At 46.9% G+C, this 69,996-nt stretch overlaps 1 protein-coding gene and 1 long non-coding RNA gene across 2 annotated transcripts; both read left to right on the top strand.

The window, feature by feature from the left end:
- Positions 1-9,495: 9,495 nt before the first annotated feature.
- On the top strand, positions 9,496-48,754 carry Tmem154 (transmembrane protein 154). The gene is made up of 7 exons (XM_032896946.1): positions 9,496-9,537; positions 19,731-19,854; positions 22,574-22,732; positions 42,050-42,301; positions 42,390-42,428; positions 47,708-47,735; positions 48,526-48,754. Exons 1-7 carry the CDS (start codon positions 9,496-9,498, stop codon positions 48,752-48,754), a joined length of 873 nt encoding a protein of 290 aa, XP_032752837.1.
- Positions 48,755-50,456: 1,702 nt separating this feature from the next.
- On the top strand, positions 50,457-61,979 carry LOC116896735. The gene is made up of 2 exons (XR_004387365.1): positions 50,457-50,514; positions 59,486-61,979. It is a non-coding gene; the product is annotated as an uncharacterized LOC116896735 (long non-coding RNA).
- Positions 61,980-69,996: the final 8,017 nt, after the last annotated feature.

Genomic DNA, 69,996 nt, shown 5'->3' with positions numbered 1-69,996 from the left:
TTGCACTTGAGACAGCCTCAAGCAACATCTAGGTTTCTGTTACCATTGTGCCTCCAACCAGCTACTAACATAATTCCAAGGGTATCAGGATCGGGGCTGCAGCCCCCCACTCTCACCCTCTGTTCCATTCCTTCAGACCAGAGCAAGCAGTCGGTTTCCCTCAAGACACAGTGGGCATTCCCTCCCCATTTGCTTCGGTCACACATCCACTGGGCTTGCGCCCCACCCCGCAAGCTCCCAGCACCTGTCCTTTAGGTGCTGTAAGCAGCCAAGCTGCACGCTGCCTGCATCCTAAGATACTGAGACTGCTCTCCCAGGATAGGAGTGGGTCTACAGGGCAGCTCTCCAGGGGCCCTCCCTTGAGAGAAGGGGTGCCTTGCAAATTACAGGAGATAAACATTCATTTGCATGATTAAATAAATCACCTTATCAAGGGCTCATACCCAGGCATCTGTGATTTCCAAAGGTCCCATTAAGGGCTCATTTCCTGCCTAGAAAGGTCAATGGCAGTTGGCCTCTTCGGAAGAAAGATTCCCTTAGCGTCAGCCTGGAGCATTTAATTCGTAGCTGCACCAGTGGCCAGGCAAGGCCTTTAGAAGGTTGTCCTTGGGATAGACTATAGCACATCTCAAGTTCTCCCTTCATTCCTTGGGCTCCTACAAGATCAAAATAGGGGGAATAATTAAGCATTTCTCCTAACTACCAGTGCCCTGCGCTCCCTTTCTGCTCGGTAGTCTCCAGTCCATCTGTAGCGCGTTCCTTCGTTCTTTCAGTCTCAGCTGCAGAGCTGTCTTTGCCAAGAACCAAAACACAAGGTAGAAAAATAAGAGAGGTAGCAGTGATTTTGCATGTAGGGGTCTTCCAGCTTTGGGAGTGTTTTGGGGGTGTCCTGGGGCCCTGCTTCTTACCAGTAACTACAGGGCATCTCCAGGAGAAAGGAAGGCCCGTGTTAACCTGAGCTTGGTGGAGTTTTATAAGCAGTGATTAAATGCCTGTTCAAAAGTAATTATTGCATCATTAATTAAACAGCTCACCGGATCATGGGCTGAAGTTTAGTAATGTCAACTCTTCCTGGCCTTTGCTCGGGATGGGCACGTTTGGATTTCTACCCAAGCTTGGAGAATGGAAATCCACCTTTGACAAGATTTATGTCTACACTGATCATTCAGTAAGGTTAAGGCCTCTTAAAAACAGATTCCAAGAGCCAGTGCCACACAAACCAACAAAATGAACTTCAATCCTTCACTCTGCCTTGTCTCGAAGCACAAAGGGCCTCATCAGAAGCCTTCCAGCCCTCCGTGAGCTCCTCTGTCCCATCTCTTCTTTGAGGCAGCTGGAGTTGAGGCTTAGAGATGGTAGAAGGGAAGGATGGGGGAGTAGAGAATCTTGTATCTTAGATTTCTTTTTTCAAGTCCTGTTTTTAATAACGGTTCTTAAATGCCTACCAGAGGTAGTGGAAAAGAAAGGTTGTTAGGATCCAGGTGAGATGGACCTGTTTGTTCTTTGGAGCAAATCCCATTTGCTTTGCTGGGAAATCAGCAGTTCAGTTCACAGGAATCCACTGTGGCAGCTCAATTCACTCAGAAACACTTCACAAACACACCAGCAGTCCAGTTAGTGTCGGGATAGCAAGCATGAATCAGCAGCGATGGCACAACCTAGCAGAGACAGCCGGGCCTCAACCGAATTGGCACAAGTTCTCTGCCTTGCCTCTCTCAATGAAGTGACGATCACTGACACTGGGAGGCCGATGAAAGTTGAAAACCAGCTGTGCAAGCCATCGCTGTCTGCCGAGTCCTATTTATATCCCCAAACATCATATCTCCTCCACGGGTCTTGCCTCACTGAGTGTCTTGCCTCAGCCCGAGAGTCTGTCTTAGCAAAATTCTACGTGAGTCTGGATCAGCTGACAGCCCTCTGCCAATCGGCCCAAATCCAAGGAAGCAGCAAGAAGTTGCCAAAACACCACCAGAAGGTTTTCTGGCGCATTTCTCTCTATGGAGTCATGACAAACAGAACTCAGCTGTGCATTTTAAGGCAAACCAATGCATGCGTTTAGTTAGTGAAGAATCCTTCTCATGCAGCCTTTCTCCTGTGTCTGCTTCAGTGAAACGTTCCTTCACGTGTTTGCCTCAGCAAAACACCATCTGACTTTCCAAAGAGCCGTAAGTTTCCACTTCAGGGGCTCTATGAAGATGAAGGCTTTTCACACACTGACTCCTGCCGACTGTGATAGGTCAGGAGCCATTACAGCATGAGCAGAAAGTAGCTGTGGTGTCTTCCCAGGCTGCCATGGGGTAGGCTGAAGAGCAGGCTGCCCCCATCTTGGACCACTTTAGAGTATCACCAGTGATGAAGAGGAGTTCATTTCCTGGTGCAGCCCTGAGACACAGCGCACAGGAGGAAGGAGCAACATGATGGTGACTGCACCAACATGGCTCATTGTAGGACAATTTTTTTTCCTAAAAGCAGATGGTACAAAAAACATGTACTCTATTTTATGTTTTTTGTTTGTTTGTTTTGTGTTTAAAGCAGAGTCTCACTATGTAGCTGTGGCTCTTCTAGTACTCAAACTCATAGGGATCCACTTGCTTCTGCCTCCCAAGTGCTAGGAATGAAGGGGTGTCCTACGAGGCCTGGCTGCGTATACACATGATGACCTTTTACTCAGCCATAAGAAGATGATTACAGGAAAACATTCCAGGAAATAGAACTGGGAGCTCATTATAGTAAATGGAATAAGCCAATCTCAGTACTTTCTCTCACAGACTTGTATATGAATATATATAATATTTATAGTCTATCTATATATCTCTCCATATAAGTCTATGATATAGACATATATGAATATGTATATTTGTACATGAATATACCAAGAAGGGAGACTAAATGGGGGAGAGAGACATAAAGAGGGGGGAGAGATAAAATGAGGGGGTAACTGGGGAGCAAAGAAAAACAAAATATTACATGTCTTCTCATGAAGAATCTAGACGTTCTCTCCCACCCCACCCCGTGTGTGTGTGTGTGTGTGTGTGTGTGTGTGTGTGTGACACACAAAAGCACAGGGGCCTATGGAGGACTGGGGAAGGGGGGTCAGCAAGAGTGGAAAGGGAGGAGCAGGGATATTAGTGCATAGGGGCCATGAATAAGACACAATGTTATATATGTATGGAAATGTCACCATGAAACCCATTACTTTGTGCATTAACAAAAAAAAAACCTGATGAAAAAGAAACTGTTCACTAAGAAATTAGAAGGAGGAGCGTCAGCTACCAATCTCAGGAGGTTCACAGCAGCTGGGAAGACAAGGAGACTTCCTCCAGGGAACCTGCTAGTGCACACACACAGGAGGAGGGGGTCCTGTGGGCAGGTCACTGGACCAGTGGAGATGAACTACGTTTTGCATGCGGAAGGTTCACTGCTTCCTTGAGCCGTTCAGGAGAAATACAAAGCAGAGCATAGCCGTGGGTCTTCTAAATGTGAACCATGACCCAGGAAGCAGACTGTCACTTGAAGGGCACCTTGGTCTCCAGAGTTTAGAGTTTTGTCAAGCACCTCCATCATTTTGCATTCACTTCCTCTGTGGAGGTGATGTGTGGAACAGATGGGGCGAGTCCCCAAACTTCAGCTGTGCTTAGAAAACATGGAGACTTTGCTAAGAGCTGGCATATGTGTTCTTGACCAGAGACCTCTGACAGGCTGGTTACTCATGGGGTCCTGCCCTGCTGCCGTTTCTATGGCTTGGGTCAATGCAGACCTTCTTAGGAAGGCCAGAAGACAAAATAGGATCACATGAAAAAAATTCTTGTGCTAGAGACAGGAGGCATGGCCTGCCACATAAGTCTCCAGGGGAGGACAACTGTGTGTCCAGACCAGAGACAGAGGCATGGGAAGCACTAGTCTGGGGTTTGCACTGTGGCTTCCCTGGCAGGCATGGCAGATGAACCACTTGGGATGCTCTCTGGTGGGTGCTTTGGGGCGATATGAGCTGTGGCAACAGCTTTGCTTCCTCTCTTACCCAGGCCTGGGCTGGCTGACGCTCAGGCACAGGGTCTCCAAGGACAGTGTGCCTCTAGATCGGTTGACCTAGGCTTCTTGCTACCTCTAAAAATCAGCTACTAATTTTATTTTTATTTTGGAGGGGTCTGTCTCCAGCCAGAAAGATTAAGAAGTCAAATGTTAGGATATACAGAAAAATAAATAAATATTTACAGCACACCATGGAACAGTTAGTTACCCTACTGCCAAAGACTTGAACCTTAATATGAATTTAAGGCCAATATGAAGATAGGTTAAGGCCAAGAGTGGATGCTGCTCCAGCATTCTCTCTCTCTCTCTCTCTCTCTCTCTCTCTCTCTCTCTCTCTCTCTCTCTCTCTCTCCTCCCTCCCTCTCTCTCTCTTTCACACACACACACACACACACACACACACACACACACACACACACACACACACACACACACACACACATATAGAACATTTGCCTCAAAATGGAGACATTCTCCTTTAACCCCAGCACTCAGGAGGTAGAGGCAGGTGGGTCTCTGAGTTCTGGGACAGCCAGGGCTACACAGAGAAATTCTGCCTCTAAAAACCAACAAACGAACAAAACCAAAACAGTTTGCCTCAAAGAGGAAGCAAGTCTAGAGAGGTTGGCTTAGCAACAGGATCGAGATCCCATACGGAAGAAACTCCTTTTCACCTCAAGGGGTGCCCAGACACAGTGGCCAAGGAGCCCTCGAACCCGCAGGACAGGCTCTGGGAACTGGTTTTTCTTTTTCTTTCCACACCTCAAGACAGTCTGACTGAGACAGACTGGGGCTCAGAGGAGTCCAGAGCATGATTTTATTTTTGTGGCTCTCCCTGAGGACCAGGTAGAGAACAATAAGCCACTAACAAGGATCAGGCCAGCCACAGTGGGCTCTTGTATTTAGGGTAAGATCTGCCTGGGCTAGAAATGGCTTTCACTTCCCTAGTCCTGTTCTAGAAACTTCTGGAACGCTATTTGCAGGTTTGGAGCTACTCTGGTTTCAAATACTTTTGCTCTCTGCTTCCTTTGAAGTTCCCTTACCCCCATCCTTCCCACACACCAAGAAAGCTGTTCCTTCCTTTTCCCACCCCAGTTGCATTAAAGGTCACCGGTTGGTGAGAATACAGTTAAAAAAAAAACAACAAAAAACCACTCCCTTGAACTAGGTGCAGGCATTGACAAAGAACACTGGGTGTGGCTGAGCAGGCTCACCAGGCCTGGGCACTCTCGTGGTTGATCCTTCACTAGAGAAAGCAGCCTCCAAAGAGATAGCGCTGGACCCGAGTCTTGATCCCAAAGAGACCGTGGCTTGGCAGTGTTCCTCCTGCAAGCACCCGACTTGGGCCTCTACTGTACTGGACTGTACAGTACCCATGCTGGCTCCTCCAGGCTGCGCTTTGCCAGATACCTTACTACTCTGCTGTAGCCTTCGAACTCCAGCTATTAAGTTTTGAGTGCGTTTGGGTGCAGCTGCAACACAGAAGTTTTGCTCATTGATTTCTTGAAGCATTTATTATGCTCTGTAGGCTGTTGTTATGGATCATTTAGATTTATGAGCCATTCCCTGCTACCCTGCAGAGCCGGGGGATCCTGAAGAAATCATTTATACACACCCAATTCTTATTTGTCCTTGAATGGGGTTCTCACCAAGCATACAAATGCGAGCGCCACAGGAGGTAGCCGGCTTTATCTCTCCTTGGCCTGGACATAGCAGGAGGCTGCTTTACCTTCCTGCTCCAAGGACCTCTTAGAGAAGAGCAGAGAACCAAGCACTGAGGAGAAGGTAGACACCAGGAATGTGTGTAAAGCGAATGGTGAGGGCCAGTGGCTTTCAGTGCCAACAGTTCTGGTAACTTACTAGAAATGAGAGTTCTCAGACCCCACCCAAGACCTGCTGAGTCAGGACTCTGGGGTGGATCCAGTGATCTGTGTCGCAACCAGACGTTATCCGTGCCAAAGGATGAGTGTGGCTAGCGTGGCAAAGGGCCTGAAACCAAGAGTCACCCGTCCTGGAAAATCCTCCAACTCCACAGTTTACTGCGAGGCCATGGGAAAGTCGCTCTCCTTCTCCATGCCTCCACTTTCTTGCCTAGAAAACGGGAAGATGTGAGTGCCTTTGTGTGACTTCAGACGATTGTTTCGTAGGCCAAATACTGTTGTCAAGGTGAAAGGCATACAGATAAGACATCATGTGAATGCAGAATATACTTATTATTCCTTGCACTAGTGACTAATAAGAGCCCCAACAAAATTCAGGTACATTGGAAATCAGTGTCTAAAATAATTTAACTATAACATCATTATATATTATATAAATATATATTATATTTCTCCTGTGTGTGTGTGTGTGAGAGAGAGAGAGAGAGAGGGAGGGAAAGGGAGGGAGAGGGAGGGAGGGAGAGGGAGAGGGGAGGGAGAGGGAGGGAGAGAGGAGAGAGAGGGAGAGGAGAGAGAGAGAGAGAGAGAGAGAGAGAGAATTCCACAGAAAACCAGCAGGAGTCAAGTCTCTCCTTCTGCATGCACATCCTGTGGGTTCCAGAGATCTACCTCGGGTCATGAAGTTGGGTAGCAAGTGCCTTTACTTAATGAGCCATTTTGCCAACCCTTTAATAATGCAATTCTAAAAGTCATATGGGAAATACATAAACCATCCCTGTTAGAGAAAAGTGGTTCTGCTTCTTATTGTGCATCAAAAGAAGCATCTCTAACCAGCGGCTCTTCAAGCTTCAGGGCATGGCTCTGTTTCTCCTAACCCTGTCAGGCAGACTGTGTCTCACGGACTGAAGGATGAGTGTCTCTGGGGAGGTAGAAGCTTATAGAGAGTGAGAGGACTTACATAGACACAGGTGGGTGACATTTATTTGTTTTCCTGTTTCATCCTCAGTGAAAATGGAGCCAGGCAGATCAGCAGTGACCACACCCTCCACAGGAGTACTGAGGCTGTCTCTCAGCTTTCCAGGCTGGGCCATTCTGTTTCCTTTCACGTCCCTTCAAAGGCTCCATTGTCCTCTTCTTTAGTCATCTTTGTTTCTCTCCTCTGAACTCTTTCCAGATCCTTCAGGCACAGCCTCTGCTGATACTCAGGCTTCTCACTAAGGGAACTCGAGGTTGTACAAGAACCCCAGTGTCCATCAGAGATCAGGGAGGATTCTGGGAGGATGATCTCATAGCCCAGCATTGTTCCCCACTGAACTTCCCCTGCAAAGCTCTGCCCTCTTACCAAGGTCAAAGGCTGTGGCGGTGCCTGTCAATCCAGGGGTTCCATCCAGACCGATGGTTCAGAATCAGAGCTGTACATTGGAATCACCTAATAATGCCAGTTCTCCAACTCCCAGGATCCCCATTTGTTGTCAGAGTCTGTAGCTCTAAAGTGAAGCCAACATAAGAACCACAGATTTTAGCTTTGATGGAGCAGCAGAGAAGCTGGGACAGACTGGGAGCCCCTGTTGACAGCAAACCTTAGCAGTAGCCACCCTGGAACCTTGTCCCCCTCGTCATGCCTATTAACTTCAAGTTTTATGATTCCTAATGTTTTTAAGTATTCATTGTTTGCCTTTCAGATTCTGAACTGCCCAGTTGCAGTAGAGTGTCTGGGAGAAATTATTAAGGCAGATCTCTGGCCCTGCCCCCAGACTTCTGGTTCAGCTGCCCAAGTAAGGGTTCCCAGATGCGTTTCTAGTCACTCCCCGGGCTACAGTTGTGGTTGCTGCTCCACAAACCGTTCTTTCAGAACTGCCCATCTTAGCTTTCTTGGTCTTCTCCATTCTGTGCCATTGGGGCAGTACAAATTAGACCAAGCTACATGCTCAACCAGACCAGCAGGGCTCTCCATTGGAACTTTCTTGAGACCCTTTTGACTCAGGCCTAACGGAAGTAACACTGGGCAAAGGTGAGCAGTGCCTGTTTAAACCAGCGAGGCAGCAAGATTTCGTTGATTTTCTAGGGGACCTAAAGTTTGATAATTATCCATTAGTCGTGGGTGTGGTCTTTGAAGGAGCTCTTTCTCTTATGTACATTCTCTCTCTCTCTCTCTCTCTCTCTCTCTCTCTCTCTCTCTCGTGTGTGTGTGTGTGTGTGTGTGTGTGTGTGTGTGTGTATTTAACAGGTTATCAAGTTCATTCAACCACTGCTACGTTACAGCTGGTACCATCGTCTGTGTAACTGTCCTGGCTTCATGGTTTGGTCTGAGTCTTACAGAGAGACTGGTGGACTTGTAGGTGCTCGGTCACTGGAAAAGCACACGGAACAGGGGTAGAGAAAACACTTGTTTGCTCCAGCGGTCAATCGGCCAGGTCGGGGGCTTTTTCTTGTTTAAAACACGTTTCATGCAGAGCTGAGCAGAGTCTCATTGAGACTCTTATCCCACTTTAGCCAACTGTCAGGTACAGTGAAGAACCAGTGTTGGCCACAGGCAAGGTCTTCAGGTTTCTGTGAAGGTTGAGCTTGCCCTCCCCGGTGTCAACAGAGCTATCCGCTCAAGGCTACAGGAGACTCATAACGCATCTCACCCGTGTGACCTCCAAAATCACTGTGTTTTAAGTAAATGTGCAGTGCTTTATAGTAAGTGGGAGTGGGTGAGCGGGTGAGCAGGTGAGTGTCTCTAGCCTAGAAAGCATCTGATTGGAGAGCTACTGTGGCCTTTAACATGATTGGCTGGCGGTGGGAGTCAAACCATAAACTTAACCTCTGCTTCCCTCTGCATTGGTGGTCTTTAGGCAGGGGGCGGGCTTGTTGGGGAAACACTGGGTTTGTTGGGGTTAGCCTAGAGACTGGACCTAGGCTGCGGTTTTGTTGAGGGAGATTAATTTGGAGATGTTGATCTTTTGGGGGGTAATTTGGAAACCAATGCTAGTACCACCTGTCAGTTTACCTGAATTCAAATTCTCTTGAGTCTGAACCTAAATGGTTATTTGGTCTCTCAAATCAAGAGCCAGAGGGTTGTGTAGAGAGAGCTTGTTTGTTTTGGTCACAGTCCCCTCTGCTTATGATTTGTGTAGACATCTTGAACCCGGCTAGTTCTAATTTGGTTTAATAATAATGGGTTCCTCATCTGTCAATATTTGCATGTGCTCTTAAGGGGTAAAATGTTCATGGCCCAGAACCAGAGGTTCCTGATTCTGCTTCATGGTCTCTGCCTGTCTCGGTTATGTTTTTCTGCATTTAATTGTAGCTTTAATTTTTTCAAACGCCTACTCTTAATGATGGTTCACAAAATGCTTTTACCTCCCTGGTAGCCCACCATTCACACAAATAGTAGAAGAGAAAGGATACACAGGGGGTGGGGTGGGGGTGGGAGTGGACCTGCTTAGAAAGGTTCTATGGAGCAACTCCAATCTGTGTTGTTTGGAAATCTGCAGTTCAGGTCACAGTTAGCTGCAGCCACTCGATCCACTTGCAAATACTTCGCAGATAAACCAGCAGCCCAGTTAGGTAGAGTGGGAATAGCAAACATGAATCAGCAATGATGGCGCTACCTAGCAGAGACAGCCAGGCCTCGGCTGAATTGGTACGAGTCAGCAGGAGGGAACCAGAGGGATGCCGGAGAAGTTCTCAGCTGTGCTTCTCTCAGCAAAGTGAAGATCGGCGAAGACTGGAGACCAACAAGGCTTGCACAGCTAGCTGTACCAGCAAGCCAAGCTCAGCTCCTGTCACTTTCTGTCAAGTCCTATATAAACCCTCCAGGCATCATGGGTCTTGGCTCAACTCTTGTGTCTGTCTCAGCTGACACCACTCTGTCAATCAGCCCAAGTCCTCCGAAGCAGCAAGAAACTGCAGACCACCACCAGAAGTTTTTCTCTCTATGGGGTCATGAGAAATGCAGCTCAGCTATGCAATGTAAGGCAGACCAATACACGCGTGTCATTAGCAAAGACTCATTCATCATGTATCCATTCACACGCTTTAGCAGAACATCCTTTTACCTGTGTCTGCTTCAGCTAAACATTCCTTCACGTGTTTGCCCCAGCAAAAAAAGACCCATCCAACCGACTTTCCAAAGAACCCTTAAGTTTCCATTTCACTTAACATTTCAGTGGCAACCTGCTTCCCTCTATTTGTTATATTATTCTACATCTAAAATGTTTCCTTAGTCTGTTATTGCATGTAGATCTTTCTCATCATTTTCAACTCTGAAATTTTACTCCATTTTATATTTGTAGCCTTCTGTCTGCAAAACAGTTTTCAAGACTCCCATATATTTGTTATTAACTGTGGTTGCCCTGTTGTGCAAGAGTGTCGTCTCCTCACTGTGCAACAGACTGTAGTCACCCTGCGGATAAACTGTAGTCACCCACTGGGTAATGCAACAGGGGTTTTGAATTTATTCCTCCATCCAGCTAAAATTTCATATCCTCTCACCCCCACAGGTCCCCTAGTAGGACTCCCCCACTTGACGACAGAGCAGACATTCCTAGTCATCCACTCAAAAATCATCTTGCACTCTTTTCATTGATGTCTTTTCTGTAGCCCAGGCTGGTCCCAAATTCCTGGTCCCAAGCGATCCCCCTGCCTCAGCCTCCTGGGGAGTTAGGATGATGGGTATATTACCATACCTGGTGAGGAATGACTTCCATCATTCTTTAATACACAATTTTGTTCACGTGAGGGAGAGGAGCATACCATAGCACACATGTGGAGGTCAGAGGGCAACGTTCAAAAGTCAGCTTTCTCCTTCCTCCATGGAGATCCGTGGATGGATCTTCTTGTGACAGAAAATCGTTTTAAGCGAGTGCTGTAACCCACAGCCTAGTGTACACTGGGGCAACATCCTACCATTGACATATTCATTCACAGTTCTGGAACATTTCTCCCTAGATTTCTTTCAACATTGTGTTAGGTTTGACCCTTGAAAGAGGAATGACCATAAGACCACAGAGCAGGAAGCAGAAGAAGCTCACATTCGTGATTGGCTCAGCACCTGGACCAGACAGTCTGGGAATAGTTTCATCCCCAGAGTTTTCATTATGGGATACTTTCTTTGTGATTTAAATCTTTACATTTGCTTGAAGTCAATGATACATCTCACTGTAACCATAAAAAGTACATTTTCTTTAACAAAAATGTTATGTGTAGGAGTACACTGTAGCTGTCTTCAGACACACCAGAAGAGGGCATCGGGTCCCATTGCAGATGACTGTGAGCCACCATGCGATTGCTGGGAATTGAACTCAGGACCTCTGGAAGAATAGTCAGTGCCCTAGCCCTCACAATACGCCTGCCCTGCCTGCTGCAAAAGAGATAAGGAACAAATGTACAACCGTTTCTCACCACTCACACCAGTCAGTACAGAGCTGCTCTACCTTGGCACAATTGGCATTTCCAGTTGTATGACTCTTTGTTGTGTGTGGGGGGGCTGGACTGGGGATTGTGGTAACTGCTTCCGGTTACCTCCAGAGCCCCCACTGGTTTTGTGCTTCTGATCACCCAGCCGTTCACACCTACTGCTCCAGCCATGGTCTTTTCTGGCCATTCAACAAAGAATGTCTTCATCCCATGGTGACGTGCTTCCCGCTACCAGCCTACGCGTTATAAAGAGGTGTTTACTGTCGCTCTCCACACACATGCGCGGTAGTCTCTCCGGATTCTCTCCACAGAATCTCCTACAACAAAACTTCATTTCCTGATACTGAGTTAAGTAACCAGTCCTTGGACTGGGAAGAATGCTTGCCCCGTGAGCCTGAGAACCCGAGTTTCGATCCGCAGGGTCACATTTTATAAAGGACGGGCGGTATAAATGTCTGCAACCCCAGACCCTCCCTCCAGGAGAGAGGCAGAGGCGGAAGAACCACGCTAAGTTAGTGGGCCAGCTAACCTGACGTAGGAAGCTGCAAACAAGATGGAAGGAAAGAACCAACACGCATGTGTCCTCTGAGCGCCACATAGTACACACGCCTGCACGTACAAACCAGTAAAACACACACACACACACACACACACACCACTTATTTTATTATTATATTTTGTGTAGTACAGAAGAATTCTGAGGGCACTGTGTCTCCTATTTTTCTTTCTCCTTCTTGTGCCCCGCCCCCCTGTGCAGAGACCACGTCAATCCCAGTGAGTCCTATCTTGCCAGTTTTCTATGCTTAGGCAAGCATATTTTTCCATTGCTTTTTCATTCTAATCTTTGTATGCAGAGGCAACGTTTTTCCTCTATCCCATCCCCAAGCAGACAAAAGCTGTATCCCACAGGTGGACGGGGAAGAGGTCTTCTTAGTGCTTCCTGAGCGGCTGAAACAGGCCCCGCCCCCAACTGCAGTGAGTACTGGAGTGGGCAGTAGTCAGCCTGACCTCACTCATGGCAGACCAATCCTCTTCAGGTGTTGCTAGACAGACCCCGAAGCAGCAAAACCTCCATCCTATTGTGCCAGATTCTTTTGCAGGATGAAGCAAAGAGGTGTCCTGCAAAGGACCCTGAGGAGAGAAGACACACAGGCTCAGGCAGTGGAAATAAACAGCTCTATTCCCAGGAAAGAAAACACAGGCAGGCAGGGCACTGGGGCTTGTTCTGGTGAATGCCTTTCTTGCAAAGACTCAGGAATTAAAGTCCTGACAGGAAGATGGTAAGAAGCTTTGTTTACAAATTCAGGTGTGCAAACAAAGGAATGAACACACACACATACACACACACACACACACACACACACACACATGCGCGCACACACACGCACACACAGTAGCAGGTAATAAAGGCCAGTTTTAGATTCTTTAATTTTTTGTTCTTTCTTTTTTTCCTTTTTTATTTTTTTAGATCTACTTATTGTATTTATATGGGTGCTCTGTAGCTGTCCGCCTGCACACCAGAAGAGGGCATTGGATCCTATTACAGATGGCTGTGAGCCACCATATGATTGCTGGGAATTGAACTCAGGACCTCTGGAAGAGCAGTCGGTGCTCTTAACCGCTGAGCCATCTCTCCAGCCCCTCTTTAATCTTTCTTCATTATTTCTTTTTTGCAGCACTGAGGACTTAGACCCGTGAATGCTAGGTAAGCACTCTGCTCCAGATCTACATCCCCAGCCTCTTTCCTTTGGTTCATCCAGGTGTGCTAATCCGTGTAGGCTGCGCGGCGAGCTGTAGGCTGCGCTGCGTGCTGTAGGCTGCACCGCGAGCTGTAGGCTGCGCCGCGTGCTCCGAGTAGAAGGCAGTGATCAAATTCATCTGGACAAGAATCCCTCTTCCTTAAGCATGTGGCCAATCAGCGTAGAGAGTTTGTCTGGTTACCCAACCAGAGCACAAGGAGACAAAGACCACAGAGTGCAGCTTAAATGGTTCAATGTTACTGTTGCCTCTGGTCATTAGCTCTGAGGACCTGTTCCTCTGCAACTGCCCAGTGATTCAGGAACCAGGGACTGCCACTAATTAACAGCCCATGCCTCCACTGTTAGAAACGGCTGGCTCTGGGTTGATTAGGGGGCCCCTGAAGGCGGAAGATGAAGGTGATATTATTGAGTGTGAAGTGCGGTCTTTCCCAGGGCTCTTGCTGCGCTAACTCGATCGCATAGTTTGTCCTCATCAGCATCTGTCTTCTTGCCCATGGTCACCTGAGATTCAGCTGAGCAGGGGTGTCCTAAGCTGGGTTCCAGATTTCTAGTTTTGGAGTCAGTTCTGGGCTCATGATGACCCAGAAGTACAAGATCACAGATACGCAGTAGGACAAACCAAAGTCTGGGAGAATTCCTACAAACTTTTGTCCACACCTGCCACGCTGTCTCTTCCACTCAGTTCTGAGATGAAAACAACTCCTAAACGGCTCGGCCCAACACAGAGAAGACAGGGCCAGTGAAAAGCTAGGGCTCCTCAAAGGTACTCATAAGCAACAGCCAATAGAAAGGGAGCTCCGATCCGTACCCTGAAAAGGGTCACCAGTTTTCAGAGAAAGAAGACAGCGTGAGACAAAACCCATGACTCTCCTGGCCTCTCAGGAGAGTTGCAGCTGAGCTTTGGGTGTGGAAGCGTGCTGTCGCTACCAGGGCTCGATGTCCTGTGTGGCTGTAACGGAAATGATCACACTGCTGTCCTTGGAAACGTCTGTTCTTAGTTTCAGATAAGCCCTGCACCTGTTGCTTCACAGGCAGGAAAGGACTCACCTCACAGCTCTCTGCTGCGTTTGTTTATTTCCTTCCTCCTTCCCTGGTTTCACAACGGTGAGCTTCCCTGACAAGCCACGCCTACCGCCTAAGGCTGCTCTGCTTCCTGCTTTCTCCCTTTTATTTTGGCGTGGGGGTGGAGCCCAGGGATTTGATTATTCCAAGTCCTCTGGTAACCCTATTTCACCTCGGCACACTCAGCTGTTTGTCTAGGCAGCTCACTGCCTTCCATTCTAAGCCAGCCGGGGCTGCTGTGTTCCTTTCATTTCCAGAGCTTGGTGATGGTGGGCAGACTGAGAACCTGGCTCTAGCTTGCGAAGATGCTTGCCGCAAAGCCTGAAGACCTGAATTAGGTTCCTGGGACTCATACTGTAGAAGGACAAAACTGACTCAGAGTTGTCCTCTGAGTTCCACATGTGTGCCATGGTGTGTGCTCCTACACACACGCGCACATGCACACACACACACACACACACACACACACACACACACACACTTAGGAAGAGGAGGAGGAGGAGGTGAGGAGGAATCCGGCTCGCAGGTGTTTAGAGCAACCCTGTCTAAGCTGAGGCCTTGTCCTCTGAAGACCTTTATCTGGTGCCCACATAGAATTGATGTAGAGGATATAGACTCTTAGTCAGCCCTGCCATTTTTCTTTCTTTTTATTTATGTGTATGTGTGTATCTTTATGAGACTATGTCGCGTGTGCATGCAGGTACATGTGAAGGCCAGAAGAGGATGTTGAATCCCTCAGAGCTGGAGTTACAGGCAGATGTAAGCCATCTAGCATGGACCCTAGGAACCAGACTTAGGTTCTTCAGAAGAACAGCGATACTCTTCACTACTGAGCTCTCTCTCTAGCCCTCAGCCTTGCTATTTCTCAGAAAATCTAGTTAGGGGAAGGAAGTTAAACCGAGACCATGGACTTGAGACTCTCAGCTCTGTGGACCAACAGTGGACAACTATATTCTTCCTTCCCTGTCAGGAGCCTCCAGCCCTGCTGTAGCATAAACACTATGGTAGGGTAGTGAAAGAGAGGTAATACATAAATATGACACGTGCTTGGGGGACCTGGACACTTCGTTTATGTCCAAAGTCCAAGAGATGCCATGTGATTCAGGAAGAGGAGGCTCAGATAAGATACAAGGATAAACCACTTCCGTTTTGGCTTTTCATGGTCTAAGGGCCAGAGTTGGAAAACCACCTCCCCTGCTGATTCTTTGGAATTCCCAGGCAAATCCTAGTGGAAACACTCCTGGTGTGTGTGTGTGTGTGTGTGTGTGTGTGCTTGAGTGCCAGAAATAAGTGAGGCTGATTCTGAAACAAGGGAAATAACTGTATAGCTTGTATTTGGGAGTGAGCCTATTTAGGTCATCATGGCAGGATATGCTAGAGTTCAAAGGGAATGCTAATAGAAAAGCAGAGAAGTCACACCATTTGCCCACCCTTGAGCTGTGACAGGCGAATACTGTAACTGGAGTGTGTTAGTGACACTGCAATTCCAACTGTCAGTGGAGGGGATGCGTGCAGGAGTGTTCCATCAGCTGCTATGCACAGGGAAACCTGCAAGGACTAAAAGAATGACTTCAGGGGCTGCAGAGATAGCTCAGGGTCTAAAAGCCCCTGATGCTCTCTCAGGGGACCAGGATTTGTTTCCCAGCTCCCTTGTCTGGAGTCTGACTTCCATGTTTTCACTCCAGCTCCAGGGAACCTGCTGCCCTCTTCTGGTCTCTTCAGGCACTGCACACACACACACACACACACACCACACACACACACCACACACACACACCCACACACACACACACACACCACACACACACACACACACACAGAGAGAGAGAGAGAGAGAGAGAGAGAGAGAGAGAGAACTGTAACATGGACACACACATGTACTTGCACGCACATGAATTCACATGCACATACATGGACACAAACGGAACCACTTACACAAGGATTCCATAGATTCTATATGGCCACTAGAGAAAGGTTTTCAGAGGACAAGGCCTCAGCTTTGACAGACTTGATGTAGATTGAGTGTTGAGCTGCCAACAATGTGTCCAGTATCAAGGCGTTCTTGCCGTTTTTTGTTGTTGTTGTTGTAAACTATATATTGTATTTCTTAATAAAATGTAGATTATTTTATTTCTTCTGAAGTGTTGGAGAGGGAACCCAAGACCTCTTGCATGCTGGGCAAGGGTTCTGCCACTGTGCTACACTCCCAGGTGTATTTTGATAAGAAAACAACAGTCAATCATTACTTTTTACTCCTCTCTGTAAATACAACATCCTTTGAAGTGCAGCTTGTTTGGGGTACCGTCCCGTGGGAGTTGTTCATCTTAGCAGCTTCCTTCTCATAGTTTGCTGCCTTCCCCACACCTTGCTGTCTTTGGATTTTCTAGTTTTGTTGGTGTTGAGAAATTAATTGGCTGGGATACCATCAACTGTAAATGTGGAACACACAATTAAACGGGAAAACAGGCCGGGGCGGGACTCTTCTTACCAAGCATACACGAGGTCCTGGGGTCGATCCCTCCAACCACACACACACAGAAAACAGGCATTGAGAAAAGAAAGAGAAGACACTGAGACCATTGACTGAATGCACATTCTAGAGCCGACCTCGCTACCAATACTGTGTGTGCCTTACTTGCAAAAATGTTCTAAGAGACATGGGAGTGCGGGGAAGACAGGAAGATATGATCAAAAAGGAAACTGCAGGGAAGGAAGATGAACTCCCTCTAAGAGGTGTGGGAGGTCATAGATGTCTAAGTTTGCTAAGAAGGGCTACAGATACAAGACAGAGTTTGCTGTATTTCGATGATCGTAAAGGAGGGATGATGGCCCAGCTTGGGAGGTAAGGAGGGGCATTGGGGATGGGGGCTTGGAGAGGGGAGTTAGGAGGAGGGTTGGAAAAGAGAGTTGGGGAGGAGGGCTGGGGAGGGGCATTGAGGATGGGTAATAGGGAGAGAGTTTGGGGAGGAGGGTTGAGGAGGATCTTTGGGAAGGGGGATGGCAGAGGAGGGTTGGGTAGGGAGTTGTGGAAGGAGGGCTGGGGAGGCACTTATCTGAAGGTCTCTTTCCTTGAATGAACATTCAGTAAAGAAGCCTAGGCAAATGAAAGTTACATAGGAAGTCATATCCCTTCAGGGCAAGGGAGAAAAGACAGGTGTTATTTAGTTCAAACTTGGTGAGAAAAGGGACACATTTTTTTCTCCCAGAAACTAAAAATGAAACTCTAGAGCAGGTTTCTAGGCTTATTTTTAAGTTTATAAAAATCCCCTCAAGATCATTAAAAATGCAGAGGTCTGGATGGTTGCCGTGGAGATCATCACTCAATAGTTCTAGGGTTTGACCCCGGACTCCAAACTTGTTAAGTTTGTCAAAATAACTCTAATGTGCATATCCTCCCTAGAAAATCCTGATATAAAAAAAAATCATAAAAGAAAGTTTATTCACTTACTCATTAGTCCTAAGTGCCAAGGACAGACTGGAAAAGACAGAGAGACCCTGTCCTTGGGAAGACTAGCAAATCACAGAGTCCATCAACCTTTGGGGCCAGCCCACTGATGTCCTGCCTCTTCCCAGGCCCTGCCCAAGGACCCACTAGACCTCAGCTCTGCACTCTGTTCCACACGCCAGCTGCCTCTTAACCCCCTTCACAACCCTCCCATTTTGTGGTAGCCGACATCTCGACCCTGGAAGATGTCCTGAGGGAGGCAAGGGCTGAGGTCAGTGTCTGGACAGGGAGCAGCTCCCCAGACACCTGTCTCAAAGCTCCCCTTTCTTCTTACAGCTTGCAGTTGTGAGCAGTGGCAGCAAGCAGGAGGGAGCAACCGTAAGCTCTGCCCTCCACTGTGCCCTTGTGGTGGTCTTGGGTATCAGGGTTCTTGGCCCTTGGAGGCAGCAGGGTTACCACCCTCCATCTGTGACCTGAGATCCTTCTGGTTCCGAAGATGTGACATCTGTCTGGAATCATTTGGGGACCAGGACCGGCAGGTTCTGTTTTCTGGGTCCTGACAGCCATCTGCTTTCTCCTGCCATCTCTCTAGTTCTAACGGTGTGAAAACAACCATGCACCATGCAATGCAGTGTCTGGGTGTTGGAGATGTGCACACGTCCACGCCATTGGGCTATACGCTACCTACATTATCAATAATTATTAATAAGCTACTTACATTGTCAAGCCGAAGCCGGCACGATTTGGGTGGATGCTTAGTTAGTATAAAGCTGCACTTCCTGCCGCTGTTTCTTCTTTTACCAGCCCACGCTAGGAAAGGGGAAGCAGGGTAGGCCAGAGCACTCCAGGTCCCCGTGTTGCAGCACTGGAGGGCAGCACAGGAAAACACTTGGCAGCAGACTGAGCCTAAGCCGCCTGCTTTTGTGGTGTCAGAGGGAGACCAAGGGCTTAGGCTCCCCACTCCCATTAGTTTGGCCACTCACAGCTTTTTAGAAGCATTCACAGTTGCGGAGGCTTGCATTTTGGGTCAATCATGGCCTTGCCCCCTAGTCATAGTCTCTCTCCAAGGGGAAGTGCCCCCCCTCTGACAAAGGTGAAAATGGTCCCAGGAGGCTTAGGTCTCTATGGAATGGTCTTAGTTAGGGTTTTACTGCTGTGAACAGACACCATGACCAAGGCAACTCTTATAAGGACAACATTTCATTGGGGCTGGTTCGGAGGTTCAGTCCATTATCATCAAGGCGGGAACATGGCAGCATCCAGGCAGACATGGTGCAGGGGGAGCTGAGAGTTCTCCATCTTCATCTGAAGGGAGCTAGGAGCTGGCTTCCAGGCAGCTAGGATGAGGGTCTTAAAGCCCATGCCTACAGTGACATGCCTATTCCTCCAAGGCCACCCCTGCTCCAACAAGGCCATACCTCCCAATAGTGCCACTCCCTGGGCCGAGCATATCCAAATCATCACAGGGATGCTCATGATTACCAAAATTACCAGAAAGATGGTCCATCTGGCTTTAAGACCTGGCCTGCTGGGGTTGGGGATTTAGCTCAGTGGTAGAGCGCTTGCCTAGGAATCTCGAGGCCCTGGGTTCGGTCCCCAGCTCGAAAAAAAGAACCAAAAAAAAAAAAAAAAAAAAAAAAAGACCTGGCCTGCCTTCACTCAGGACAGCTTAGACAGAAAGAAAGAGCTCAGTACCTGCTAATTAGAGTGTCCAACGGCCCCATCCACGTCTTCTCTTCCTTATGGAGAATGGGCTCCAGAAGGAGCTCTTGCAGTAGCAACAATGTTTACAGCTTTAAACAATGCTTCCGTAATAACTAACGGTGCCTAGGGCCCAGCAAAGCCCAAGTCCCCCGCATCTGTCTCACAGGGAGTCAGCTACCTAAATGGCTCGCAAGGAGTGTGGGACAAGGGCAGACAGCCACGATGTAGGGACTGGGACTCCAACAGTGCAGTAGACTCAGGCTCAGGTAGTGCCCCTCCGGAAGACAGGAAGCAAGCAAGCCTCACACCTCTCTCCTGGCTGTTAATCTCTGCACACCGGGGTTTATGCTCTTCTTGCTCAGGCTGCCATTCCCACCTGCCCCTCTGGCACGTCTTTGGTTCCTGGGGCCTTTGTGGATTTTTGCTCTCCTTTCATGAAACCTTCAGGACGAGTGCAGCCCTGCCGCTGTCAGCAACCTTGTCTGCAGGCCTGCTCCTCATTACACCGAGTGCCACGGTGCTGCCAGCACCTTCCGTGGAGACATAAACACGCCCTGGGAAGCGTGCATTGGTGCGCATGCACACGTGTGTGCGCGTGTATGTGTGCGTGTGTGTGGTGGAGTGTGAGAACAGGGTGCACGTGGTAGAAGTATTGTGAATGTACATGAGGTGACCCCAGAAAGACTGAATTTACAAATAGGAGTAGCAGGTCATCCACACAAAAGCACTTGGACGCCAGACCTGCATCAGCCCTGAAAACCTCCCCTTGTCTCCGGCAGCCACTCCCAAAGACAGCTTGCTACAAAGCCACATTGCAGGAAGGTCGCTATTTGACAGCAACTCTGGTTTTTATCCCTCTGTCTGATTCTGGAGAAGCGGAGGGCAGACTGTTCGCCAGACACTGAAAACAGCAGCCTGAACTCGCCATAGTTTCCGTGGCCAACAGCCTTCTGTGGAGCCTGCCTTCCTACGGCCTTTCCTATGCTACACCAGGATGCTTTCCCAGCCTGTCTGAAGGTGTCTGCCAAAGATGGTAGCCAGCTCCTTTGCTAAAACGAGCTTGGAATTAATTGGCCGCTCTTTGTTCTTGTTTGCATTTATTCCATGGTGTGCTGGAGGGGGAGCTTTGAGTGTATGTATGAGTGTGGGGGGGGTGTGCACAAGTATGTGTACACCTGTGGTGTGTACACTACTCTGTGTGTGTGTGTGTGTGTGTGTGTGTGTGTGTGTGTGCCCGCCCATTCCTGTGTATGTTGACAAGCACATAACTCGGACAGAAGGAGACTGTGGACAGGAAGCCGGCACACACAGCAATAGCTTCATGCTTCTCAGTTAGGTCCTTGGACATCCTCATTCTCTATGGTCCACAGAGTTGAAGTCAGGACACCTATAGAAAGCAATGGCTGTGGCGGGGAGTGGCTTCTGTAGCTTGAACAGGTGGTTGGAAAAGCCAGACTGTCTCAGGAAGGGAGTAAATGACCTTAGAACAGGAGGTACATGTTGGTTCACCTCTGGGCCCCCTTGAGCTTGGCGAGGTCTCAGGGCATCTCCAGGACACTGGGACACATGATGTTTTTCTTCTTGCTGTTTCAAGCCATCTATAGGCATCTGCGGGCCTGCCAGTCACACCGATCAGTGCCTGGGAGGGGTAAAGCCGAGGTCCTGATTTCCAGCTGAGAGAGTGCCAGAATTTAATCCAGAAACCCTGGCAGCCACTTTCCAAAATTAATGGTTGGTGAAACGAGAACAAACAGGCAAATAGCCCTTTCCTTCCGCACAGTCCCTGGTGATTTTAGCTGCAGTGGGTGGGCCTCCGGGGTGTCACCACTTTCTGATCAATGATGGTAATTTTCTTCCCCTTAACACCCACTGCCTCGTGCTGAGGGTCTTAGGGAGCACAGAAGTCAAGGGGAAATGATATGCTGCGCAGGGGTTCTCTCTCCGCGGTCTTGTTTTCTGTCGCCCATCATTCTGACAGAGTGGTGCACACGCTACTCTCAATCGGCACAGGGCCTACAAAACTGTGTGTCTGTGCCGACACCGACTGGAAGGAATCAGCCTTGCCCTCGTCAAACGTGTGCCTCGGCCCGATAGCCAAAGCAGCTTTTCACAGGATGGCAAGGGGAAAGTGGAGCCTAGGACTCCAGGTGTGTGGAGAAAAGCTCCCTCCCACAGGAGTAATTGCCACCCGAACTCTGCACCACAGGGGTCTTGGAGCCAGGGCCCTATTGGCTCTCAGGGAGAGAGCGTGATGAATACTTCTTTCTCTGCGGCTTTCAGAGCGATCATCGGGTTCTGAACACATCCATTTTCTTTCAAGTTGTTCCCAAGATGCAAAAGTGTAGTGTATCAAGAGTGGATTTAGTTGTCACTAAGACATTAAAATGCACACTGCTAGTCCATGAACACACTAGAGTCTGCCATGCCTGTCTCTAGACCACAGCAAATACAAGGAAAGCAATCACCAGTGGGCCTAGGAGCTAAACCAACCAAGGGAAGGGCTGCGGCAGCATTCTAACCTCCACAGTATGTAAAAGACCCTCCCGCCCTCTTCATTGTTTCCATCGGATAGAATTTCTAACGTCTTCCTAATCCCATTCAATCCTGTTTTGCTGGTTCCTCAATAACAAAGGTCAGGAGATGAGGGGCCACTTCCCACCTGCGGGTCCCACCGAGCAGAGGCTTCCTTGCAAAGACACCTCTCCCAGGGAAGCAGTATTGTCTGTAGGATCAAATAGGGCCTCTCCGGAGCAGGTGCTGGGTGGCTGGAGGTACGAGTCTGGCTGGCTGGAACTGGCAGTTTCCTATTGATTGAACCAGAGCTGTTCATCCCAGCAGCCGCTAAGCCTGTGAAGTTGTTTACATTTTACATTAAATTTATTTAATGTAAAAGGTCCCTTCACACGAGGCTCAGTCCTTTGCACCGCAGGCAATGTGGCTATTACCAGACAGCGCTGATTTGAGAACGTGCTGTCAGCACTGAGCTCAGGCCAGCGTTTATCGAGGGCTCTGGACAGTTCCAGAGACCCATCAGACAGATGTGCAAACTTGTCAAATCAGAACACCTGCGGTCCAGGCTCCCTCCAAGTGCTGAATGACACCTGAGCAACCGAACGGAGTCTGTTTCTCAGGGACAGAAAGGTGGAGGCCGGGACTCCAGAGGGCTAGGGAGGTGCTAACTGAATCAGTGCTGGGCGAAGCAGCTCCTCTGTTGCAACCCTTGCCAGTCTGACAGGCTCCTGCAGAGTTACATCACTTCCTAAAAATCAGGCAAACACCTCTCCTTCAAGTGAGCACCGACCCAAAGGAGCAGGAAACAGGAAATGTGTGCGTTGGAGGGAGGCCGGGGCTTCGCAGCATCCTGAGCGCGGGCGAGCCTGCTGACATGACCGTGCCGTGCGCTGCCTTGGTCTTGGCTCTGGGACTCGCGCTAGGTCATTCAAGCCAGGGTAAGCAACCTCCAGTTGGGAAAGAGATTACGGAAGCCCGTGGGTGCCCGCGGCTACCGGACTCGTTCGGGGAGAGTCCCATCCAGAAAACCTAATCCTTTCGGTGAAACTTAAAAGCAAAGAAAATTAAAACTGTCTTTGGGAGGGCAGGGCTGGAGGATAGATCTTGCTTTCATCACAGCCTCTTTCGCTTGTTCTAAACCTCTGGCTATCATTGCCTTTTATGATCCTTGTAATTTATCAGCTTTACTGGGCATATTAAAAAACCATAAACTCTTTTGGCAGTTCATGGAAAAAAAAGTTCCAGTCTGCTAAAAGACAGAAGTAATGGTTTCACTTTGGTAGCTGAGGTGTCTGCTGGTTCCAAAAACCACTTGGGGGTAGAGGAGGAGGGGGTTAGAAAAGAACCAGCTAGGGTTTGGAACTTTACTCCAGAAAGCATTTGGGAAAAGATGATGTATATTTGAAGTCAGCAGAGGAATCAACAGGCATCCCCTGATTAACGTCCAGATAATTATCTGACACGCTGTTCTTCGATCTTGGTAAAATGGGGGTTATTTCCTTTGCACCCACTGTTAATAACGGACATTTGCTTTCAAGGTTAATGTGATTATAGGCAGTCAAAGGTATTGGAAGAGACCGTGCTACATCTCAACCCTAGGGTCGGCAGCAGTTGACTGTTGTAGCAGTTGCTACAACAAGCATGTGCCCTCTCGTTGCCTCTAAAGTCTGTTGACTTGTCCTTGGTAAATACCCTTGCGGTCATGGCTTCCGAGGGTGGGTAGATAGTAGCTGCTTCTAGGAAAGGACTGCATCTAAAGCAGAGGGACCAGTGCCATTGTCTAGATGGGTGACAAGAGGCACTGATGTCACAGAGATGCAGCTTCCTGGAGGTGGCCGGGTACACCTCTTTCCGACTACCAGGCTGTCTTGCAGGGCACTCTTTATATGGTGAGCCCAAGTGTCTGAAGTAGAAAGTGTAGGGTGTGTGTGTGTGTGTAACTTCCAAGTGAGATAGGGAGTCTATGCTTGTTTTGTGCACTGTGCTTTAGAGCTGAAGGAAGCTGAAAGAAGTCATGAGCACAAGCAGGGTAAAAAGAAAAATCCTCTTTTGTTTATCTTTGATTTTCCTAAATGCTGTCAGAGCTTAGCATCCACCAGGAACTCAGTAATTGTTGATAAATATTAAAACCATCCCTGGGATGGCTATGAAGCTGAACTTTAAGACTCACAGAGCCCTGAAAACAGGTGGCACAGAGGAGAATTTGGGAATCCCGGCATCTAAAAGATGCAAAACCACAACTTGCAGAAAGCTAGCTAATAAAAGCCGCATAAGGGGTTGAGGATTTAGCTCAGTGGTAGAGCGCTTGCCTAGCAAGCACAAGGCCCTGGGTTCGGTCCCCAGCTCCGAAAAAAAAGAAAGAAAGAAAAATAAAATAAAAGCTGCATACTTGGACATTGGTCAAGGGAAAAGCTACTCCTCGTTAAAGCTTAGTTCTTAAACTATTCAATGCATATCCTTTTGAACCATTGGTGCTTAAGAATATGAGTTAGATTATAGGACTTTCATATCTTTTAGTTATTTTTCTTTTTAAAAGTATCTGGGGGATGCTTAGGAGAAAATTTCAGTCTCCTGAAGAGCGGCACTCTCTCTGTTGCAAGCATGTTCTGAGGTCCACCCCAAACAAAGCCTTTATATCACCAAACAAACTAGGTTGTCTAGAACTCGCAGGTGCAGGCCAGCCTCATTCCTGTGTGTCAGCCTCTCTTTTAATAGCTAGACATCTTGGTTCAGGATTGAGAACCATCACAAGTGAAATTATCCTCTGGAAAACAAGCAGGAGGCAAGTAGAGAAACAACTCTCCTCGGGTTTTGACAAAATTGGTGAGCATAGTTTAAACAAGCTCTGGACCAACACATCTCAACCAGGTGCAGGTCCTTCAGAGAGCTGGCCCTGCTGTGTGTTTATAGGGAGACCAAGCTTTGTGGTTCCTGTGTATTAGTAACAGATCGTCTTTGTTTACGTTGGCTGAGACCTGTCTGCAGGAAAATGGACAGTGAGAGTGTGGGGTTAATTGGAGAGCTGCCTTAAGGGAAGTAAGGCCTGAAATAGATGCAGAGTGAGCAATCAGAGAAGCCGGGGATTTAGTTTAGCTAAGGCCAGAGGCAAGAGGAGCCAAATGCTAGAGCCACTAGGTGAGAGGCTCTGGGGTGTGGGAACCTGGAGAGAAAGAATGGTCCATGCACACAGGCACAGCTGAGCGAGTACAGAAGAGAGAGCTGAAGAGAGTACAGAAGAAAAGACAAATTCTGATGTTGGTGATGCGTGTCTGTGATTCCAGCACAGGCTGGGGGTACGGGAGGACAGAGGTCAGGGCTTACTTGGACGTATAGCCTCAACAACAACAGCAGCAAAAACAGCAGCAGGTCAAACCAAAGGGATGAGGCTTAAAGTCCCTCAGTGACTACAGTTCCAAATTCCAGGGAAGCTGGAGAGGGAGGGCCTTCTGGGATGAGTTCAGTTCTGTGAAGACACAGTGTGCCCTGTGCTTGGCCAACCTACTACAGTTTGCACCACCCTCTAATACTGCCCACGATGTGGAGAAACAGGAACCATGCAGGGCCATGCCCGGCTGCTGAGCTTTTAATTTTAGTCATCATTATTTGCATTTCTAGAGAGTCTAACCTATGTAGTTTTTCTTGGCATTTATTTAAGCTAAGTTATTTACCCCTTTGGTTCACATCATGCCAACTCTTATCTACTGGATGATTTTCTTCTGACTTTTGTGTAGACTGACTCCTGCTGTTTGCTGTGTCTGTTGACCTCCCAGTCATGAGGGCACTGAGGGCAGAGCCTGGTGTGCGGGGGAACTGCTTACCCGTTTAACTCCAGATTCTCTCCATCAACCCCAAACTCCTGAAGTACAACATCCCTTCTCCATAGCACCCACCAGGAATGAAGCCAGGGATGTGTTGAGCTTAGAGGAGGTGATGACTGAACCTCAGCTTTACTGAAGGAAGCCATGGGACAGGCAGAGAGTAGGACTCAGTCCTCAGGTGAGGTCATTCAATAACCAGGAGTAACCATAGAGACAGGAAGGTGGCCAGAAAGAAAGGTAAAGATGACTAAGTTAGACTGAACATCTAAGGAGGCATGTGGCTTCCACAGGATCAGGGCAGTCCAGTGATACTGAGTGTTGAATATTGTTAACTACTCCCAACACACACTTTAGGCAAGGGCCTGGTGTTCGAGCTTTAGCTTTTGACACAGTAATTGGATAGGTGATCCCTAAAAGCATTATATGGTCTCTTAAACTCTGGAGCCCAAGTCTTTGAGGCAATCCCCATGACCAGTTAGGCTTTGGATTTTCACTTCCTTTATATTCTTGTTTGTTTACTGGTTTTTTTTTCTTTTTCTTTTGGTTGTTGTTTTATTATGCTTTTTGAAATAGGGTCTGCTTCTGTAGTTCAGGTTAGCTCAAAGTCATAGACCTCCTACCTCAACTCTCTAAGTGCTAAGCTTACCAGTCACCTTTGCCCCTCCAGACATGATATCCTGGCTCTTTTGAGATTTCTTTATTCGTTTAAAGGTGTCCTCCTCTTTCATCCGGTATCTCTAGCTATTGCTCAATGTGAACATTTTCTTAATCAGACTGCGTTGCTGGAGAGGGGAGCTTTTCTGTGCATCCATTCTAGAGGGTAGCTGGGAAGTGTTCTAACTCTGCTGTCCTGAGGATTTATTCCTGATCGCTCACAAATGTGCAGGAAAGAGACCAAGCCAGCCACGTTGACTGTACCATTTGTAAAACTGTGTGTGTGCATGGCAAGGGTGGGGGTGTGCTCGGAGTCTGTCTAAATGCCATTCACAGAAGAGGGGTGAAACAATTTTGCAGTTTTGGAATGAGTGCCACAGAGCAGGCTTGATGAACCTGAACTACTGGTATCAAGCTGGATCAGTCTCAAAATAACACTGGCCAAACCCAGTGGTTGACGATTAATATGCAGCACAATGTCAAGAGTTTCAGCCGCTTGGGAGCTAAAGCAAGAGGATTGATTTGATTCCAGCCTGGGTAACACAGACCCTCAACACAATATTTTGATTCAAAGAATAATCGTGTTTGTCTCAGGTTTTTAAAGTGCCACGATGTATGCTTAGGTAGAGTCATAGATGCATTTAAAAGTATGGATACACACTATTAAGTACTTACCTTTGGGAGTAAGAAAGAGAAATTATATCAGGCATGACTATGTCTATCTTACTCAGTCTTCTGCGGTGTAATAAAATATCTGGGGAAGAGCTGGGGACATAGCTTTGTGGTGAAGAGGCTCTAGTTTCAACACCCAACCAACTAACCACCTAACCAACCATCCATCCATCCATCCATCCATCCATCCATCCATCCATCCATCCATCCATCCGTCCAACCAACCAAAAAACACAAAAATCAAAGCAAACAAATGAACAAAAGCAAAGTAAACCATCTGAAGAAATCAACTTCTAAGGGAGAAAGATTTAATTTAGCTCACGGTTTGAGTCTAGGGTCAGTTGACTCATGTTGTTGCCTTTGGGCCAGTGGTAAGGGGGTACACCATGGCGAGGAGACTGTGGTGTAGAAGACCGCTCACTGTGGGACAACTGGGAAACAGAGACTGGGTCCCAGTATCCCCTTCAAGGTCATGGCTCCAGTGACCCAATTATTTCCTACCGAGTCTGACACAATAAAGATTCCATCATTGAATATAGTGCCACAACCATGCCTTCAATACATGGGTTTGGGGGAACATTCTAGAGCCATATTATAACAATATCTGTAGTACTGTTCCCTTCGGAGGGAAAGGATGACGGGATGGAGAGATGGCTCAGAAGAGCTCTTTTTGTTTTGTTTTGACTTTTTGAGATAGGATTTCTATGTAGCCCTGGCTGTCCTGGAACTCACCGTTTAGACCAGGCTGGCTTGAAACTCAGATCCATGAGCCTTTGCTTCCTTAGTGCTGGGATTAAAGATGTGTGCCACTGGGCCCAACTAGAGCTCTTGCTTTTGCAGAGGACTGGAGGTTGGGGTCTGAGGCCTCAAGTCAGGTGGCTCACATATGCCTATACTTCAGTTCCAGAGGATTTAATGCCCTCTTCTAGCCTGTGTGGGCACCCAGGCAGACACACAGACAGACAGACAGACACAGACACACACACACACACACACACACACACACCCCACAAATAAAAAATAAAGTTAAATTAATATTTGAAGGAGATTAACTCAGGGCCTAGAAAAATCCTCCTGCCTTTCTGTCCTGCCTATGGAGTTTCTCACAGCCTTTGTGTTTATAAACTTGTAAATGTTTATATTACTGAAATCAGCTCTCTCCCTTGCGCCTTAATGGCAATTTTTTTTTTATTTTTTTGTAGGTCCCCTTTTAAGTTTGGATTTACAAATCTTTCTTTTCCAGTTGCTCTCTTCATACTACTCTAGCTCTTCTCTTTCCTTACTCCATGTTCTTGGGCAGTCAGACCGTAACCTTGCGACTGTCATCTGCTCTCAGGCTGAGTGCACCTCCCGAGTACTCACCCTCTGCAGGCCTCTCCACCCGTCTGTAACCCCTTGGGTACATGATGGGTGCTGTCAGCAGCTCGGCATGTCTGAGACAGGACACAGTCTGTGCTCCCTCTTGACCTGCACCTACCCTGAGTCTTCCCGGGTTACCCTGCTTCTTACCATCATAAATGGCCTCATTGCCTCTAGTGTCTTTTCCACCCCATTTTGCATGAATCTAGAACAATCATTTTGTAACAAAAATGCAGTCATCTTCTCCCCTGACCCCTGTCAGTGTTTTCTTCCTGGACTAGATCCCACGCACCCTGACGTAATGATAAAACCCCATGTGAATTGGGCCTGAATTCTTTTCTCACTTAACCCTCACCACATCCCACCTTTTGCTTTATGAGGCAACCACTTAACGGTGCCAGGTGGTGCAGGACTATTGGGCCTTTCTTCCTGCCAGACCCTCAACTCTGATACCTTTCCCTGAGGTCTTTGCTTAATGGACTTCATAAATGGAGACTCCGTCATTTGTGAGGATATTCTGAATGCAACCCCAGGTATAACAAATCTCTTGGATTTCCACACCCTCATGCTCTTCTCCCTGTACATGAACACAGCACAGTTTCTATTCATTGAAATTATAATTACAGAGTCGGATGCTATTGTCTGACTTAGTCATTTCCCTGGGAGGCAAGTGCTTGCCCTGGCCTCATTTATCCTACCTAGTAGCTTAGATTTAGTTTAGTGCATTGGCCAGGTCTAGCAGACATTCAATAAAATGTGGTGCATGACTTGCTGAGTGAATGGAATTCATCTTACAGCTTAAGACTTACTATAATCAACTTATGTAATAGTAATACCTAGCTCATTATTATTTTAGCTTATCCAGTTTTCTAATTCTATTCCAAAATATTAACTATCCCGAATCTTAGTCGGATGTGGTGCCGCATACTGATAATCTCAACAATTGGGAATTTGAGGCAGGAGGATTGAGGGTTTGAGGCCAACCTTGGCTACCTAGAAAGATCTTGACTCACTAAGACAACAATGTCAGGGCTGGTGACCTGGTTCGGTGGGTGAACTCTTGCCAGGAAAGCATGAAGACCCGAGTTTGGATCTCCAGCAGTCATGTAAAAACCTGGCACAGAGATGTGTATATCTGTAACCTCAGTGCTGGGGGTTGGATGCAGGTAGCTTCCAGGGACTCGGTGGCCAGCCAGCCTAGGCAAAATGTCAAGCTCTGGGTTTAATTAGAGATCCTGTCTAGAATGATAAGGTGGAGAGTGACAGAGGAGGACACCCAACGTTGACCTCTGGCCAACATACACACACACATGCTTACAACACACACACACACACACACACACACACAGCATACAATCTCAACTCTTCTAATGTGTGAGAGTTTGCATTCTGCATCTTCAACTCACAACAGGTGTTGCCTCCTCCGCCGCTGAGTAGGAAAGAACAAGCCTTTGTAATCGCCTTCTTGACATGGCAGGAAGTTCAGGCCCAGAAAAATCTGCATTGAACATTTTTAGAAAGGACCAGTGGTTACAGCATTTTAGGGGGAAACCTGCAAGAACCATACCGGGGCTTTAAGTTCCAGAGACATTAGCCTCCAATCTAGTAACAGTTGTTTTGAAAGCGGGAAACACAGTGTATGGAACATAAAACGACTGAGCAGCCCTGCCTCTGTTGGTGAGAAAAACACAGATGTAATGCCTGGGACAAAGGAGGTGGAGAGGAGAAAAGCCAACCTTGGCGAGGGATGACTTTGAACTCCTGATTCTCCACCCACCCCTTTCTAAGCTCTGGTTTTACAAGCCTGTGGAGCATGTCCAGTTTTATACAATGCTGGAGATAGAGCCAGGGCTTCCGTCATGCCATGATTTACTTAAAAGTTAACTTACTCTTTCTAAAAAACCTCTGCTTGTTTGCTTATTTATTGGTCATTAATATTGCCAGACTTTACTGATCATGTATTTTACAAAAAAATTAAATATCAGATTTTGAAATGTGAAAAATTTTTTTTGCCGGACTTAGCAAATAAAAGTATGAGAACCAATTCACCATACACATGTGAATGTCCTACTACTTAGTATGAGTGTGGTACACTTGGACATCACGCATGACATACTGAAGCACACAGTCGCTGTGATAGAAGTGCTTGGGTAGATCCGGATGCCACTTCTTCCATCCAGAGACTCAAGGACTATGACCGTCAACTGAAGAGCATCTCCTTGGTGGTTCTTGGGTAAGATCATGGAGGTGGAGCTTATGTGGCCAGCTCCACATAAATTAGAAGAACCTTTAAACTGGGTCCTAGAGGAGCCACTCACGTAACCGGGAAGTGCGGCGAGCTCCCCCTTTTTGGAGGGTGGGTAGACACAATGCCTGGAGTGTGTGTCTCTGCATCATCAGGATTTGCAGCACCCTGGTTACTCCTGTCGGATGTTCTCTGAGAATCCTGGGTGTTTTCTGGTATGCTAACCAACAGAACCAGGGATTTATTAAGAAGAAGAGGAGGAAGAGGGGAAGGAGAAGACTTATCACTGAAAGAATAACAGTGATAATTAGAAAGAATTCTAGATCAACGTTAAGCTATGCATTACTCCCATGAGCCATGAGCTAATGTGAGACTGCAGAGGTGACCCCCTCAGCAGCCTCCTCACTGAGCAACCATGAAGACCTGAGTTTGGATCCCAGGATCTGTGTAAGCAGTCGGGTGTGCTGGCTCGATTCTACCATCCCCCTGCATAGGAGATAGAAACAGATGGGTCCTTGGAGCTTGCTGGCCAACCAAATTAGTGAACTCCAGATTCAGTAAGAGACCCTGTGCCAAAGAAAACAAAAACAGAAAGACGAGATGAAACCAAATGACGGGAGCACAATAGAAAGACACCTGATGCTGACCTCACCACAGATCGCACATAGAACACACACACACACACACACACGCGCACACACACACGCACACAGAGGTAATAGTAAGAGGGATGCAGCCTAGTGGGTAGAGTATTTGCCTAGTATGCATGAAGCCCTCCGTCCCCAGCAGTTTGTAAACTGAGCCTGGTGACCCCAGCACTTGATGGAGAGCAGGAAGCAGAAAGATCAGGAGTTCAGGGTTCACCCCTGTCGACATATTGGAGGCAAGCCTAGAATACACAAGTCCCTATCTCCAAACAAACATAAAGTTAGTGAGAAACGTCTCATGCAATGGTGTTGTGCTCACAACTGTAGGGAAAAGGGAATGGGGAGGAGGGGAGGAAGAAGGAGAAGAAGTAGGGGAAGGCAAGTGGGGAGGAGGAGGGAGGGAGCTTGTAAGCTCTCAGCTGCAGTGGTAGTGGTAAGTTCTGGTGCTTGAGGCCTGTCTAAAAGTCCAGGCCAAAAGGCAACACTGATTCTCCTTAAAGACCTAGTGGTTCAGAGGCCAGATTGCTTTAGAGTTGATCCAAGAGAACGGAACCCACTGCTTTGCATCTCGGAGATCTGTTTCCTTCTTGAGCTGCTTGTCAAAAGCCTCAGACCTTAACTCTTGGCCTCTGCCACACACAGAGGTCCTAAGGTCCTCAGCACCTCAAGGTCATAGGTTTGCATAATCCTCGGTTGTTCCTCTTGAGCCACCATTCAGGGTGCAGAAGCCGTGGAGGTGGAGGCCCACTCTCTTCCTGCCTTCTCTGATTTTGCAAAACAGTGCATTTGCTATCTAACATTTTAGTTGTCTCTGCCCTGCCAGCGTCTGCCTGGCAGTGCTGAGCTCGTGGTGAGGTGCGGAGCGATGCTAAGATGCCAGTGTGGACTCCAGGGCTCAGGCTCATCGGGTGGGGCAGGCAGAGTCTCCAGGAAGAGGATGGCAGAACTGTTGCATGGGGCACAGGGATCTTTGAGAAAAGCATGGCTAGGGATATTTGCTCTCCAGTTACTCCTTTATGTGCTGCATTAATCAGATTCCTGTTATTATGACAAACTGCCAGAGACAGAGGAGGAGGGTGACTCGGACTTACTGTTGTAGGGGCTTTGGTCCATTGTTCTGCAGCCTGTGGGAAGGCAGCACATGGGGCAGGGTGTGTGTGACCAAGGAAACACTTGGGAAATGGCAGGAATAGAAAAGAGGCAAAGCGAAGACTGCCTTCTCTTAATCCTCTCTAAAGACACCTTCCCAGTGACCCGAGGGCCTTCCATCCGCACCAGCAGTGCCTCAGGCCGAGAGCCTTTGGAGATCACCCCATGCCCCAACCCTAGCCACTGTGGTTGGAAATTAGCCATTCAAAGAGAAACAGAAATACAGTGAACCAGGAAAAACCAAGTATTGTGATGGTAATCATCTTTATTGATCCCTCCTACTTCAAAGTATAATCTTACTTCACTGATGTTGAGAAGTTCCTTCCTTCCTTCCTCCCTCCCTCCCTCCCTCCCTCCCTCCCTCTCTCTCTCTCTCTCTCTCTCTCTTTCTTTCTTTCTTTCTTTTTTTCTTTCTTTCTTCTGAAATAGAGTCTCACTCTATGGCCCAGGATAGCCTGGAGCTCATTTCACAGACTAGATTGGTGTCCAGTTTGTACTGCTCTTCCTGCTGCCTGTGTGCTATGACTGCAGACATTTGCCCCTTGTCCAGGGAAGAATTTTGTATTCTGCCCTATGTAATATGAATATATTAAAAAACTGGATGTGTGCTACAGGCTAGCATGGCATTCTGATGGATGGAAATTGCTGAGGTAGCCCATGTTGCAGATCTCTCGAGTGACACTCAAAACAAGAGTCAGCCTTAGGTTCTAGGACAGTCTGGCTCAATATAAGCACGCTTTCTCAAAAGAAATAAATAACAAACTGCTTAAAATGAAAAAGGAATCAAAGTACAGCGGAGCTCCCTGGTGCTGATCAGATCTCCATACCTTAGCACAATGGCTTCCTATACTCTCACCCTGCAGGTCCTCCACTGGCTGTGTACTCTACTGATCCCTTCCTCAAGGACATATGCCAGGGTGATCATATTGAATGATACTGACAATAAAAATGATCAAGTCCAAGGGACTACAGAGTGTCCAGTGAAGGCAGCAATGGCTCTGTGCCAGAGGGAGGACCATCACACGTGAATGTTCTAACAAAGCACCCCGCCTCCCTCACCCCTGCGGCACATAAGCCCTGCACATAACCCTTCATGATGGGGGACTTATAACTTCGCATTAAGCCCTTGTCATCCATATATTGTTTCGTTTACAGTCCAAATAGCTTTTGAAAGAAATCTCCAGAGCTCTGTTTCTCTGGTTAGGGACACACCATATGCTTCAAGGATAAAAGTTACTAGGGTGAGGAAGGTATCCGACTTGATAACAAGGAAACAGGGGTGACTGGCCGTGCTACCCCAGACCCCCTCCACCCCCCACCCGCTTGCAGTTCTAATATGGAAGCCTGTCCCTTGTGCAAGCTTCAAGTGTCCTATCATTGAGTGGCAGCCCCATCCCCACATTAACATTTCCATCACTCTGTAAAAAACTATTTATACCAGACTCTCAGGTGCCAGGAAAGTACCAAACAGAAAAAGAGACAGACCACAGAGAAATGCATGGTGAAAATAATTATACAGTGTGTGTGTGTGTGTGTGTGTGTGTGTGTGTGTGTGTGTGTGTGTGTGTCTGTGTTTCCCCTCTCCGTGTAGCACTGACTGTTCTAGAACTCACTCTGTAGACCAGGCGGGCCTCAAACTCAGAGATCCTTCTTCTTCCTGCCTCCCAAGGGCTGGGATTAAAGGTGTCTGCCATGTCTGCCTCCACCGCTCAGCAAGGACAGTAATCCGTTCATGCTGCTTTTCGGGCAAGTGAGCCAGGGGAAGGACCAGGGCACTTCTGGGCACTGCCTGAGGTCCATGGGCAAAGCTGCCCCAATGTGCCATCCTTCTACTTGGCAGGAGTGTGTCTGTGTCACACGCAGTCACTCTCCACACCCACGCTGGCACCCAGGATGTCTGCTTGGCCGTTTGTTCCCCTTTTGTTTCTGGCCTCCCTATAATCAGGTACTACAAGTGCAGAACAATTATCTTTAAAAAAGTGATCACTAGGAAAAAAAACATCAACTGCTTAACGGTGTACATTCCTATTCAGATAGCTCCCAAGATTCCTTTCAGCATATGGCTCCCAGTCACCTTAAATTAATAAGTCTGTCATGGTGAGTCATGGCAAATTAAGACACTGTCCACTCGTTCATGATTTAACTCAGTAATTCTTAGGCTAGCGAGCATATTTGCCAGCGCCATCTAAGAAGACATTAAGAAATATAATTGGGACCAGGGCTATCATTCACCAGCGGAGAGAGAGAGAGAGAGAGAGAGAGAGAGAGAGAGAGAGAGAGAGTGTGTGTGTGTGTGTGTGTGTGTGTGTGTGTGTGTGTGTGCATGTGCAAGTATGGCATGAGGAAGGCCCTAGGATTGCTTCCTAGACACACATCCTGTAACCCAGGATACATCCCCAGGTAGCATCAAATAACTGGTGAAACTGAGGGACAAATAGCTCTTTGGGACAACTGGTCATTATTACACAAAATAACAACTCCCGGACCCGTGCACTGTCTTGAGATCTAACTCAAACCCACTACATCAGAACCGTGGAGAAGAACCTGACAGTCTATGCTTCATGAAGCTTCCCAGATAGTTCCAATGACTGTAGGCTTAACCACCATGCCATGCCATCAGCAGACCTTTCGGGGAAACTCGGGCTCTAAAGCCAAGCATGCATCTCTCAGACTTATTCAGAAAGGGGAGTGCTCTGTGCTTGTCATGGTCTTCTCTGATATATTTAGCCAGGATCACTCCTAAGCTCAGCCTTCAGTGATAACCTTAGGTCATTGGTTTCAGCTGATAGAGTTAGGTACTAGGTTTCCAGGGTCTTGAGTTTTGATTCTTGTCAAGTTTACAGAATGAACAGTAGAACAAGAGTGAACAAGAGTAGCTTCTAGCCCAAGGAAGGGCTAGAAGCAGAGAGGGTTTAGAGGTTGGTCTCAACCTTGGCTGTACCCTGCAGTCCCCTGCAGGTAATTCTCCAAGCCTTCATCCCAGCCTCTGATATAGATTTCATTTGAGTGAGATCCGAGTATCAGACACGTAAGGTGTCCAGGAGATAGGAATGTGTGGTTGAGGCAGAACTACCGGAGGTGCCCTTGTCTTTTGAACTTTGTCTATTGTCCGAGGCAGGAGATCATGTAGCCAGTTATGGCTTTGAACTTGTGATCTTCTTACCTCTACCTCCAAAGAGCTTGGATTCCAGGCATGCTTAGTTTTTTCCAGAGCTGAAGTTACACTTAGGGCTTCATGCCTGCTAAGCAATGACTTAGTCAACTGAGCTACATCCCTACTCGGCTTCTTGTTTGTTTGTTTGTTTACTTATTTATTATTTTAATCTTCTTTTGACAGACATTGGGCTCTTTACTCTTTGCTCCATTCAGATGTCAGGGGTGACACGTAGGTGGAACTCTTGGGTTTAGTTTCTTGAATATCCTCAAAATCACACATGTAGTTGGTTACTCCACAGAGCAGGAGAGAGATCGAGGGACACCCAGTGTGCGTGGTTTCACCTCACTGTCTGAGTTGTAAGTACCTAAGTCATTTGGGCACACACACCACAAACTCAACAGAGGCAAGAACAGGCCCAGCACAGCTCGCGCTATTCTGAATTAGGAAACACTCTCCTGTCATTGCTTTAGTTTGCAGGGCATCAGCAGCGAAGTGGAACACCCCCATTCCGAAACCAAGGAAGGGCAGGGTGTAACTCACTGGTAGAGCATACACTTAGCCAGCGCAAGATCCCAGCGCCATCCAACCACATAGTCTTTATCCTCAGCTCTCAGGATAACAGCACAGTAGCCACCACAAAACCCAGATCTCCATTACGCATTTGTTCCACTTTCAAAAAGGAGAAGTTAGCCGGTTTGCTTCACCAAGAAGCAAAGTCATTTCCACTCAGTGGCTGTCCTCAGGATGGTGACACAGGCATGCATGCGTCTCAGCTGCTGGTGCTATCAGACCTCATCTCATTTTTTTTTTCCTGACTCACAAAGATTTTTCCCAGGGTCCTCACCAGATGTGCACCCTGTGAGTCCCAGATGTGTTTGCACGGATACCGTCAATAAGCGTTTGTAAGTGAGCCTTCATTCATTTCTGGTGATTTGAGGTTGAACAGTCAGGTGATGAGACATAGCCTACCTTCAAGTGACTGACAGTGACATCGAGCGTTGAGAGGTGACATTGAAGTGATCCTTCAGTGAGCAGAGAGAGACTGTGAAATGATGAAATGAAGGAGTCCTGGGCAGTTTGGGATGGGGTCACTTGAGATAACCATGACCAGGCCACCCCGTCAGGAAGCTCCTGTTGGAGACCTGCAGATGGGTGACAGGCAGGAGTGAGCTCTGCAAGGCCTACCCGCGTTTCACACATTGCCTTCAGGATTTCTTCTGCCTTTTGCTTGCTGACACCTCTTCTGCTCACACCCACTCTGTCCTCACCCCACCCTCAGCTCTGCCAATTTTATCCCCACCCCCACCATGCATGTCCTGAATAATATCCAAATTGTTAGATCTGAAAATACGAGAATAGAGAGGAAGTTATAGCAGGCAGGTGGACTCCCAAGGGACAGCCAGGAAGCATACAAGGAAAGAGGATGGGTAGAAGACAAAGTTACACATCAGGTATGTTACTCTGGTGTATGTGCTCCAGGCGCTACACTTACTAACTCACCTGCCTTCCAGAGTACCTTTAGGGAACAGGTTCCAAATTGGGAAGGACTCTTCCCAGGTTCCTTGGTTATGAACATGGAGTCAGGGAAGGACTGGGTGTGTAGGGTGTCTGAGGAAAAAAAAAAAAAAAAAAAAAAAGAAAAGAAAACTTGAAAGCTCTGTGGTGCTTACTTAACCTCGGTAGTGCTCACAGCTAGACTCGCTTTCTGAAGACCTGTTTCTCCACCACCACAGTGCTAGACTCTAGTGCACAGGCAAGTGTTCCTTTGAAAAGATTAGAGCCTATGGGGTTGCCTGAGGCTGAGCCGTGGTTTAGGGACTCCCCGATGTTCATTGGGTTAAAAGCTGCTTTAACTCAGTGGTTGTGGGGGTTGGGGGGGGAAGACGCTTTGGGGGAAAGTCCCTGCGCTGCCTACTGCTAGCTCTACCCACCACCATTTTATCACCTCTGGTTCTTGTGCTGAGTCTTGTGTTCCACCTTGGTTTTCTTGCTTCCGGCTTTCTCACTAATTTTTTTAATGTTTTTTTTTTGAGACAGCATTTCTGTGTATAGTCTTTGCTGTTCTGGAATTTGCTTTGTAGACCAGGCTGGCCTCGAATTTATAGAGATCTACCTGCCTCTGCCTCCCAAGTGCTGGGATTTAAAGTGCTCGCAGGTGGACTGCTGATTACCAACAGCTCCCTCCCCTTTCCATGACACTGATTCCTTTAACCACAAGCCCTTGGGGGTGATCTCCAGTGATTTAGCTTTTCTCCTTTTTGATATCAGACTCCCTGGACTCCTAACCCTTGTCTTAAGCAGGCTTGCCTTAGGCAGTTGAGATCAGACCATCAAGGGCCGAGCGATGCAGCCCTTATCCTAAGCCCAATGTTGTGTCCCATGCCCTTCTCTCTTCCAGGTGAACAGAACTCACTCTTTTGACAACATCGACGTTATTTTGGTGAGGTTGGAAATGCAAAAGGAACGACTAAGTTTCCGTCAATAAGAACCAATCTTATAAATAATGAAGAAAAATGTGGCTCTCTCTGTACTCACTCGTGGAACAACCTTTGAGAGAAACTTCTTAGAGGGGGGAAAACAAAGAGTGGCCGGCACTTGAGAGATGGCTCAGGGGCTGAGATCATGTGCTGCTCTTGCAGAGGACCTAGGTTCAGTTCATAGCGCCTGCTCTTTAAAAATTATTTTTTGAGACAGGGTTTCTCTGTGTAGCCCTGGCTGTCCTGAAACCCACTCTGTGGACCACGCTAGCCTCGAACTCAAGATATGTCAGGCTTGTCTTGGTGGTGCAAGGGATTAAAGTCATGCACCACCACTCCTGGCTGCATTCACTTTCAAAAAGACAAAGACCAAAACCAATCAAATTCTTTATGCATCCATAGAATTGAGCCCCAGTGAAAGATAATTGCATCTATTCATCTGCAGAGTGTGGACAGTGATAAAGGTCAAATTAGATGACATGGGGTCATGTGCTGTAGGGGCGGAGTTTAGCCTAGCCTGGCACACAGTAAGCATTCCTTCAGCCCATCTACTGTCATTTATTTTGGGGGCTTTCATGAGGTTAGGCCTGGCTAGGACATGGGGAGCGATATGGGAGGTTATCATAGGAGTCTCTGAAAATGGAGGTCTGCAGAATAAAGAAATGAAAGGCAGAGAGAGAGAGAGGAGAGAGAGAGAGAGAGAGAGAGAGAGAGAGAGAGAGAGAGAGAGAGAGAGAGAGGTGAGGGAGGAGAGAAAGAGGACGAACACTAGTGAGCTCTGAGGTTTAGCTTTGTGGTAGAGCACTTGCTTAGCATGCAAGTGACCCTGGGTCCCATCCCCCTTACCACAAAATTAATTTTCAGAGGAGGGAAAGAGGCAGAAGCAGAAAGAGCTCTAGGCTCTCATTTACTTAAACAGATACTGGAGAATCTGATGGAAAACTTTTGCACCTGTCAGGGCGTGCTGTAGGGAGAGCCTGCAGCCCATTTAAACTCCACAGTGCCACCAGAGGCCACCTACTCGGTCTTGAAAAGCAGAGTGGGGCACTAATCTCTCCTTCCTTTCACTGCCCCAGTGCCAGAGCCTCTCACCATTCTTACTGGTCTGTATCCATCCCCATTTTCTCCTCCCTGGGGTCACAGGTCAAGTGGGGACAAGGACAGTAAGTGTTGTACTGGAACTTGGTTCCTCTGCTCCCCTTGGAGAGAAGCTACCGTGGGTCTGGGCTGAGCTGCCTGCCATGCACCTGGGCTGAGGAGCCTCAGGCAGAAACTGGCAGTGCTGGCCTTCCCCACAATGATTTCCTTCCACCCTTGTGCCAGCAAACCACTGCCTATTATAGTCCAAGGGACAAGAACCCAGAGTCTAGTCTCCTGCTCTCTGCCTGATGGTCAAACTTCCATGATTCTCAGCACCGTATTTCCCCCTGATCAGAGGGACACATTACCAAGTCAAAGTCTCAGGTTCCATCACAAGACCCTGGGGATCCTGATCTCTCCTTGTGAGCTCTGTGACCGAGCAAGTTGTGTGAATTCTGTCACTGTATCTATCTGCAAGTAGAGAGCACAGAATGGAATGACACAGGTAGAGAGCAGAGTACAGACAAGGCTTGGCTCTTAATAGATTCTTGAGAAGCCGTGCACAGTGACACAGGCCCGCAATCCCAATGCTCCTGGAAGCTGAGGCAAATGGGTGCTGAGCAAGACCTCTGAATAAATGAACAGGAAAGATTAGCCTGAAGCAGGTGACAGCAGCCACAGTAGCAGTGGGGGGAGGCAAACGGAAGGAAAGCAGGTCTGCACACCTCGCCCAGTGGTACAGCACACTTTGCGTGTGCATACTGCTGAGTGTGGTGTCCAGCAGGAAGAGGGAGGTGGAGGGAGAGACTATGAATACTTCTGGTTTTCTTCTTCTCATACAAGAGCACTTATCTTGGGGGCCACATGTCCTAATACCATCACACTGGAGCTTAGGATCAATGTAGGAATTGGAGTGGGGACCCACGAGTAGTTTATAAATGCACTATACTTTTATTGCTGTAACATGAGTCAGAGGAATTCACTGTCATGCAATTACACAGAAAGATAAACTATCAAATGTCTCTGCACTGTCCAGCTTGGCCACCCTATGGAAGCATGGCCTAGCCAGATCACAGCTTAAAGCCACTGGTCTCTCCTTAAAACAATTTTCACCTACCAATGCGTCTTGTGCAGGGAACACTTTCTTCTGTCAGACCAGGGTGAGAATCAGACAGCCCCACACCATGTCAGAACAAAACCCACAGCATCACTGCTGGGTCGAGGTGAGGTTCTGTGAAGGTCGTTTAATGGCACTCAAGGTTCAGACAGAGTAATCTTGCTTCTGCTTTGAAATCGGGAGATTTCCGGTGTCATCATTTTTTCTCGTTGCTTTGACAAAAGCAACTTAAGGAAAGAACAGTTTGTTTTGGGTCATGGGCCAAAGATTCAGTCTATCATGGCTGGGGACATGGCGACAGGACAGGAGGCAGCTGGCAGTGTTGCCACAGTTGGGAAGAGAGAGGGGTGGAATGTGGTGACCAGCTCACAGTTGCCTTCTCCTTACTCAGTCTGGGACCATAGTACATGGAATGATGGCAGCTGCAGTGAGAGTGGCGTCCCCACTGCAGTAACCTAATCTAGAAACTCACAGACGTGTATGGAGGCTTGCCTCCTGCGGGATGATAAATATTGTCATGCTGACAGTTGATCTTAACCATGACACTACCAATGCATTTCCCCAGTAACTATAAATGATGCAGTTTTTTTCATTCCTTCCTTCCTTCCTTCCTTCCTTCCTTCCTTCCTTCCTTCCTTCTTTCTTTCTTTCTAAAGGCTTATTTATTTTATGTATATAAGTACATTGCCACCTTCTTCAGACACACCAGAAGAGGGCATCGGATCCCATTACAGATGTTTGTGAGCCACCATGTGGTTGCTGAAAATTGAACTCAGGACCTCTGGAAGAGCAGTCAGTGCTCTTAACCACTGAGTCATCTCTCCAGCCCCTGAGGTTTTTTGTTTTTTCTCCAAGGGATTATCTTGAGAATCTTACTTCACAAATGAGAATTCATGGTGGTTTTATTTAGAATCCAGGAGGTCTTGTCAGATACTCAAGAGGTCTTAAGTGCTGTGCAGAATGTCAGGCACTTAGCTCTGAAACCAAGTTATCTCAGTATTAAAGGATCCCTTTCCATGGACAAATGCCCTCTATTTTTTCAGGAAAAAAGTTCATTCCTATCTCTATCTATCTAATGTCTGTCTCTATCTATCATCTATGATCTATCATCTGTATGTATGTATGTATGTATGTATGTATGTATGTATGTATATATATACATATGTATATATGTATCTTTATCTGTCTGTCATCTATCTATCTATCCATTATCTATCTATCTATCTATCTATCTATCTATCTATCTATCTATCTATCTATCTTTGTCTGTCTATCTATCATCTATCATCTATCTATCTGTCTATCTATCATCTGTCTATCATCTATCTATCTATCTATCATCTATCTATCTATCTATCTATCTATCTATCTATCTATCTATCTATCTATCTATCTATCTATCATTTTGTGGTGCTACAATTGAGCCCAGGCCTATGTTGGCAAGGCATGTACTCTTACACTAAGCTTTACCTCCAGGACCATTGATTTATATCTAAATGTATTTTTAATGGTGTGCATTTCACATTGTACAAGTAAATTTAAATTTACTCAGAAACTTTATGAACATTCCCTGATTCCCGATGGTGCTGGGAGTAGCCTGTGGTGTAACAAAGCCCATACTTAGTGTGTCCAGATTAGTGTGTCCAGAGTGCCTGGCTGAGGCCTGACTGCGGGGCTTTCTGGGAGGCTTGCCTCTCCTTTGACTCTATGTTCAACACACTTCCAGCCTGAGCTTCATTTAGGTCAAATCAGTATATTCCATGTCATGCTGAATGGGACCAAGTTCACCACTGAATGCGTCTAGGACCCATTTAAAAATCGCCGAAACCATGACCCATCAGCTTAGTCTCCATGGCCATCTTGCTTCTGTTCTCATTTAGGAAATGATGAGGATTCAGAATACTCAGGACACAGCACCACAGAAGAGGACACCGCAGAGGAAGAGACGACAAGGGCTTTGTCTACAGTGACCACAGAAGCATTAGCTGAAAGCGCGAATTCTACCCACATCCACGGCACCTCGGGTCAGGTGGAATTTATATTAATGGTGGCCGTCCCACTGGCTGCGCTGCTCATCCTTCTGTTTGCGATTCTCATCGTGATCTACTTTAAAAGCAGGAGACCCAAGCAGGGTAGGTAGCTCGTGTGTTCCCCAATTCCAGACAACCACTGTACACCTTACCGAGCCACCAGAACAAAATGCTTTCTTCTTTTATGCAGAGCCTTCTAGCCAAGGATCTCAAAGTGCCTTGCAGACACGTGAGTAGTCGCCCAGTATTTTGCTCGGTGTTGGAGGTAAGGTAGTAAGGGATGAGTGATTCCAGCTCACTGATGTTTGCAAGAAGTTGACAATGGCATATTCTGTGGTGTGTGTGTGTGTGTGTGTGTGTGTGTGTGTGTGTGTGTGTGTAAGTTTTCAGTCTGCATTGAAATTACAATATATTGCTACTACCTGGAGAATCTTGACCACTAGAACAATGTGACATTTCACTTTGTGGAAGGAGAGGGTCAGTCATGTGAAGTGTGTCCAATTGGGGTTAATGATAAAGGGTTGGCATTCATCATGTGCACATGAAACGGGGTCTTCACCCCCATTTCTATAATGGATATTATTCCCTCTATCCCACACCGCAGTTTGAAAAGGGTGGAGAGAAGCATTCTTCTTGTTCCCACGAAGGTTGCACGTCTATATGGAAATTGCTAAATGACTAAAGATGACTGACTGAAACCAAGATAGGAAACACCCAGTCAAGTCACCAGTGCGTAGTATAGAACAAAATGAAAGAATACTAGAATCCAGGGTCCCTCTGGTTCCCAAGCAAACCTGGCATATTTTGACTTGTGTTAGAAAACTATGACTAGCTCCAGTTTTTTGTTTGTTTGCTTGTTTGTAATTATATTCGTGTGTGTGTGTGTGTGTGTGTGTGCGTGTGCGTGTGTGTGTGTGTGTGTATACATGCATGTTCAAGCAAACAGGCACATGCATTGGTGCACATGTGGAAGTCAGACATGTGCTAGCAGAAATAGTTTTTCTCCTTTCACCACGTGGGTTGTAGGGATCAAACTCTAGTTATCAGTGTTGGCATCTAGTCCCTTTACCTGCTGAATCATCCCACTGGCCTAGGCTTCCGTTTTTAAATTAAAGCTTTTAAAAGTCATTTCAAATTTCATTTAAGGGGAGGGGCTTCTCAAGTAAGATGCATAGTCGGGCTCACAGAAAAAACTCGTCCGTGTCCTCCAGGCCTACTAACAGGGCACCTTGCTCTCCTTGCTGTCTGTCCCACACTGGGACAGCCATTTAGTGCCAGGTAAGAGCTGTAGCAACTCTATGCACCGCCAGCAGATGAGGTAAGTGGCGCTGAGGAGGAAGTCCTCTTCTTTCACAGAAGGAACTGGTAAGATAATTCGACAGAGGAGGAAGAGGAAACCCATTCTCCACCTCTCGATGTTTTAGAGTAACCTAGCAACAGTGGCTGCATGGGAGCTCCTCTGTAATCTACAGCTAAAGCAAGCTCCAGCCAGGTTGCCCAGACACCCTTGTTGCCCCCCCTCTTGCTGCCTAGGCTGGACTTGAACTCTTACACTCAAGCAGGCCTCCCGCATCAGCCTCTAAGGTAGCTCTGGGCCACAGCACTGCACCTGGCTCTTCTCATTCTTCCTTTTTTTTAACCTCAGGGGAATTCCCTGTCAAACCTAAATGCAACGTGGAGTCCAGGGCTGGGGCCTCCAATCTCATGTCAAGCTCTTGAATTCTGGTGTTCAAGTCTTTCAGTTCCAAAATCATTTGCATATGAGGAGCAGCCCCACCCTCCGGCTCCCACCCCCCCCCAACCCCGAGAGCTGGGGACCGAACTCAGGGCCTTGTGCTTGCTAAGCAAGCGCTCTACCACTGAGCCAAATCCCCAACCCCCGGCTTTTCTTGATAGCCAATCAAAGCAGTTTTCATATTCTAATCCTTGTTGTAATATTAAATTTCAATTGCACACTAATATATCACACAGTAAATCAATCCATTTATCATGTATATATGTATGTATGTATGTATGTATGTATGTATGTATGTATGTATCCATCCAGGTTACTGAATGACTAGAGAGGAGTCTGAGAGGCCACAGAAGCATTCAAGGTGTTCCAAAGAGCAAGGACTGAGAAGCAAGAACTAGGAACCCGATAGGTCTACAGTTTCTGCAGAATGAAATAACAAATGCAGGCTGGAGTTCTACTGGAGATCCTGCTGTAGGGTTAGGCTGCAGGGTCAGAGGAGCCACCCAAGCGAGGTGTAGTGAAAGCTGTAAAGGTAAAACGCAGGACAAGGTCTAGGATGGGCAGATGGACAGGCAGACAGCCATTCTAATAGGCTGTACCAGTAGTTGGGACAGCCTAGAACTTTCTGCCTAGTAGTCCCTTCACACACATACACACACATACACACACACACACACACACGCACGCACGCACGCACGCACGCACGCACGCACGCACGCACGCACCCACGCAGTGATTGGGTAAGATGACAGGTAAGGCTGTTGCTATCACAGCTATACTTTAGGTTAAGAGAGTTCTGCAGTTTCTTCACCTTGGTTTGTCAGACAACCTCGCAGGTCCAGTTTTCCTGATGTGGTTTAATACACCCAAGTGCACCTACAGCCTCAGCTCACTTTGCTAAGTGCAAACAGCCCCACCCTTCCTACTCTCAGGAAGTCATTTATCAGTGTGTACCTTGGGCTGCAGTTCTGGACAGGTGGTGTCATTCCCATGCCCACCCAGGTCCACAGTCACCCTCTACCTCAAAATGAAGGCAAATTCTACTTGAAGAAGGTAATCTCAGGGAAAGACACAGTCTGAAGCAAACAAGTAAGTCTCACTGTTTTAGACAATCTAGAGTAGGCTAAGGCAGGGGGCAGCCTCTCTCACATTGCCTTGATGTGTTGGGTAATGTCTCAAAGAACTGGTGCAAAAGCACGGGCAGGAAGTCATCATTTAGAACAGACTGTGGCTAACCGATGCTGGCTCTGCTCGGTGAGGCTCCTGCTCAGCCTGGAAACCAAGCGGCCAGAGCTCTCTGTGGCTCCTTCCCTCGGGCCCTGACCAACAATCCCACTGCCTACAGCACAGAGGGCCTTGTCAGCAAAGCGGTTGTAAGGCAGGAACTAAAGGTGGAAGACAAGACGGGGGCAAGAATGAGATGGCAGGCCGGAAAGGGACAAAATGGAAGCCAGTGTGTGTGTGTGCACCTAGTCAGTGGCTCTTCATAAAGAGATGTAGGCCAGGTAGAGTGGAGCAGGCAGGACCTGATTGCTGAGGACAAGTAATTGGTCCTCCCCCCTCCGCCCCCGGCTTAATGCTCTCCTCTTGTACGATCTCCCAGATGTGTTTCTGTTGCCATGGTGGCTGGGGCAGGGGTAATGGCCCTGGAGCAGAGAAGATGAGGCCACAGAAGGCTTTTTGCTCTTTTAATGCTGATTATGGAGCCTCTCATTCGGTGCATCTGGAGCACTTTGGTAATGGATTTTTAAACTTTTCCATCATCTGCATGCAGGTCGGTTTCTGCCCACCTCCAAGCCTGTGGGGAGCCCAGATGAGAGTGGAAATCCGTGCTCACAGCGGGACTATGGGGCCACTTGCTGTCTGGGAAATTGGTGGGGAAGTTGCTAAACAGGGAAAGGGAACTGGTTAGAACTGGCAGGTGTGTGTGTGTGTGTGTGTGTGTGTGTGTGTGTGGGGGTGGGTGGGGGTGTGGTGTGTGTGTGGTTGTGCAGATCTTTATGGACCACCTGTAGAGAGTTCCAGTTGTGTGGGGCTTTGTTTAAAATCCCCTAAGGAAATAGCCAGTAAAGTTTAGATTAAAGCTATACGTGCAGGGCCAGGGATGTAACTGAGCCTGCTGTGTACGCTCAAAGTCTTGGGCTCAGTCTCTGAGCGCTGCAGAGACCCAGAGTGGTGAGGCTTGCTTATAATGCCAAGTGCAAGAGGACCAGAAGTTCGAGGTCATCCTCAGCTATGTAGCAAGTTTGAAGCCAGCCTGAACTATGTGAGACCCCATCTTAAACAGTGACCAGAAAACTGCAGGCACAAAACGTGTATGATGAAGCCATTCGACTCCACCGAGTAAGTTTCTGGAGAGTCAAGCATCTGCAGCAGGTCTCAGATTCTATTCAGGGGTGGGAGACAGAGCTCGCGGTGCCTTCAAGGCCAGCAGTGACTGTATGAAACCTGCATCTGCACCGGCTTCACTTGGTTAGCGATGTCACCAAAGCTTGCCTGACCAGCAGGACATAGCAGCTTGTGCCACCTGAGCTCAGTTCCAGGTGCCAGCTCACCGATGACTGTACTTCTTCAGGCTAGACACAAGGTGGCCTCCAACTGTCAGGGGTTGAGGCATCAGACTTCCTGGGGAACCTCTCAGAGGGTGTGCTTTCCAAAGCATCTGTCTTATTCACCTTGCACCCACTTGCCACCACTGATTGCCTTCTCCAGGAGATGTCAGTTTCCCTGCCAAACCAGACAGAGCTTGCTTGGGCCAGGCAGCAGGCTATGTCTGATTCTTGCCACCTGTTCATCTGTCTTGTCAAATGGCACCTGACTCTCACCCCAGTCAGCAGCCATCAAAGCCAAGCTGGTTAGAAGTCCCACTATTATAGTAATGATAGGTCCAAAAGATCAGACACGAATTTAACTCCATTGCTAGACAACTGAGATTAAAGCCTGTTCGTCTGTCTAGTGCATACTTACTGGGTGCTTGCCAGGCACTGTGCTAGCAGGATGGGGGCTGGGGCATGCCACGGTAAACAAGACAGATGCTGTCATGGCCCTTGGGGAGCCGTGCTCTGGTGGGAGAGACAGATGAAGTAGAGTCAAACAGATGGTCTAACAGGTCTAACTGACCAGTACTATGAAGGAAGCAAGTGGAAGGCAGAGCCAGGGACCATTGGGACCGACGAACCTAGAAACAGAGGTGGGGATGATGGGCTGAGAAGTGGAGGGATCCAGCCATTCAAAGAGCAGGGTAAAGGCGACCCACGTGGCACCGTGTTAAGGACGGTGTGTCATAAGGAAACCATGCTGGAACATTATTTTATTGACGGAAGCCCATAACCAAGCCCTTGTTTGTAACACCTTCTTTCCTGACCATGCTTTCCCTCTTGTGTGGATATAAGAATAATAGAGGAGCACTCTCTGGGGAAGCACCCATCTCCAACGAGAGCAGAGGCCGTGATTCCGTGAGGATTTCAGACCTGGTTTCAGCATGACAGTCTGTACTGTGTGACTCCGGGGTTAACGACTGCGCCTTTGAAAATGTGATTCATGGGCCTCAGGGTGCCTCAGTGGGTAAAGGTCCTGAGTTTGATCTCTGGGACCCATGTGGTAGAAGGAGAGAATGGACTTCTACAAATTGTCCCCTTGTCTTTGCTTAAGTGCTATGGGCCCCCAGCCCTTGTCATCGTGTCCCTCCCATTGCCAAGGACACCTAGTGGATGCTGCAGGTAGTCCCAGCGATGAGTTAGACTGATGTGACTCTTGTATCTGCTCTCTTTCAGATGATCTAGGAGGCGAGACCTTGAAAGTGTGAGTCCTCTCCGCCTGCCTTCAGTTCCCTGTTGTGTGGACAAGAACGGTCAAGGGGAAGAGATAGGGGAGCCATAAGCCTTTCCCCCTCTTCTGCTGTAACAACCTGGCTGGTTTCTCTTGCATCAGTCTCCCTAGACTAAGACAGCCCCGCCCCCCATTGTCATGAGGGCCATGCATCTTAGTCTACAAACCTTACCCAGGGGTGTCTGCTGGAGTCACCTTCTAGAAAAGAGTTTTTGTCTGGCTGCTGCCAGTGCCAACCGCATAGCAGTTAATATTCTGGCCCTGGGGGAACACTAAAGACACCAAGTGATGCCTCCCTCTCCTCCCGTCAGCCTCCCTGCTGTAGATTCTGCCTTGGCATTGAAGGAGACCAGATGAACTCAGCCTGGTGCCTGCTCTCTTTATCTGGGTCATTGATCAAAACTCCAAAAAAAGAGAAGTGAGACCAAGCAAGGCCAGGAAGCTAAGTGAGAGGATCACTGAGCACCCTGGCAACCATGGCTTTGGTTTCCAGAAAGTGTTCTCTTTCAGTCCACTCCCTGGCCTCTGTGTCATCCCGTTTGGCCTTAGTGACAGATGAGGTCTTGTTGCAGATTTTGCCTTCCTTCCTGCTAGAGTTTGATGCTATCTTGTTTGGGGCAAACCCAGGGCTAGCTTGGAGCGTCATACACCAAGTGGGGTTGTTCCCAACCAGTCAATATTCCAGACTCTTCCACCAATGAAAATCAGCCTACAGACCCTTTTCTTTTTTTAAAACCCGTGTTTGTCTCTGCTCTCTGTCTAGCCCTATTTTTGAAGAGGACACACCCTCCGTTATGGAAATAGAGATGGAGGAGCTTGACAAATGGATGAACAGCATGAACAGAAATGGTACGTGGAAGCCCAAAGCGTTTGCTTGCCTCTGTGGTAACGCAGGGCTAGATGGCTGTCTCTGCTTCATCAGCAACTCAGAAAATCTGAAGTCGTGCTTCATCTGGCACTCGACCTGCGCACTCCTTAAAGATCCAGTCTAATCATAGTCACCAAATCTGTTGCCACTTGTTTTTATGTGTGTGCTAGTTGTTCAAATAGGGCTTTTCAAGAAGAAACGGTACTATTTGTTTCTGATAGTGAGTGCAGGTGAGAGCTGGTGGGTTTGTGCATACGTGTGTGTGTGTGTGTGTGTGTGTGTGTGTGTGTGTGTATGCGTGCATGTGTGTTGCTGGAAATCTAACCCCAGCCTCTAACATGCTAGGTAGGTGCTTTTCCACTGAGCTACATCCCTAACCATGATCTTTCTAGCCTGGGAAGGAAATCTGATACAAAATTATCTGGGGGAAAAAATCTGACATGACCTTGTGTTTTCTTGAATTAAGAGAATTCCAATCTGTATGTGGTCACACAACTTCATAAAGTGTATTTTGTATGAACCACTGTCCAGTACACAAGGCACTAGAGCTGTGCGCCTGTTTAATCATATAAAAATAAAACTTGGTTTTAGTAGCCGAAGGGAACGGTTTGCTAACCACTGAGTATGATATTTATCAGGCTGACTCAAGCACATTCCCATGTTTGTAGACAGTTCTATCAGACAGGACTGCTATACAGAGTATTCCCACACGATAATTTTCAAGTGCTAGCTGGTCTTTAAACTGTGTTCATTAAAAATCAATAAATTTTTAAATTAAATTAAAAATCAATAAAAATTTCTTGATGCTCATATAAAATTGATAAAACTCGCTATATATCATACTATTTATATTTCTATGTTATAGTCATGTATACATGTATTGTGTGTATGTTTGTGGTATATGCATGTATAGTGCGTGTGTTTCCGTGCAGAGAAAAACATCTGGTGCTGCTCTGTAACTCACTCTATTCGTATTACTTTGAGAATTCCTCACTGAACATGGACAGCAAAATGTCTCTGCCCATGTGTTTCCCGCACGCGTGCGCGCACGCACAGACACACACACACACACACACACACAGATACAGACACAGACACACACACACATACACACATACACACACACACACAGAGATACAGACACAGACACACACACACACACACACATACACACACACACACACACAGATACAGACACAGACACACACACACATACACACATACACACACACACACAGAGATACAGACACAGACACACACACACATACACACATACACACACACACACACACACAGAGACACACACATACACACATACACACACAGAGAGACACACACATACACACATACACACACACAGAGACACACACACACACACACACACACACGCACACACACACACACAATGTGGTAGAGGAGAAAGAAGCTCCCTGGGAGAAGGTGGTCCCTCTCCAACTTCCTGATGCCTCTGCTTTGAAACTGTAGGGCCTGAGGTACAGCATTTCGGTCTCGTGTCTCACTCCCAAGATGCATATTCTGGTTTTCAGAACACTGCGAGCCTCCAGGGGGCCGACAGAGCAAGCAGTGATGAATTGTGCCCTTTCCACAGGGCACGGAACATGCAGTCCTCTATCTGCGTGACTCCTGCTCTTACCGTCTCGAGAGCCTTGGCGTCATTACTCTTTGAACCTCTAGAACTCCCCAATGGGGCCATTTCTTCACAGGTAGCCATCCAGAGGTACAGTCTGTTCCTGACTGTGTCGATTTTGTGGGTAGAAAAAGCAATTCTGGTGACTAACAGTGGATTTGTTTTCTTTCTGTCTTAGCCAACTATGAATGTTTGCCTACTCTGAAGGAAGAAAAGGAGCCAAACCTCAGCCCAAGGTACTTGTGATTTCTATCAGGGATGGCGAAGGGTGGACGAGGGTCCCAGCCACAGCCCAGCACAGCGTTTTCTTTGGCTTTTTTGTGCCTGGCAATTTAATATGTCAGTTTACAGGGAGGAATGTGTGGTCAGGAAGCGTGTTTTGGAAAATAGAAAACATCCTAGTAGCTCTTGAGGTTTCAAAGAGACACTGTTGAACTGGCTTTTGTTTTAGTCTTAAAATTTGCTGATTACAGCAAATTGACTCAGGTTATTTGCCTTGGATAGACAGACATTTGGTAAGGAAACAGAAGGAGGAGACTGCCCCAGACGGGGTGGTTTTCAATAATCATGACCAAAAGGAACATTTTTATAAAGCAAGGAAACAGACAAAGAACCCTAACCTACTTGATCTACATTAGTATCAGACAGAAATTAAATGAAAATTAAAAATATATCCCAGTCTGCCACTAGGTGGCTCTGCTTGATAGAAAATTTTAGTGCCTTGGGGCCAGGTGTAATTTATTAGCCCTTGATGGTAGTATTTAAATGATGTGATCTTTGTGAGGAGAGAAATTAGTGAGTTTTGGGGATTTCTGATTAGAGAATTGTTTGCCTGGTATGTGGAAGGAGCCGGAAGAAGTTGAAGAGCGGACTTGCTCTTCAGATCATGACTATAGTTCAGGGGAGTCACCAAGTCATCTGCTGGGGTAACAAAGATGGCCAGACAGCAGAGAACTTGAACTGTAACGGCGATGGGACTCCTGTGTTAGAGCTCACAGATCGAAGCTTGAGAGCGTGGTGAATACCCGTGAAAATACATCATTCGTTCACTTGTCATAGATGTTTCCAGATGCAGTCACATGGCACCACAGGCCCTGAGGCCATAACCCTGCAAGGAAAGACTAATGGTCAGGTTTTCCTTCGGGGTCTTTGTCTCTGTGTCTATTCTCCTAGAATCCTAGAATCCTGACATGTTAGCTGATAGTTCACCACCCTGCGTCTCTCTCTGTCGTGGACTAACATGGTCCTACCCAGGGCAGCCTCAGCTCTGACCCTCAAGTCCATGTTACTACCTCGTGGGACATTTATACGTTACAATTCATCACAAGTTTGAAAAAGATTCTATCTTACTTAAATGTGATTCCAGATAATAACAAGAAAGAAAAGGTAGTGCCCTCGTTATATGACAAAGGACATTATGGAGGAATCTTTTCCACAGACCCTAACCTTCCCCCTCCTAATGAGACAGTGCATAGGTCAACACAGGTCACCCTCAAACTCTATTTACATTGTGATTGCATCCACAGTGATGAGAAATGTCAGGAGTTTTATATCCTCGAACCTCACTCTGTGAAATTCCTGACACTGCTGAGGAAAACTGCCCTAACAGAATTATACGCTGACGAGCTTTTATTAAACATCTTTTTCTCAAATATAGTGAGGTTGGGTCTTGAAATAAGCTGCCTGTAAGACAAAAAGGCCCCTATCTGTTTGGCGTTCTCTGTGAACTGGTCATTTTGCAAGTGAGTGTCTGAATTCCTCTGGGGACCTGGAACCATCTGGGTTGACAGGATACCTGCCAGGGCTTCACCTCATTCTCTGTCTGGGGAGCTGTGTTAGAGTTCTAGACCGGCCAGTCTCAGCCCTTGGCTGCATCTCCTTCCAGTGACTTCCACAGGCATATGACACTGAAAGCAGAATGAATTCCCGGGGAACAGTCACGTACGTGTTCTTTACTTCCCACGCACACAGCCCAGCCTGTCATCAATACCTCCCCACAAGTGGTACATTGTTCATCACCTGATAGGTCATCATCAAGCAACCTTCCTCTGTGGCATCGTCCCCCGAGACGCCCCTCCCCGTCCCACCCCAATCAGGGTGCTTTGGAATGCTTCGGAAAGCAGGGGACAGTGACTAAGGGGTGAATTTAATAGGCGATACACTTATCCACCCTTCTGATAAGGAGGGCTTCTGGAACCATTTGTAGCATCAGCATCCTGGACTTATGGGCTTGTGGGGACTGGCAGCTCCATTGGCTATCCCTTCAGAGCTTTCCCGTGGAGTCCACTCCAGCCCCTGATTTTCACTTTCTCTGTCCTTACTTTTCTATCCTTTTCTGCCCCACCCCTTGTTCTCCCCTCAGCTCCTCCCTCCCTCTCTCCTTCCCTCCCTTCTTTCGTTTCTTCCTCCCTCCCTCCCTCCTCTCTTTCCCTCACCTCTGCCTCTTTGACTCGGATCGAGCTCTATAGCCCAGGCTGGTCTTGAACTCATAATCTTCTTATCTCAAGTTTTTTGAGTATTGGGATAAAGCAGTACTGACACAGATTAACAATTATACAATGTAATATTAATTATTAATTACATAATAATCAACATGATTTAAATATTTACAATTTATAAGTTAATTGGTATAATATAATAATCAAAATAATTATATATAACAATTGATGCAATGGTTACTAAATTATATTAGTTAATATAACATAATATATTATAAATTAATATGTAATATGCAATAATATATAATATATGAGTAATGTGTAACATATAACATGTAACATATATTTAGGGTTCACAAAATTTACCTCAGAGTGGACATTTTTCTTAAAATGTACATACTCAGCCCCAAAATAGGATGCTAGTAAGGACCAAATTTGTACAAACTACTATAAGCCCTTTGCAGTGAGGTTGTCATGTTTAAAAACAATGACAGGAAAGGACAAGAAAGGAGTTGTGGGGAGAAAAGTTCTATATTCTTATTTTCCACCTTAGTGGCCTTTCCTCATAATCCCCTGTCCTGTAAATTGTGGTGCACCTATCAGTGGTATTCAGAGCACAGGAAGAGGAGAGCTAGCCCAGAGCTGACAGACGGTAAGAACAGATCCATTCGGTGGGTTTTATAATCAACGGTTCAAAGTTTCTAGACAATGGAGTCCATTGTCGGACCCCACCCATACAGCACCTCCCAAATGCCACCAGATACTGGTTCAGTGCAGATAGAGTCCACCTGGCCCAGGCCAGCCAGCTTCTTCCTTTCTCCTGACTCATGTCTAGTCAGACACTCAGAGCTTCTGTCTGCACCTTGGACCACATGAGGGCAGACAGGGAGGTACAGAAACAGCCACGGTCCATTCCCTGCTGCTCATCACTGTCCCTACGGGGAACGTTTACACTGGGTGACAGTGCGGAGAAAGGTCTAGGCATTAAAATGTCCATGACCCCCCCAGTGTTTCCTTTGGTACTTTCTTCCCTAGTTCCTATCTAGTCCCCACCACCCCTAAAAAGAGTAAGCTAGTTTTGTAGTACCACAAGGGATACAAAATAGTTTGTGTCCTCCAGACTGATACCGAGAAGGACAGTGTTAAAGATAGGTGCATGAGCTCAGGTGTGCGTGTGTGTGTGTGTGTGTGTGTGTGTGTGTGTGTGTGTGTGTGTGTGTGTGTCCCAGAGTATGTCTCCACAGCAAGTACGATCTCTGTGTCTTGAGCCAATTCGGAGCCTCATTTCCCTAACTCCACCCAGGCCAGGCCTCTGTCGGGAAGAAGGGATTTTGTACTGATGAGAAAGGGAGCTTGATCTAATTGTTACGTGATTTCGTGCCAAGCTGAACTCCACACTCCCTGAAACTGAGTGAGAGCACCGTGGCCCGAGAAGGGCTGAGTGGTAGCATAAAGCCACGTTCAGAGATGGCCGCATTCGCTGGGGCCACACCTCAGGATTGCTGCAAGAGAGATGGGTCAGGAGGACAGGGTGACTGTCCCACCTGGACAAACAGTCGCTGCTACGAGGTGAGGGATTTGAGCCGATTCTGCCCCCATTCTGCTGGCAGCACGCCAGTCGGGTGCTTCCTTGAAGAAAATACAGGCGCGCTCTGTTTTGTTTCACAGTTTGTCCTCCTGTTCCTCTATATGCTCAAGGAAAGGTGTTCCATGTTCTTCGCGTGTTTATATAACACTCCTAGACAAATTACTCTTTAATGTCGCTGTCAGAAATAAGTTGCTGAAACTGCACGTGTGCGCACTGGAGGCAAGCAGGGAAGGTTGGGCGCGGAGCCGCCAGGGTGCTTGTCACGGCTCGGTGGCAGCTGGCCAGGGTATTTTTAACAGGGAACTCCAGGATTTGCTAGAGTTAAAAATGCATGGCTTATTTGATCATTTTCCAGAGATGATGAATAGCTAGAGACAGCTAACTAAATAAAGCAATGGGCCAGTGATGGAGAACGGCCCGGCTCGCTGTGCTGGGACTCGGGGGAGGAGGCTGCTGACTCACCCACAGGTCTTGTGGATGGATGACACCACACAAAACACCAGGAAGGTGGCCGCTGTCTGGGAATGGCCCCATAGCCCATCAAAGCAGGGGCAGTGTGGCATGCGCTGGCACCAAGTCACTTGTCTATGGTGTTCCCTCTGGAACACCCTCACGCACTTTACTTTTGGGGGGCTTTAAAAGTAAACAAGCTGCTAAACAAAGACGTCTCCTCAGAAATGTGAGGTGTGCTTCTGAAGATGGTTTCTGAAAGCCTTTACCTCTTAGAGGCAGTGTTGTCGATAACTCACAAACATTTGTCAGAGCTCAGTCTGCCGAGTACAAATCACCAACAGGCATGGGTGTAGGTGCTGGGCCCGTAACATGGGGTTTTACCTACATCCCCCCCTTTTATCCTTTGAGCGTGTGGTGCTGGGGGCTGAGGCCAGAGACTTTCTCACCTCAAGCCCTCATTTATTCTCTTATAACCGCCCTATAAGCTATAGAGTTATTAGTTGTGTTTTGCAAATGACATCAGATAAGGAGATTAAAACTAGGAAAGGTTACCTTGCCCCTTGACACAAAACAGAGAAGTGACTGTGCCCTGACTGAAGCTTCAGCCAGATCCTGTGCGTTTCTGACATTGAGAATCCACTTGTTTGGGTATCCCAGCATTGGAACTATCATAAAAGCCACTAAAAAAATGGCAACTACCCAGTGCTAATGCCCGCAACAAGATGCATGGCCAAATCATTTGAAAGATCCAAGTATTTATTTACCGGGACTGAGGAGAAGATACAGAGGGCAAAAGTGCTTGCCTTTGAGCATGCGAGCCCAGCACATATCATAAAAAAGCCGTGTGTGATCCCAGTCTCAACTTTAACCCCAGCACTGTCCCGGGACAGAGCCAGAGAAGTGTTAGGTGCTGCTGGTGGACAACTTAGCTCCAAGCTCAGGGAGAGAGACAGTCTTAGGAGAGCAAGACAGAGGGTGATAGGATAGAGCGGGCACTTGACACCCTCTTCCAGCTTACACATTCTAAACACACCATACATACATACATACATACATACATACATACATACATACATAAACATGCATAAACACACACATGCATATGCACACAAACCTACTTTCTAATTAATTAGTTGATGCTGGGGATTGAATTCTGAGACTCTCACATTCTAAGCACATTCTTTACCAGTGAGCTAACCCTGGTAAACGTAAAAGACTTAAAGGAATGGAAGCCATAGTGTGCGTGCCGCTAAGTCAAAGACAAGACTTCGAAGTTATTATTTCACATTCAGTCCCATCTCTTCCAAGTCCCAGTGCACTTGGACGTTTCCACTTGGAAAAGTTTCTGTCCAGACAGCCAGGATGACCTAAACCGAGAGAGCATTTGTGAGCTGGGGCAGGGAGTCGGGGAGGCTCACAGGGAACACATTAGAGATTTGACATTGTACCACTGAAACCAGGTAAGAATTGTTAATGGAGAGGTGGGAGTGAGAGCTTGAACTTGTAATCAGCACCCGGGAGGCTGAAGCAGGAGTATCAAGGATAATCTGGGGTCCAGAAGAAGACCCTATTTGAAAAAGAAGCAAGTCCAAATAAAAGCCTGGCATGGGGTACATACTTACTACCCTAACAATTGAGAGGCAGAGGCAGGAGGATTACACAAGTTCAAGGACAGCCTGGGCTACTGCTGTGGGACACTATCCTTAGGATGTGTGAACAGCATCTGCCTCTTCCAGATAAAGAATTGATGTCAGGTCAAAGTGGGGATACCCCAGAAGTCCAGCCTGGTGAACCAAAGAGTTTTATTTGAGTTACTTGTGGGAGGAGAAATGACTAGAAGGCAGCTGCATCACCAAAGTCCAGCCCAGCATGGAGACAGCTCACAAAGCTGGGAACCTAGAGCTCACCACAGCCTGCAGGCAGCTCAGGGCGGAGAGTGTGTCTTCCAGGCAGTGTGGCTCATCTGAGTGCCTTTCGATGCCCTTCTACTGACACTTGCCTGAGGAGGGAAGAACCTAGCAACTCTGATCAGTTTTGGGGACTTCCTGAAGCCTTGTAAACTTTCCTTCTTGATAAGCTTCCTTATGGGGTGGGATGTGTCACCTTCCCTTGGAACATTCTGTTGGCTCCCTCCCCTTTAATGTCTTGGACCTTAACTGCCTTTCTCCAAGATGGAAGGTTTTAATGTCAGAAGGGACTGCTACACAACAGCTACAGAGCGAGTCCCTGTCTCAAAAATAAATAAATAAATAAATAAATAAATAAATAAATAAATAAACCAAAAAACAACAACAAAAAAGAAAAACCAGAGACGTGGTTTGTACTATAATGAATCAAAATTAATTCTTACTACCTGAACCAATAAAAAGATAAAATAAAAAGATAATTGACCCATTTTAATTATGAACAAAGTTTATCAGTAGTCAACTTAGCAAAAGAAATTGAAGCTACCAATTAATGTTTGGGGAAAAGAGAATATTCTTCTTAGCAATAAAACAGCAGATGAAAGCTTAGGTAAAGTCTACTAGCGTTCTTACCTAGAAGGACCATTTAACAGTGGGCTTAAATGCTTTAAAGCTGCATGTTCTTGACCCAATTCCTCTTGTAAAGACTTATGCAAAGGGACTTCTTGGGATTGTTCATAAAAGTTAAAAATTAGGAGTAGCCTGAAGAGTTAATTATGAAAAATATTGGTTAGGTTTTATTGTTGTTTTGTGGGCCCCCCTCCTCTTTCTTTTTCTCTTTCTTTTTTTCTTCAGGACTCGGGATTGAATTTAGAGCTTCAGGCAAGCACCCTACTACTGACTTACATTCCTAAGCCTCAGTTTTTCAATATCTAATGGGTTAACAGGTCACTAGATAGCTACTAAAAGGGAGGGGGAGAGATGGAGGGAGGTTCTAGTCTGTATGTTGCAGTGCTGGGAATTAAACCCATGACCTTGCATGTTCTAGGAAGAGCTCTACCGCTGAGTCATGCCCCACCCTGTGTGACCAGAAGTGGACTAACAGATGACAGAGCAAAGATCCTGTTTCTGAACAAAAGAGAACATATCTTTAGAACAGAAAAGCATTTAGGAGAGAAAATGCCAAGGAATTAGCTACGGTTAAGATTCTGGGGGAGTTTTGTTTTGTTGCGGGGAGGGGCAGGCTTGCTGGAGAGGAATCCAGGACCCTGTACAATGAACCCTGACTGGTTTTACAATAATTTTGAATACTATTTCTGTTACAACCAGTGGTCAGAGCTCAGTGTTGCAGACAAAAGAGAGGGTCTTGCTAGCTAAGGCCATACAAGGAGACCATGCAGTCTGGGGACTTCTGTTCTTTAGAGATGGCCCTGGCCCCTTTGCAACACTATCTTGGTGTCACCCAGTTTCCAAGGAATGAAGCCATCACTCCCCACTGTGAGTTTTTCAGAGTTTCATAGTTAAAGGTTTGTTAGTAAGTCTTAGGAATATTCCTTCTTTAGTGTGTGGTATGTTGGTGATCAAGCAAGCTTGCTTTCACTGAGTTTCCTCCCAGAGCAAAAAGCAAGCAAGCAACCAAACAAATAAGAAACCAAACCGAAAACTAAAACTACAATTCCCATCCGTTGTCCACATTTAATGCGTTTTGCTATAGAGGCTATTTCTTTGTTTATTCCCCTGCCTCGGATACAGTTCTGCCCTCCTTCCCCTTTTCATGTGTTCCTTGTCCCCACAGCATCCACCCATGGGCACACGTGCGCACGCAAACACACACACACACACACACACACACACACACACACACACACACTCGCAGTTACTTCTTTCCCCTGTCAAGGACACATCTATCTAACTGATTTATCTCTCTCTGGGCTTGTTTTGTTTGTTTTTCTGAGACACTGTTTTCCTGGCTGTAGTTGCTGGGACTACAGGTATGTGTGTACCTTCGATAACGCACAATGCTTCCTGAGCATCTGTTGAGTGAGTCAGGAGACTGCTGTAGACTGCACGCATCCAGGAGCCGAGGAGAGAACCCATCCGCTCACTGTGGTTACTCATGACCTTCCTTGGAGACAGAGTTGGCTGGCAATAGAGCTCTGCTAGAGTGTTAGTAGAAAGGACTCCAAACCTAGAGAAGAAGCAGGAAGAAAGAATTAGGGGCCCCAGCTGCTCTCCAGGGTGACACAAGAAGCCCCCGGCACACTGCGCAAAAGCCGCAAAATCAGATATTGGACCAAGATAGCCAAACTTGAATTAAGCAAACAAAGAAAAGCATAAATTAGCTGACACCGTGACTGTGTTCAAATATCAGGTGTCTAATTTATAGTCATTTGTACCAAGATGTCCGATGGGACAGAGAACACTCCCTAGCCCCTCTGTGGGCTTGAACAAGAGGCACCATTGCAAATAAGTCAGGGCCACAAACTCTTGAAGGAAATAACACATTTTAAAAAGAGACTTCTGGCATCTATCCATAGGGAATGGGATTAGATTTAATTAAAGGCGGGAATCCCCAACTCCATCTGGTTCTCTCCCTGTCACCGGGGAAGGATTTTGGAGAGCTAGAAATTGTCTCTTGGTATCCATGGATTTCCTCCTCAAGAATTGAATATTAAATCCAAACTGTGCCTTGTGTGGGAAACCGCAAGCTAAACAGTGCTGGCTTTCTGATTGTTTAGAATCTCGAGTCACCTCTGCAATCCAGGGTTCAGCTCTCCCTTGCCTCTTGTGCTATTGGTCTGTTCTGTATTTCTTTCTTTTTCAGTGATAATGAATCCTAAGTCCAAGTGGCGTTGACGTTTCCCAAGAGCATACTCCCCGAGGGCACCTGCAGGGCCCACCAGCGAAGGATGAAGAGGAGACAAGTTTAATTAATTTCAAATCAGTGTAGACACAAGAACCTTTTAGTGTTTCTTCCACCATCCCCTCTTCAGATGATGGCATCCCCTGGACTTGGAAGAATGAGGTACTGAAGTCTTGGAAAGGCCTGGCTGCCCACCAGCCCACGCATGATGAAGAAAGAGCCCCATGTGGTGCTGGCTTCGGACCTGTGGGTGTCCCTCCCCACTGCCTCCTCCTCGCTCATTCTGGTCACCCTAAGATCACAGCTCTGGTCTGCTTCATTCTGAGGGTTTGCTCAGGAAGCTGGTCATCTTCTGGGTCCAGGTCGCCTTACTGACTACCAGGTTTGGATAATATTTTCTCACTGTTCATGTCCTCTCAGGTCAACTCTAGTCATCTGGAACTTTCCTCAAGGACGGTTGGGTTACAGAAAACAGGCCAAACAAAGCGGGCGTTTCATAGCCACACCATCCCAGGGACTTGTTAAGCTTGTTTCTCACCTGCTAAGAAAACACAAGGAAGTCCACAGGCCTCATGGGAGATCCTTGCACGACTCGTAGACTTGCACCCAGCCACATCTCATTCACTTTTGAAAACTTCCAGAAGAAATAGCAATCTTTAAAGAGAGAAGCAACTTTTTCCTTCTCCGCTAAAGTCACCTCTACTTGCAACATCTCAAAGCAGCTGATCTTGTTTCAAGCCACAGGCCTGGCTTGTGCTGTGCGGGGGCTTGGAATGCAGGCAGGTGGGGGTCATGGGAGATCTTCACGGCTGAGCTAGAAGGACCTGTGCCTGTGGCAGCTCTGGGTCATGGTGCTTTCTGGTCTGTGTGCTCTACATCCAGCCTTCTCTGTAGGGCTGGGAAGAGTCTCCAATGCTTAGCCCTCCAGGAGGTGGCTCCCAGGCCATCAGAAATGACATTCTACATGAAATTAGTTGACATCCATGTACTAAAAACAATGGAGTTAAAAATGCAGAAAAACCCACTAACCTCTCCTCCTTAGTAAAGTCCCATTTAATCCTTCGTTTTCTAATTCTGACCTTTAAAAGGCCATCCAGCAAATTGAGTCTCTGGTTCTCGTGGGATGCTTGGTATTTTATTCCAGGAAAGAAACAAAGAATGAAAATTTTATTTTGCTAACCACATGTAAACTGAGGGGAGATGAGGTTAACCAAACTTTTTGCTGCTGAATTGGGGTTCTGTATTTGAAAGGCTGCTCTCATGCTCCACAGAGAGCCTTCTCTTGCCCGCTTGGGGCCTCTTTAACAAGCTCTTGCCTTCTGAGATATGCAGATAATTTTATAGGCAGAGCCACAGGCTAGGGTGGTCTCTCTATGCAGTAAATGACCTGAATCCAGGCTCTCCTACTGTCCTGGGACCGTGCAGTTCTCAGACAAAAGGCAGTTCAACAGTGTATCCTCAACAGATTCATTGTCCTGTCTCACTCTGTCATGGACCCTGTGGACACTCACAATGAATTTATAACCTGCCCTGACTCTCCCAGTCACCCGACGGGCAGATGCAGCCTTCTGAGTCATCACTCGCCTAGTCTGCCCATGACTGCTACTTTAAATTTGGTTCTCTTTCTCTGAAAAGTCTAGTTCCTTCTTTCTTGGGGTGTCTAAGATCCCCGATGACTACCAGGTTTTTGACCTTGATCCACCCCTGCCCAGTATCAGACTTCAGAATTTCTCAGAAGTGTATGAGGTGTCGGACTGTTACTTTTGATAAAGGCGTGTTTTGTGTGACGATAACACGATTCTCATTCAGTGCATCAAATAACCTGGAAGTCCCAAAGAAACAAATTTACCAGCATGCTGTTGAGTTTGCATCTGAGATCGGCCTTGGCTTTTCTAGCTGCACAGAGACTTCCTGCAGAGCTATACGAGTTCTGACTCATGCCATCGGCATGGCCCAAGCAGTCAAGTTAAGCCTTCGATTCTATTATTACTATACGATCAGAGCACAGCATACGTGTATGTCGATTCCATGAATTCTTAAAACAAAACCATTTTTTTTTTTACATTATTGATAGGAGAAAAACCCTCAGCAGTTTGCCTTAGCTGGATAGCTACTCAGAACAAACCAGATTTTAGAATAAAGATGGCCATGGACTTTATCTCCGATGGTGGGTTGTTGGCCTAGCATGCCCAGAGCTCTGGGTTTGACCCTAGCACTGTATAAACTGGGCACTGTTGCAGGAAGATCATTCCTACAGGTTCAGGTTTATCCGCAGATACATAGTGAGTTTGAGGTCAGGTCAGCCTGGAATAGGTAAGACTGTGACTGCAAAAAAAAAAGTTTTTAAGACACATGCTTTGATGTATTTTTCTTTTTAAAGCAAAGTAGGTTGACGGCGTTGCTTAGCTGGACTTCTTCAGAAACTTGTTTCAATAAACATGTTTTTAAAAATCCATTTGGGACTTATTTTTAAAAAAGAACTTATTGAATTTATTCTTTGACAAATTCATATATGTATGAAGTGTGTTCTGATTTCTGTAGCCCCAGCTTCTAATCCCCTTCTCACCCCCTCCCTCTGCCTACAGGCCTCTTCTCCACATGCATGCCACTCTTTTGTTTTGTTGTGTTTTGAGACACATTGAATTTAACCAGGATTGCCTGTGTGGCCAAGGGTTTGGAACTAGTGGGCTCCTTAGTGGGTAAACAACTGAAGACAATGACTGTCCTTCTCCAAGGATCCCTTAGCAGCCAATAGTTCTCCAAACCGTGATTGACTGTTGGTCAAAGTTCAGCCTTAGGTAGACAGTCACAGCTAATGTGGGGTCATGGCTGCCCTGCTGTACAGCATTTCACAGCCCTCCCCTGCCTTCCAGCTCTCACAGGTTGGCTGTTCCCTCTTCCGCCAAAGATTCTTGAGCTCTAAAGCTAAACAGAGTGGTATTTCACCTGGGGCACCTGTAGAAACAAACGCTACTCTGCCTTAAGCAGAGTGGTCTCTCTGTGGGCAGGGACTGCAAAGGTCTAGGACAGCTCAAGCAAGGCTCTAAGAAGTGACAACTGAGTACTTCTCCCTCCACAGGCCGTCTGCCACTCTTCCTGACACTACTCTTCTCTCTAGGAGGGGTGTTAGTTCCCAGATGCATGCATGGACGTAGTATAGACCAACCTTGGCGCCATAGGCGGTATGTGCTTCCTTTGACTTTCAAGAGCTCTAGCGATGGAAATAGCACCAATATAACTGGAAGCCTTAAAAAACACTTAGGTTTGATCTTGCAATTGGGTTATATAAAAACAACACTTTACATCGTCTTTGGGAAAAGACCTTATGTTGAATAAACAACATGTTGAATCTTCTGTCAGAATCAGTGCAAATCCTCAGCCTCGTGGGCCGACAAGACATGGTTTCCTACTAGGAAGACAATGCTGAAGGTCATCGTTGTGGGGAAAACATTGACGTTTTATGCTGAATTCAATTAACACATGTAACTTCTTCACATGGTGAAGACACTCAGGGTGCATTTTGGGGTTTTTTTTTTTAATAGCTACAACAAGCAGCGAAGAGCAGCTTTCATTATAGACACATTTCTACAGCCACAATGGCCAGAGGTCGTCTGTAGCCTATGGAGGATCAGTCTAAGCCACTTGTAACTACCCAAACAGCCAGTTGCCGAGGCCATTTCTCATCTCAGATCTCCCACTGGCATCAAGTTGGCACTGCACTGTCTGGTACGGAAGTCTGATTTCCCTCTTCTTGACTGTAATTGCTTCTTAGTTCCATGGGTTTCATTTGAAGCGATTATTAGTTCTGTCTCCTTTTCTAAACAATACGGCATTCTTGAGAGGCAGTAATATTATAGCTGTACCAGACCTCTATATATGCTGTAAACTCTGAAATATGTTGAGAAATTAAATTCCTAAGAGTGCTTAAATTCAAAATATATTTATGAGATTAGAAGTATGAGTTAAAACTCATCCAAAGGTGGATTTCCTCCTCCTCTTCTTCCTCCTCCTCCTCCTCTTCTTTTCTCTCTCTCTCTCTCTCTCTCTCTCTCTCTCTCTCTCTCTCTCTCTCTTTCTCTCCTTTTGTTTCTTTATGATTGGACTTGAGTTGGTAAGAAGACTCAGGCCCTCACGCTTCTCAGCCCATCTCACACTATTTTTCCTTGGCCTTCAGTGCTTTATAAGCAGAGAACATTGTTTAGTTTTCCTTCTTCTGCTTGCATGTGAAGAGTGGACAATATGCATCTGCTTATAGGTATTCAGCTTGCAAAAACGTACATGGTACATTGGTAAGAGCTGAACCCATCAGTAGATATCCACGTACATCTTCATCTCAGTTAACTAAAGATGCCGTGCTCAGTCATTTCTGTTTCTTTAGGAGGCCAGCGAGGTCAGGTGGCCATTAGTTTGTATATCACCTGCCTTTGTCCCAGCAGTGTATGTATGTTGGTGGGAGCCCTTATATAAGAATTGTTCAGCGCTGGTGAAATGATGGGGGGGGGGTAGGGGATGAAAGCACTCGTTGTCAGTCCTGACATCCCAAGTTAATTCCTGGGACCCACATGTGGAAGGAGGCTCCAACTGATCCTTGAAAGCTGTTCTCTGACCTTCACATGTGTACCATGGTGTACACACACACACACACACACACACACACACGAGCCTGTGCGTGTACTCATAAAGGAAATGAAAAGAAAGAGAAGTGCTTTTTTCAAAGGATTGTGGACCTGGGGATGTGGTTCAGTGGCAAAGTTCTTGCCTGGCACGAGCAAAGCCAGAGTCCCATCCCCAGTACTGCAAGAAAACAGTGGCAGCAGGACAGAAAAACTATCTCACTGCCACTGATTGGACCTGATTTGTAAAACCATCAAAGCCCTAAGACTAACTGTAAGTTTTAGGTCATGTTTTATTTGTCAGAATAATACATAACAACACTTTCTATGATTTGTGGTTTTACCATGTCAGGTATACATATGCGTGTATGTAAGAATTATTTTCTTTAAGTTCATCTTTAAAACTATACTACTCTTTACCTTTTTTTTAATTTTATGTGTATGAGTGTTTTGCCTGCACGTTTGCCTGTGCAGTGTGCACAAACACCAGAAGAGGGCATAGGGTCCTCTGAAACCAGAATCACAAACAGATGTAAGCTACCATGTGGGTGCTGGGAATCGAACCTGGGTCCTCTTGTACAGCAGCCAGCACTCTTAACCACTGAGCCATCTCTCCTGCACCCTTCAGAGGCAATTAAACATAAAAGTAAATAAGAACACATGGATTTGTTTACTAAATTGCTCCCTTGTCCGTGATAGGCTGAAAGGAATTCTTAAACCTCATTTTAAAATGAGGAACTGTGAGGGGGGAGGAGGGACACTTGTTAGGCCATTGCATCTACGGCACTGATACATATCAACACATGGGCTAGGAGTGTGTTTAAGGTAAGATATGTGTTTACAGAAGTTGTTGCTTGCAAAGAGCAAAGGGCTCGCTGTGTATCTTGCTAAGGAAAATTCTTGTACCTTCTGTGACTGTAAAAGGAAAGGTTAGCCTTAGGTAACCTTTGATCCACAGACCTCTTCAAACGAATGACGAAATACCAGTCCCCGGCACTCTATCTGCTTTATCCAAAGCCATCGAGTTCCCAAATTGAACTTTCTACCTCTCTGCAGGATAAAGGTATTCTTGTCTTCATCCTTCCTTCCAGAACATTTTTATAGGAATGAATGAAATTTAATTGCTTATGGGAATGTAACTTAAAATATTATTGGTAAAAATGAAAAGAATCCTAGAGGTTAAAACTTCTCTCCTTCTGCAGTTTAACTCTTTCCCGTGGCTTTCATCCCAGCCTCCTCTTCCACACCCTGACCTTGTAAACACAGGGACTGAGTTGACAGAGCCACATAGATGGGACAAGACACTGGCTGGGACGCATACACAGAGACCAGTCGGAGCCTGACTGACAGTGAGCACGAAGAGCCCTGAAGAAGCCTCATCAGTTACAGCACCCATTACCCCACCAGGGCCTTCCTATTTCCTTCCTATCTCCATCAGAATCTAGTCAGCGATCGACCAGATCAGCCTGCAGATGGCCGGATCCAGACAGTTGACAGCTCCACACTGAAGAGAAATGGAGTCATAGTCCTGACAGAATTTTATTTTGTTGCAAAGTAAACTCAGTCAATAATACTGGAGACAAGTTGAATCCTTTTGTTAAATAACCTGTTTCCCAGGGTTGGAGCAATGCTGGGAACACTTACACACCTTGAGAGGACCTGGGTTCTGTTTCTAGTGCCTACCCTGGTTGGCCCACTACTTCCTATATATAATTTCAATTTTAGGGGATCTGATGCCTTTTTTTCTAACATCTGCAGGCACCTGCACATAAGTGGTGCACAGACATACTTTCAGGAACAGATACATATGCATAAATAAAATATTAAAACAAGCAAAGTACTTCTAACAACTGAAAGATTAGTAACTACCTAGAATCTAGATCCTTCTAAGTATCTTAGTTTCCCCAGTGCTGGACATTGATCCTCGGGGTTATACATGTATGAAAGGACCTCCTGTAGCGCTGTCACAAGGAGACAAAGGGTACTGGTCCAAGGGTGAGGCTCCAAGCAGGTCAGCAGCTGTTAGAGAGCCTTACTTCCAATCCAGTGAAGTAACTCCACCCACATCACTGGCCAGCCAGCCCTCAAGGCGGACGCTGTGTTGGTGGATTATATCCAACAGTGTTTCCCAGAGCAGGCGTCATGAGATAAGAACCCCAGCTGTGGCGTGCTAGGTGTGCAACAGAAATGAGCTCCTTAGTCACAGCGATGCGGTTGTAAGGCCGTTTAAAGAACTTGTAAACTCGTGCTCCCCCAACGTTGAAGCATCTGCTTTTCACTCGAGTTTTAAACACTATATTGGGTTTTCTAAAGGTTAACAACAGGACAATGGCTGTCAGTCTAGTCTGTGTCTACAGGACACAGCTTGAACTAAATACCAGTGGTTGCAGGACAGCAGAGAGAGAAGGCAGAACCCCAGGCCCGAAATTTTTATATCATGCTGCCCAAACCAGATGGGGGGAGGGAGGTGCATACCTTTAATCCCAGCACTCAGGAGGCAGAGGGATTGGGATCTCTGAGTTTGAGGCCAGCCTGGTCTACACGAAAGTTCCAGGAGAGCCAATGCTACACAGAGAGACCCTATCTGAAAAAAATACGATGATGATGATGATGATGATGACGATGACGACGACGACGATGACAACGATGACTACTACTACTACTACTACTACTAATAATAATAATAATAATAAATCATGCTGCATAAACAGTCTTAGCTTAGAATAGCAGTGATAAGCACAAACCTATTCCCTGGGGGCTGCTCATGCAAGAAGGCTTGGGTTTGGATCCTAGTACCCATGGCCCTGTTTACCTCTAACTCAGCACTGTGCAGGGTGCAGACAGGAGGGTTACTGGGCTTGCTGGCCACTGGCCTAGCTCCAGGTTCTGAGACCATTTCAAGGATATAAAGCAGTGAGTTATAGAAGGAGATGGCTGGTATCCTCCTTTAGCCTGTACACTGTATACCCAGGCACATACACCGTACATGCACATGTGCTTATGTCTGCACACACACACACACACACACACACACACACACACACACACCCCAAGTAGACAACAAACAAACAAACAAACAAACAAACACATTTCTTGAGCCTAGATGCTAGTAGGAGTAAGGAGAAACAAAATTCTCTCTGTCCAGAGTAGAAGGAAGGAAGACATTGGTGCCATGGAGAGGCCTGCCAAGATACTCTCAGGAACAGGTAGGTGTTCAGTATGAGAGTTTTCAAGAATTTACGTAACATAAAATAGCACCTCGTTCACAGCCACAGTCAGCTTGGCTTTTAGAGACACAGGCCTGGCTTGTGCACAGGGCTTGTGGAGAGCATGAAAAGTTAGGCTTCATCCTGGCCTCAGGTGGCCTGCCTCAGGATACACTTAGCATTCGTACCATCCAAGTTGGAAAGGGCAGTTGGCTTTGGGTTTCAGTCACCTGACTAACTAGCCACCACAAAACCTGATGGCTCGGTGGAGTTCAGTGAGGCTGGTTCCTTCTCTCCCACATGGCATCAGCTGGGCAGCTCACTTGGGGCTGCAGGCTGCACTCTCAAGGTGGCTCTCTCACATGGCTGACTGATGGGTACAAACCCATCCACGTCCTTGGTTCCTGACACATGGGGATTTTCACACACTACTGGGTATCTTCAGCCTATGGTTCCTGGTCTCCAAGAGCGAATATCCCAAGAAAACAAATGTAGACATCTTAACATAGATGACAGAAATGTATGAAATGTATGACATCTTAACATTAGCATCACAATGTCTTGTGGCATGGCCTCTGTCATATCGTGTTGAGGTTGCTATAGAACCCTACACAGAATCAAGGGGGAGAGCACATAAGCCCCGACCCATCAGTGGGAGGAGTGTTACGATCCTGTTCAGAGAAGAATGACTATGTGTATGTTCGAGTGGGGTGGGTGTCATTGCAAGCGTCTTGGAAAACATGATTTGCCAAAATCAGTGTGTCTTCACACAACCAGTAGAAAACCTATTTAGCTAAACATGTCGAACGGTCAGGGCTCTTAGCCCTCCCAAGAGATCAGCATTGTAGTTGTGTTTGGCTTGGGCTAGCTCCCTAGTCCAGGAACAGTCTGCTGCAAGTGGTAAAACTAGTTTCACCAACTGCATGAGACACGAACCATGGCACAGAAGGGCCTGTAGGTAAAGGAAACACAGAAATCCACACACTCTCAGCACACAAGGCCCAGACACCGAGTAGGACCCAGTCTTCTGGCCTCTCTGTCTTGAGAGGTGCGTGTCAGCAGGGGGCTGTCAGCAGTCACAGGAAACCCAGTGGCTCACACAGCAGAGTCTTCGGTAGGACCCAGGCTGGCTTTACCATCAGTGATTGCAGACGGCGGGGCTGGCACTGCTCACTTTCTATCTGCATTTTCTCCCATTTCCTGTTTTCATTTCCCTCATATTCCATCTGGATCCTGAAACCATTCTTTGTCCCTCTTGTTTAATTGTTGGCTGCTTCTCTCCTACCCTGTAGGTCCCGGAATCCAACTCAAGTCATCAGATCTGCTATGGAGTGTCTTTCCCACTGAGCCATCTGCCAGCCTGGCCTGGCCTGGCCTGGCCTTTCCTTTCCTTTCCTTTCCTTTCCTTTCCTTTCCTTTCCTTTCCTTTCCTTTCCTTTCCTTTCCCTTTCTTATTTTTATATTTGAGACAGTTTCGCCATGCAAACCAGGCCTGGTTGATTTGCTATGTAGACCAGGTTGGCCTTAAACTTGCAGAGACCTTTTGGCCTCTGCCTCCTAAGTGCAAGGATTAAAGGTGGCTACTGCCTCACCCCGCTCCATTGCTTACTTTGGTTGTCCATCTTGTAACTAAGGTTGACCTTGAACTCCTGATCCTTCTGCTTCCCGGTGAGGGCTGGGGTTACAGCATGCACCAACCACCACGCCTGGGCTACTGATTCTAAATTCTCTATTGTATATATGTCTTCTTCTTAGGGACTGAAAACATGAGGGAGGCAGAGACTGATCACAACTAATTAGCAATTAATTAGTAATTGATAAGGGAGAGACTATAGAAACAAATTGTCCCCACTTGGAAGGCAAGGGGACACTCAAGGACCCAGGAGATCAGTAAACCCTTCAAAGTATCACTTTTTACCTCAGCTTTGGATTTCCCTTTTTTGGGAGAAATGTATTTTATTCATTAAAAAAAGAGAGAGAGACAGTCCATTTTAGGTTTTTGTGTAAACACAGACAAGATTTGTTTATTGCCCGGACAAGAAGTGATATTTTCAAAGGCGCTGGCTGAATGTGGTGGCACATTCCTATTACCTCAGCTCTTGGTAGGGAAAATGATCCAGAAGGATGGTAAGTGTGAGGTAAACCTGGGCTTCAGACTAGCCTGGACTACATAGCAAGCAAGAGTCTGTGTCAGGAAGAGGAGGAGGAGGAGGAGGAGGAGGAGGAGGAGGAGGAGGAGGAGGAGGAGGAGGAGGAGGAGGAGGAAAAAGAGGAGGAGGTAGAAGAGGAGGAGGAGGAGGAGGAGGTAGAGGAGGAGAAGTTCTTAAAATAATTCTCAAGATACCCTTTAGCCACCATCAAATACAGATGAAGCCAACCAAGTCAATGGGGCAAAACAGTAAACTGAGACCCACTCACCTCTTACCTACATAGAAATATTTCCAACTACCATAGTTAGATGGTGACTGTCTCCATGAGTTAAAGGCATGGTCCCCAGGGAAGTAGGACTGGGAAGTGTAGAACCTTTAAGAGATATGGCCTGGGTGGGAGACATTTGAATTACTGAGTGTGGCCCGCAAAGGGGATGGTGGACCCCAACTCTACCCACATTCCAACACGTTTAACCATGAGGCGAGCGGTGTTACTCTGCTCT

The sequence above is a fragment of the Rattus rattus genome, chromosome 3 (genome assembly GCF_011064425.1).
Source record: "Rattus rattus isolate New Zealand chromosome 3, Rrattus_CSIRO_v1, whole genome shotgun sequence".
In the NCBI taxonomy this organism is placed as follows: domain Eukaryota; kingdom Metazoa; phylum Chordata; class Mammalia; order Rodentia; family Muridae; genus Rattus; species Rattus rattus.
Note: the sequence above shows the minus strand (reverse complement) of the source record. Positions and strands in the feature narration are given on the sequence as shown.

Coding starts and splice junctions, on each gene's coding strand:
- Tmem154 (XM_032896946.1), top strand. CDS start 9,496: ATGGCGCTACCTAGCAGAGACAGCCAGGCCTCGGCTGAATTG. Junction 9,538..19,730: donor GCCAGGCCTCGGCTGAATTG/GTACGAGTCAGC, acceptor TGAAACCTTCAG/GACGAGTGCAGCCCTGCCGC. Junction 19,855..22,573: donor GCCCTGGGAAGCGTGCATTG/GTGCGCATGCAC, acceptor CTCTCCTTCAAG/TGAGCACCGACCCAAAGGAG.